This window comes from Coffea arabica, chromosome 1e, assembly GCF_036785885.1.
Source record: "Coffea arabica cultivar ET-39 chromosome 1e, Coffea Arabica ET-39 HiFi, whole genome shotgun sequence".
NCBI classification, from domain to species: Eukaryota; Viridiplantae; Streptophyta; class Magnoliopsida; order Gentianales; family Rubiaceae; genus Coffea; species Coffea arabica.
The window spans coordinates 46210448-46270051 of NC_092311.1; the positions used below are offsets into that span (position 1 = coordinate 46210448).

At 35.0% G+C, this 59604-nt stretch overlaps 3 protein-coding genes, 3 long non-coding RNA genes and 1 other non-coding gene across 12 annotated transcripts; 4 read left to right on the forward strand and 3 right to left on the reverse strand.

Moving 5' to 3' along the window:
- Window positions 1-1523: 1523 nt before the first annotated feature.
- Window positions 1524-6107, forward strand: LOC113707236 (probable CoA ligase CCL7). 3 transcript variants are annotated; one of them, XR_011818037.1, is made up of 7 exons: window positions 1526-2819; window positions 3858-4047; window positions 4610-4755; window positions 4913-4980; window positions 5086-5188; window positions 5559-5675; window positions 5869-6107. XR_011818037.1 is itself a non-coding variant. In XM_027229467.2 (6 exons), the coding sequence occupies exons 1-6, from the start codon at window positions 1794-1796 to the stop codon at window positions 5980-5982; spliced, it is 1647 nt and encodes a 548-aa protein (XP_027085268.1). In that variant the 5' UTR covers window positions 1526-1793; the 3' UTR covers window positions 5983-6107. The 3 variants fall into 3 exon arrangements, 1 of the variants encoding a protein (XP_027085268.1); XM_027229467.2 differs by lacking the exon at window positions 5559-5675; XR_011818039.1 differs by lacking the exons at window positions 5559-5675; window positions 5869-6107 and having other exon boundaries at window positions 1524-2819; window positions 4610-4831; window positions 5086-5161.
- A 1344-nt stretch (window positions 6108-7451) lies between these two features.
- On the reverse strand, window positions 7452-12753 carry LOC140010877 (uncharacterized). Its single transcript, XR_011818041.1, has 2 exons — window positions 9981-12753; window positions 7452-9101 (listed from the first exon to the last, which is right to left on the reverse strand). It is a non-coding gene; the product is annotated as an uncharacterized lncRNA (long non-coding RNA).
- Window positions 12754-17496: 4743 nt separating this feature from the next.
- LOC140010880 (uncharacterized) lies at window positions 17497-18264 on the forward strand. The gene is made up of 2 exons (XR_011818043.1): window positions 17497-17803; window positions 18035-18264. It is a non-coding gene; the product is annotated as an uncharacterized lncRNA (long non-coding RNA).
- A 9686-nt stretch (window positions 18265-27950) lies between these two features.
- Window positions 27951-30634, forward strand: LOC113707245 (heavy metal-associated isoprenylated plant protein 3). The gene is made up of 5 exons (XM_027229475.2): window positions 27951-28190; window positions 28372-28579; window positions 28919-29172; window positions 29731-29818; window positions 29914-30634. Exons 1-5 carry the CDS (start codon window positions 28182-28184, stop codon window positions 30303-30305), a joined length of 951 nt encoding a protein of 316 aa, XP_027085276.1. The 5' UTR covers window positions 27951-28181; the 3' UTR covers window positions 30306-30634.
- Window positions 30635-37006: 6372 nt separating this feature from the next.
- LOC113707252 (uncharacterized) lies at window positions 37007-41599 on the reverse strand. 4 transcript variants are annotated; one of them, XR_011818060.1, is made up of 8 exons: window positions 41306-41599; window positions 40017-40158; window positions 39854-39910; window positions 39758-39775; window positions 39410-39532; window positions 38413-38515; window positions 37700-37890; window positions 37007-37256 (listed from the first exon to the last, which is right to left on the reverse strand). It is a non-coding gene; the product is annotated as an uncharacterized lncRNA (long non-coding RNA). The 4 variants fall into 4 exon arrangements; XR_011818059.1 differs by lacking the exons at window positions 37007-37256; window positions 37700-37890 and adding an exon at window positions 37969-38294 and having other exon boundaries at window positions 38362-38515; XR_003452186.2 differs by lacking the exons at window positions 37007-37256; window positions 37700-37890 and adding an exon at window positions 37969-38294 and having other exon boundaries at window positions 38362-38515; window positions 41272-41411.
- A 5147-nt stretch (window positions 41600-46746) lies between these two features.
- Window positions 46747-50287, reverse strand: LOC113707266 (uncharacterized). The gene is made up of 3 exons (XR_011818065.1): window positions 50148-50287; window positions 49930-50014; window positions 46747-47316 (listed from the first exon to the last, which is right to left on the reverse strand). It is a non-coding gene; the product is annotated as an uncharacterized protein (transcript).
- A 2704-nt stretch (window positions 50288-52991) lies between these two features.
- LOC113707272 (ABC transporter F family member 1-like) lies at window positions 52992-57584 on the forward strand. Its single transcript, XM_027229518.2, has 5 exons — window positions 52992-53150; window positions 53258-53506; window positions 55239-55312; window positions 55389-55834; window positions 56277-57584. The coding sequence occupies exons 2-5, from the start codon at window positions 53258-53260 to the stop codon at window positions 57332-57334; spliced, it is 1827 nt and encodes a 608-aa protein (XP_027085319.2). The 5' UTR covers window positions 52992-53150; the 3' UTR covers window positions 57335-57584.
- Window positions 57585-59604: the final 2020 nt, after the last annotated feature.

A 59604-nucleotide genomic window follows, 5' to 3' on the forward strand; every position in this document is an offset into this window, starting at 1 on the left:
CGAACTTGGTGTTGCAACTGTTGGGACACTATTGCCAAGAATAGTAGGTGGATTGACAAGAATAATTGAGTCATTCCCTGTTGACAAAGCAATTCCTAGCAAAGAAAAAGTTGGATGAAAACTAAGATGTGGTCAGATGAACTCAGATTGATAATTAGATGAAATCGTCATCGAACTCCAAAATTAGTTAATGGTTATAAATTTTGAGTACAATGCATTTATTTATTTTTCTCAATTTGCCTAATACTAGCTGTCAAATGCAAATGCTTTCTGTTTTTCCTTAGTTTGGCAATTTAAATTTTAATAAACCAATAAAAAAAAGATGAAACATCAATTGTTTATATCTAATGTATTGTCTATATCAATTGTGAGGTGCCAAACCTCACGTTTGAGACACCAATTTTCTTTTTTTTTTTTTGGGATTTTGTGGGTTGAAAATTTAAAGTGATTTCGCATTTAATCTACCACCTCACCAAAGAGCACTCCTTTTCATCCAAGATAAGTGTTGCCTCCATTAAATGGTGAAAGAATTAGCAGTGAGGAGAGCTAAATGGTTATCTGTAGCCAGGAAGGGTCCTCTTAGTCAAGCATACCATCTTTTGTGTTGAAGGATTAATATTCTCATGCAGCTTATTTCTAACGATAGTCATCAAATTTGCAAAACATTTTGTACTTTAAATTATTACAATCTTTAATATAATATATGTGTTTACATACTCTATTTTCCACTTCCAATAATTAAACTAATTAAACTTGTAATTCGACTTTCTTTTACATTCAATTGGACATGCTAAACACCATTACCAGCGCGCGTCGCGCTATTTATACCTCCTAGTTTTAAAACAAGAATTGATCACTATAGGACTGACTCAGTCTGGTAGAGGACAAGATTTATAAAAAAACATATGTTGTCAAGTTCTTTTTTTTTTTTGCAGCATCTAACTTTACAAATATGTATATATATATTTCTCCCTACTCTACTGAGTCAACACGACAGTATAGTTTTATGAAACCTCTTGTTAGACTAACAATTGGTCGACTTTTTTTTTCATTGATAATCTAAGAAATTAGCCACTTTGAAGAGTGTGGGATTCTTCATTGAGAAAAGAAAGGGAAGATTCGATTGAAAAAGCCACTAAAATTGATTCAAATTACAAGATAACCAGTCCACAACAAACCAATCAGGAAACGTACAACGGATCGCAAATGGTAAGCGGTTTGATTCCACTTAAACAGGTCTCGGGTTCGAAACCTGACGTACACAGTTATCCTTGTTGGGAGACTCACCCAGCACAATCAGGTGTGCGATCCGAATCGACCAACGGATTAATCAGGGCAAAACTCTGAATACCGTGGCAGGTAAAAAAAAAAAAAAAAAAACAAGGGGTCGCAAATTTCAAGATGACCAGTCCACAACAAACCAATCACGAAACGTACAACTGTACAAGGGGTCGCAATCTATTGATTGGATTACTAATTGGAAACTCCCTCTTTTGGCTTAGAAGATTAAGATTAAGATTAGGATTATCTCTTTTTTTTTTTGATAAAATTTAGCAAAGGCTTTCATGTTCATAGACTTGCCAACTGCCAACTTGCCTTTGTCATCCAAGGTCCAAAATGTAAGATAAGCAGTTGGACCAATTCTGAGATTGCATGGTTTAATAGCGTCTCCCTTCTGAATTCCCTTGCTGAATATTCTCTCAATAGCACTCCGCTACCATTTATCCTTCAGCTCTTCAGTGTTCAGACTTAAAAGCAAAAGAAAAGAGGAAAAAGCTTCCAGCTTGAAGAAAATGGAGAAGTCTGGCTATGGCAGAGATGGGATATTCAGATCTCTGAGGCCACCTTTCGTCCTTCCCAAACCCTTGGACAACAATCTTTCCATGGTCTCATTTTTGTTCAGGAACATCTCATCGTATCCAGATAAACCAGCCCTTATAGACTTCCATACTGGCCAAACCTTAACTTTCATTCAATTCAAATCAATCGTTTCCAAAGTCTCTTATGGCCTATTTCACCATCTGGGCATCAACAAAAACGATGTTGTTTTGATCTTTGCTCCCAATTCAATCCAGTTCCCCATTTGTTTCTTTGGGATAATCGCTATAGGTGCCATAGCCACCACCGTTAATCCCATTTACACAGTTTCTGAGCTTTCCAAACAAGTCAAAGACTGCTCCCCTAAGCTTATCATCACTGTCCCTGAATTGATTTCCAAAGTTTCTGGTTTTAATTTGCCGATTTTGCTCCTGGGGTCAGATAAAAATCAAGACTTTGGCAGTAAATTATCCGGGAAAGTCCTGTTTTTTGCTGACTTGATCAGGATAGTTGGGCCAATGAACTGGGATATCTCTAGTACTGTTATTAAGCAATCGGACACTGCTGCATTGTTGTACTCTTCTGGGACAACTGGTATAAGCAAAGGTGTAGTCTTGACGCATGGGAATTTTATTGCTTCCTCATTGATGGTGACTGCTGATCAAGAACTTGCAGGGGAATTGCATAATGTGTATTTGTGTGTTCTGCCTATGTTTCATGTTTTTGGGCTTGCTGTTATCATGTATGCACAGCTGCAGAGGGGTAATGCTGTTGTTTCAATGGGAAAGTTTGATCTGGAAATGGTTTTGAAAGCTGTTGAAAAGCACAGGATCACTCATATGTGGGTTGTGCCACCAATCATATTAGCTTTGGCTAAGAATAGTGTGGTTAAGAAGTATGATTTGTCATCCTTGAAGCAGATTGGATCAGGGGCTGCACCACTGGGGAGGGAATTGATGCAAGAATGTGCTAAAAATTTCCCTCATGCTCTGGTTTTTCAGGTAGAAGGTTTTGCTCAAATTTTGGTTCCTTAGTCTATGTTTTTTCGGCTGAGAATGTTAAGATGCTGTTATCGGTGAATCATGAAATTTGTCTGATAACATGCTTGATGTACTAGTAGTTAGTCAATGATTAAGTATCTTAGCAAAGGAACAAGTTTAGAAAAGACATCAGACTTAGTAAATAAACCTTTAGTGCTTGGATATAATAAAGAAAATGAATGAAGGAATATTTGGACCTAACAAACACAAGAAGTCGAGAGATATTTAGATATACCAACACAAGAAGTATTTGGATGTACTGAGTACAAGAAGTCAAGAAATACTTTTACTTTGTACTATGGTGTATACCTAATAGGACATATATCTTTCTGCTTGTTGATACTTACGAAAGCATGTAGCATGATGAGCTTGTGAGAATTTTTTTTTTTTTTATCAGAAAGAGAAGATTAGATCCTTCATTAAGCTTTTGCATAGTTTACATATCTTTGTTGATTGATGATCAAAGTTCTAGTCCACCTGATCCTGAGATTAAAAGATATGGATGTGAACTGTGTGAAATTGATAGTTAAGTCATCTACAAAATTGTCAAAATCGTCGAAACCTTTAAATATTGTACTATTGAATCAGTGGTCATAGTTTGAGTTTATAATTCTTGCATTTTGAGGACAATTCATTCTAATTAACTTACTGGCTGAAAATGAATTGAAGTCAATACAACTGGATACATTAAATTGGTCTTGAGGTGGATAATTATTTCAGAGATCTTCAGATTGAATAACTTCATGCTCTACAGTTTCAAGTTTAGTTTTTTTTCTCAGAAATAGATAGATATAGAAGTTGAAGTCTGCCTTTGCTCATAGCTGCATCTCAAGTTCATCTATAAAGACATTCTAGTCGTGAGAGAATTTGGATAGCTAACAAATATTCATTTCCTCCAAAAGATGGTGTATCAAGCCTTTTTTTGCATTTGTTTTGCATTGAATGAGTTTTTTGGATTGGGTAAGTGTGTTATAGTACAAGAGTCTTCTCTCATTTCAGGGCTATGGTATGACAGAGACTAGTGGGATCGTCTCAGTGGAGAATTCAAATTTAGGCGCTAGACACTCTGGCTCAGCAGGAATGCTTGTTCCAGGAGTTGAAGCTCAAATAGTTAGTGTGGAGAAATCGAAGCCTCTTCCTCCAGGCAAGTTAGGTGAAATCTGGGTTCGGGGACCAAACATGATGCAAGGTAAAACTGTGTTTTTACATCTAATATTTAACTTAAATTAGTTGTTCTTAGGATGAAGATAGGCAAAAGCTCCAATTTCTAGTGATACCTAATCTTTGTAAATGAAACTAATGTTGGAGCTATAAATGATTATAATCTTTAAAGATCCTGAGTTTCAAATTAGCATTTTTGGTAATAAGCTATACTGGAGCAAAGTGGACTACCATCTTTTACATTTAATGATACAAGAATAGAGGTTTCAATTTACAAAGTGTATTCTTTCCTTTTCCTTAGTTTGTCTCGGTATGTGTTCTGTAGAATTTTAGTAACTGGTTCTGAAGTGGTGTCCTAGAGGTTTGGCTTGTGTGTTTGAGGTGCACGGATTGCTTCATACATCTATAGTAAATTTGAGGGACTAGTGGCCACTTGTTTTACAAATTAAGTGCCAATGGTATTTCAGCACACTTGTTAGCATTCAAACTGTGCATGTGTGCTACTTTACTATTGTATATAACATTATTCATGTCAGTGCTATTTTCATATCATCGCTCATCTGTGTTAATTGTCTATTTTATATTTTCAGGTTATTTCAACAACCCACAAGCCACAAAGCTCACCATCGATAAACTGGGATGGGTGCATACTGGTGATCTTGGATATTTTGACGAGGAAGGACAGCTATATGTAGTTGATCGTATTAAAGAACTCATCAAGTACAAAGGTTTTCAGGTAAGTAATTGCAGGAAGAATCCATTGAGCAGGAACAAAAGACAGATACAGTGGATATATTAACTTTGAAATTCAGGTCACAGATCATTAAAAAATCAATAGCACTGGATTGTTAATGCATTTTTTGTCTCAATAATTGTTTGTCCATTTTTCCCAGGTTGCACCTGCAGAGCTTGAGGGGCTGCTAGTTTCTCACCCTGGAATATTAGATGCTGTTGTCATCCCGTAAGTAGTTGTGAACAGAACTTTTTGTGCAAGAGTTTTTTTTGTAGAAGTATTACATAATATTTGGGTTATACAAATTCACCAAAAATTGATTCAAATGTATAGATTTCCTGATGCTGAAGCTGGTGAAGTCCCAGTTGCTTATGTTGTCCGCTCTCCCAATAGCTCACTGACTGAAGAAGATATTAAAAAGTGCATTGCAGATCAGGTATCATTAGTTAAAAAAGGCTTTTAGTTGCATATTATCTGCAAGTAAACTCATAATGTTGTTTAAAAAATTTGAGGAAAAGAAAATGTGCTCAAGAGCCAGTAAAGATTCTCGAGGACCTAGCAACAAATGCCTCGGACTGTTCTGGCTCTATAGACACTCTTGGTTATCAAATTGGGAACTTAGATCTGCGGGATGGGTTAGGAGCAGTTTCTGGTGGGATTATCTGCAGTGTTGGTGTCTGTGCACAGGAATGAGTGCTTGATTGTCACCAACGAAGCTCCCTGGTTGACTTGCCTTTTTTCAATATCAGCAAGCGGGATCTTGGATCATTTTGATTAATCTTTTAAAATAACTTTCACCACTTCAGTTTCGACTTGGCCAGGACAAACAGTGGAGAGAAACCACTTTGTCATTTTGAAGATGATGAATTGCATATTGAGACAGAGAGAGAGATCTTTAATTCATGAGATTTAAGGGGCAATATGTAGGTTCTTACTTGTTCGGTTCTTTCGCATGCTTGACTTTCCATTTGCTTACACTACTACTATAACTGTTTATCGATGCTCGAAATGTTGGAATTTTTTAGATATGGTCTCTGGGGGAAATAGTCTGCATTTTTGTTTTACAGGGAGCACCTGCTATAACCTTCTTTCTTTTTATCTCTCCAAATTTTTTAGGTTGCGCCTTTCAAAAGACTGCGAAGGGTGACATTCATTAACAGCGTCCCAAAGTCAGCTTCAGGCAAGATTCTTAGAAGAGAACTTATTGAAAAAGTGAGATCAAAGATTTAGGATTCTGTTGCATGTTTATTGCATGGTCCGTGTTAAACAGAAGAATGGCACTATTCTATGAGTGCTAATGTTGTAATAAAACAGAACAATTCAGTAGAATCTTGATGACTAATGTCTTCTCTTCATTCTTTTAGGCCCTCTCTCTTTTTTTCTGCCAACCAGGTCAACTATGTATTATCTTAGGTGATTGTTGAGCAATTCTCGTTAAAGCATATATTCTGGTGAGAAAATTGTTTAAAAATTTTGAAATTCGGATGTTCAAAAGTGACATTAATCTGTTACTGTGTTATTCAATTTCATCATTTCAATTACCAAATTTGGCTAACACATTTTCACCTCTTCTTTTGGCTACCACTAATTTCCAACGTCCAATTTACTATCAGTATGAACATGGCACAAACTTTGTTTAAGACCTTTAAACCATAGATGTGCTCCTATTTAGTCTTTAAACTTCAATTTTAGATACTTTATTTTTTAATTTAGAATAGTAAGTAAGTGATGCTCAAAGTGAGACAGAACATTTCGTTAGTTTTGATGATTCTGTCAGTGATTTTACTAAAGTGGAATTGATTTGATACCGTAGGGGATGAAGCATCCAAAATTAAAGATTAAGCACCAACTTATGAGTGCATCTATAATTTAAGGGTTTAAAGTGAATTTTACCCTTGAATATAGGCAGATTTTGCTTCCCTTTAATTTAAATACTTTTCCAATTCAATATTACTTTTACCCCAAAAAAATGACTCATGAGAGTTTGTCTAATGTATGCACCAGGTGCTTGTTAAGATATAATTCATGAGCTAAATTTTTTTTTTTTTAAAAAAATAAAGTTATTTAAGGAAAGGATATAAACACAAGAGAAGGTAATAATTACTAATGCGCGCATTCACATGGTAGGTTGGATATGTCGGGCATTCAATAAAAAAAAAAATCTAAAATATAAACTAAGAAAGTTTTCCAATTGTAATTAATAGACTAAAAGAAGAATCTTTGAAGCAATAGATGCAGGGCTGCAAAAATGTCAGCATAATCTAAAGCTTGACTGCATTAAACTTTGTTCAAGTGTGGGTCTAGTTACAGCTAATTACATGAATAAACTAATCGCGCGAGCTTGTCTAATTTGGTAATCGAATTTTGCACTACTAATGTGCACCAAAAAAGAAAAAAAAAAACTATTGAGGTAGATGTTTAATTTATTGCAGTTTTAGTATCTAAAGAATTAAATGCACCAAATTAATACCCAAATATTCATATAATTATTGCATTTTACGTTCATAGTGAGAGGGCAAAGCATCTTTTGCACAAGTACTAATGAATTAATTGTCAAACGCTATTTCTTTTTCTTGATACACATTCAAATTTCAATTTTAATTATTATACCTGCCATAATTAAGGGGTTCCTTCCTTCCTTTTTGATAATATCTAAAAGAATTTAATGTACCAATCCAGGATGGATGCATTTTAACATATGATATACAACAAGCAGACATTTATTACTTGCTCTATAAATACATCACTCCAAATACTGGATTTCCTTTCCAATTGCATAAAAGGGAACAAATCTTTGTGTCAGCACGTACGTTATTAATTTATAATAAAAAAAAAGAAAATATGAATATGAATTGATATCATATTGCATTACAAATTCAACCTCATTGTACTTGTATAAATATAACTACTTCTCCAGCCAATAACGATTCAGAAAATGGTCTCTTCAAACACCCCATCAAATGTGCCAAAGCCCTCAAATAGTTCCAAATTTGTAGGTCCGAGAATGAACAATTTTTGCAAAAAGGCTTCTTCTGATCGACATCCGAACGTGCGTGGCAAAGATAGAAGAATTGTTTTGCCAATAGGATGTGCTGATCGTGTGTTTGAGCTCAGAAAAAGGCTTGGTCATCGTACTGCCGGCCAAACTGTGGAGTGGCTTTTGATCCAAGCCAAAGCCTCTGTTGATGCTGTTCTTAACACAAATCCATCAGCCCCCCAAAATCAAAATGGTCCTAAAGTCATACTATATCCTTATCTGTCTCGTCCGACTTTTATTGCACCTGCAGCCATCATCTATCCACCTCGTACTAATCAAATTTCAATCCCTTCCAAATTTTTGCAGGAGACGAAATGTCTGGTTCAATTTCAATGTCCAAACCTATTTTAACTTCTGCGAGCGATGTGGAAATTTCTGCTGATGAAGTTGCGAGGTTCTTATTTGGAGATCATGGTGGATATGCCTTGGAGGAGGATCAACAAAAGGAGAGAGAATGAGCAACCAAAAAATACCAAGGAAAAAAAAAAATAAAAGAACTGCTGTATGTTACAAAAGAATGCTAGTACCTATGTTGCGAAAAATAAATGTTGTTATCATTCTCTTCTTGTAAAATATCAGGATAATTACTAGCTGTTTATCTCATGATCCTCCAATTGTTTCAAAAGATTCATACAATCCTGGTGTGGTTTATATAAAGTGAAAAATGAACAAAAAGTACCTCCGTTATGGTGATTGACCAAACTATAGGGGCTGGGGGTTCATATTAATTTATACAGTACTTCTTAACATCCTGAAAAAAAAATCTGGCATTTAAAGAGTGACTAACCAATTAGTTTGGTAACAACGATAAATAAATCTACATTTTCAACCGATATCTGAAAAAACAAATCCCAACTTAATTCAGATTTTATATGATTATATTGATATATATTATTTCATCAAAAACTTTCAGGAGGCATGAACTCGTGAAGGATCACATCATAGAGCACCTAAATCAATTGCTTATGCAGTCTATATTTGTTTTTTTTTTTTTAACTAATTCTAGTTTTCCAATTTCCACATTCAGCAGAATTATTACATTGAAAATTTGTTGATGTACAGTTAATCAATTTCAATTAAAAGTAAGATTCTCATTGTAGCCCTACAATCTCTTACAGTTTTAGATGAGTTGCTTAATGATGTGTTTTGCATAATACGGTGAGTATAGGAAGAGTCAACTCCAGAAGGTTATGCTGTTGAGCGTGGCCTATGAGATAGTAGATAATCAAGATTAGCCTACTTAGAAGGATGCTAGAATTGTCATAAACATTACCTTTATATCTGGACTATGAGTAACACCAAAACCATCAAGCTGAAAGAAATGCAAATCAAATAGTTCAATTTGTTGATCTTGATGGATTTATGTGTTTGTAAGACGGGTGAAAAACTCGTTCAACCTCTGATCTCTTTTGCTCCATTTTTCAAAGGGGTCAAAGTTAAACATAATTGATGTTTGACATATTAATAGGATTTGAAAGAAAAAGATTAAATGAAAATGAGAGGAAAAGTAATAAATTATCCTTAAAATCAAGAGTTAATCTTATATATAGTGACAATATATATATATATATATATACAATGGCGGAGCCAGAAAAATTTTCAGTGGGGGCAAAAGCAACACTAAAATTTTTTTCCTACTCTTTTGTTAGTTTTTTAAGTGAAAAAATATTCATCAATAAGTTAAAATGAAAAAAAAATTTGAACTTATTTCAAATAGAATTTTGTGACCCACATATCCTTTTAAAATATTAGTTCATGAACCAATTTAAAAAATCACGTAATTCTTTCACTTATTTCATAAAAAAACTTTGGAGGCACACTTAGAATAATATCAAAATTTTATACATATCGTAGGAATTTAAGGGGGAGCAGTGGGGGGCCCGTGCCCCCAGTGCCCCACCTTAAATCCGCAGTGTGTGTGTGTATATATATATATATATATATATATATATATATATATATATACTACCATAATTGAATGCATGACAAAATATATAAATTTAGATTTTAAATTCAAAATCAGATTAATTTTCATGTGTTCAACAATACTGATAATGTATATAATAGTGTGTTAGTTGTTGAATAGACAATAAATCTAATTCCTTGAGCGCTCCTTTGGTAAGATGTGTCAAGATCGATCATCATCGTTTATCAGAATATCGACTATTTGTTGATGAAACGTAAAGGTTACCAATTAATTGGATTCACCGAGGCAGAAAGCAGGCATCTTTATTCATATGCGATGTCGCAAGAGAGGCCGCTACTGGTCCGGCAGCTGCAAATACATGTTTTTAGATCCATCTTGCAGAAATGCAAAACCACAAGATAAAAGGTATTTTCTTACTCCGAGAAATGCCTGAAGCAAAGCTGTAACTTCCTATACGTTAGTGATTAATCATTCACGTCAAAATGAAGAAAGAATCAGACAACAATGCATAGTCTTGTGAACCATTAGTAATCGGACCGAAAGTTTGTTTATAATGAAACCATAGGTTCAACATTCGAGCATGTCTGACAGGATTCAAAGATCAGCTGGACTTGCAATATTGCAGAATAAGATTCATTCATAACTTAGGTCAGATTTTGAACTATTGCTCCAAAAGATCACGATTTCTTATCATGCAACCATCATCAAACACTTAACACCACAATGGTCATTTTAGTTTTCTTTCATCACCACCATATGACTCATTACAAGCATCGATCCTTTTTTAGGTTTTCTTGGAGAAGCATATGCTTCTCATTTCGTTTCTTCTTTAGGCTAGCTTCTACTACAAACTGATCTCTTGTGATTGTCAATGTGGTAATTGAGTTTTTATATATCAACACAAACAATTATGTCATTGGATTCATACACATCTTTATCGAGGGTCAAATATTGCAAAGTGCGTATATAAGCCTGATCTCCGAGGAATGGCCTATTGAGTTTCAGACTGGAAAGTCGACATTCTCACTAGTCCAAGAACTTGACATAACAAAACTTTCACTTACTTAATGTTTCAAATTAAACTAACATTTATGCTCAACAGACATTCGTATGTCTGCGTATTACATGACCACAGACTATAAAAAGTGTAATGGATTGTAGACTTTCAAAGACATTGGACTATGTCAAACACTACACATGTTAAAACTTCCACACGACTGGCTAACATATCACTAAGCATATAGTCCGAAATGCATATTTTCTAATTTGTTAAGTATTAGACTGACATTCAAATGTTAATCATTTGTTTATCCAGGATAAAGATCAAACCTGTTGTCCAGCTTATAATTGAACTGCATCTTGCTTTGTAACGCTAACCATGTGTTTACTTCGAACAATTGCTCGGATGAACTTGTGAATCATCACTAATGTCGGGGAAACATGACAAACTGTGAAGTATTACAGCTGCCATTTAATTGATTTTAATTACAAATTGTTAACTGGAGAGACGTCCGAACATTAGCAATTATGTGTTTATTCGTGTGTGAGAACAATTAATACAAAAGTGTCATCCGCCCTATACCTAATGTTACGAGAGTTATATGGAAAATTAGCCTGTCTTAGAATCACGAAATGTTGAAATCAAAAAAATTTCTCCAAACAATTGACTTCAAGTTCGTAAGAACACGAAGGAACTAGATAATGATAATTTAAACCATGCATATATATATATATATATATATATATATATCAGATTTCTATCAACAGAAAGACGCATGATCCATTTCGAGGATTATAAAATAGGCTTAAGAGTGTCCTAGACGAGCATAATTTTGCTAGTAATGACAGAAATCCAAGTGTACTTCATAAGTAACAAACGCCGGGTGATGTTCCACTGAAATTTCTTCTGTTTCAAGACCCAAAGAATAGTCATTAATTATGAGGATTTCTACCCACATTGAAAAGTAAGTCACATTTAGGCCCATTACAGCTTTTTGGTATTACCATACAGTTGACAAGGTTACTGAAAAAGGACTATCCTGATAAGCTTGTTCATTAGATGGAAAGCAACATTTCACAAGTACTCCTATATGATGGGGGTTCACCATGTGATGACTGCAGGTTGATCAAATGATGTGCCCATGATATGTTAGCCTCCTAGTATACATTAGCGGCTTTTTAACTCAAACTGCAGATCTTTTCACTTCTTAAAGAAAACACATATCGGAGAAAAAAAAGATGTCACATATCATAAAAATATGATTTTGAGTTCTACTGTACTGTATTAGACTTTTCATCACTTCTCAGACAAGGTGTAACATATTAGAGGAACCAATGTAGCATTAACAAACAAATCGATACGAAATACACATACACAGACAAATACGTAGGGAAAAAAGTCTTCTGTAGTAAATTCATGTACGGAAAAAGCTTATGCACAATACTAGGGCTTACAGATGTTTAAATGCATGTCCGCCAAAGACTTTCTCAAAAGCTCATTAGTCTTTGAAGCTCATAGATCCACATACCTTGGAGGCTAAGGAAGCTGCATATGTCGTAGTACATTTGGCTTGTTCCAAAACAAAATACATACACAGAAATCTAGACCAAGATGGCGTTCACCTGCATCTGCACCCGCACCTCTTCTTTCTCTTCTTTGTCGTCCATTTAATATATATGATAATTTTCGAGTGGGGAAAGAGAGGGGGGAGGGGGGGTTCATGGTAGAGGATTTGTTGCTGGATTAGTGAACTAGTAGTAGCCCTTTATGCTGGCTGCGTCCAGAGTTCACTTTCATGAAATGAAAAGGAAAACAAGGGAGAAAAAAGTAAATTAATGAAGCATTATTGAAGGGAAACAAAAAGATGGATAAAATATATATAATTGAGACAAAGAAGTAAATGAAAGAAGTGGAGGTGCAGGTGCAAATGCAGCCGAAAGCAGCATCTTGGATTGGCTGCTTATCTTCAACTTATGACCAGCCGGATCCATTAGGAAATGGGAGAAAGAGACTAGTAGAAACCTGGATTCAGGCTGTTTTCTCTACTCTATTAATTCTCCACTAGCTGCTATGCTGCTGAAAACCCTTGTTTATGCATGTTTATATAAAGGCCGATCCGGGCTGCTTTTGGTCTACGTGTACGAATATATGCCTTTCCATTATACTAAAGAAAATACTACAACTATTCACTAGTATTAGTATAAGTTTTATACCAACCCGGCCCTGATTGTACTATGGTGCGGGTGGATTCACTAACAGTTTGTTTGGGCTTGGGAGTTGCAAATCGGAAAGATATGAGAAGATATGAAATAGACAGTATGAAGTTTTTTCGTCACTAGGAGTCATGTGAGGATAAAAAGAATAGAAAAGGGAGGATTCGGGATGATGCTATATATTGTTAAGGAAGTTTCTTCCCAATTTGATATTGCTAGGTAAATTTTTGAAGTTTGATGGAAGAATAAACCATTCTTAATTAAGGGTAAGTATATGAAGTTGACTGTAACCAAATCATTAGTCATTTTCTCATCATATATAATCAAGTCCCTTTTCTATGAACAAGATGAACGAAGAGAGAATTTTGGCCACAAAGCATTGGCATGGTAATTTTGTGGAAAGATGCTTCAAAAGTTCACATAATTAATTATCAGAACGATTTGGGATTTCGTCTAAATAACTAACTAGTAATGATTTTTTTAGCTTTTAATGTACATAATCCCCAACCAAAGAAATGTTCTGGCTAAAACAAATGAATATCTGGATATGATGTCCGGCGAAAGTAGAGCAGCATCTATACTTGTGTGTGCGTTTCATATCCAAAATTCTTTAGGGTAGAAAGTAGGATTGCATCAAAACTTTATAGGACTCACGTGATCACTTGCGTGCTCCATAATGGCGACTCTTAATAACCTTCATACTTATGATAATGACCCTTAATCATTCTGCTTCGGGACGGATTTGACAACTTTGCCATAAAAAATGTTGCTAGCAGAGTAAATGCAACTTTCTTTCACCGTCTCGAGAAACCTCAAGAGAAACGTTTAACAAACCTTAACCTCAAGAGTAAATGCAACTTGAAGATCCAAATTTACATTGTGTGTGTCGCTTGAGCATACAGAAATTAAAGATAAACCCTACCTGGTGAAATTGACAAATGAACCTATCATAAGTGATTGTAGTTAACCTCATTATCTGCCTTTTTCCTACATTTTATCTTGAACTACAGTTGTTGACATCCACGAAAATGACAATAGCTACAACTTGATATCACAAAATATCTTAAACTTTTCTTTCTTGAAACGATTGATGATGGTGATAATAGTGAATTCAGGTAACATAATATCTATAACTTGTAGTTGTTCGACATTGCTCATGACAATGAGAGCAGCAACTGTTTGAGGTCACATTACAGCTTTCAATTATTATTATTATTATTATTGTAGAAACATTCATGACATTGACATTGATTCATTGCCAACAATTTGACACCATACATATATATTCCATTTGCACAAGAAAGTTATTAGCTCTAGCCTATTCATATTTAATCTTTATTATGGGAAAAATCTTTAAGTGATTAATTAGGATATTGTTATGAGTGAGACCCCAGACGTTTAGTTGGACAAAGGAAGAACCTATCAATGTAGCACCAAATGGCCTAAATTTCGATTTTCTACTCTATGTGTTATGATTGAGTTTTTTTTTTTTTCCAAGTAAATGGAAGATTTTGAATTTAAGATTTCTTACTTGCAGCTCCTTTCACGTTACCACTCAACTGAATCCTCCCCTCCCCCGTGTTATGATTTTGTTGAATGTTAGAAGATTTTTTTCTTAATCATGGCACAAAGTTAACATGTTCTTCTGACTTGTGAATCATAATTCCCACTCTTCTTCGTATGAGAATTTTGACTATGAGTAACTTGGTACTATGCTTAGTAACACTTTGTCAAATCTAATATGCAAACTAGAAACATATGCAAGCTAAATAGCACCTGGTTATCTTGTATGTTAACAACTAAACATGGGATGGTTTGACTATTAAGGCGTAAGATTGAAAAATAATATTGAGAGAAGTGAAAAATATGGAGAGAAAGTTAAAGACACTAAGCAATCTATGTAATTAGTGAAACTTCTAATAAATATGGTAAAGGTAATAATCCATCGCTCACTTCGTTTCCCTTTGAATGCATAAAAACTACATACATATTTTACAACAAAATAGGGAAAAAAAAAAAAGAACAAATGAAGAAGTAATTGTATGAAATAATAAATTTTCTTAAATTCATTCTTCTTCTACTAAAACTTTTTTTTTTTTTTAAAAAAAAAGGAGTTATTCTACGAATAGATGAGCGACAATGGCATGATGTGACTAATAGATCAACATTTGGGGCATTACTTTTTGTGTTGGGCCAGCTAAAATGGTCCACACCAATTAGGCCACGTGACTGATAAGTTCCTAATCACGTGAACTTTGATGCATCCACCAGTTGAAAGCTGCCAAATGTAACACTGCATCTGAAACTCTACTATCGAGGGCTCAGACCCTCGTGGGCTTTGATATGTTTAGGCTTGGTGGGGGCCCAATATATTCACAGGAGCTTTGGACTTTAATGGAGCCAATTCGATAATGAGTGGCAGGAACCCCTTAACATAAGCCTCACATTTATTCCTCATAAGACTTTTATGATGGGCCAGAATCCAGCTATGCAGCCACAGACAAGAGGGAGAAAAAGTAAAAACTAAAGATTGGATAGATTTGGTATTTGTCCCCAGTCTCCACTCTCCACTGGCCTCGCCTGCAGCTATAGGGCGATTGTTGTTTTTGATTCGGCTCTTAAATCTTTCCTCTTTCTTGCAACTTTTGGTTGCTCTTCCGAATCAGAATGAAATCAGGGCAATCATTCGCGGGTCACTGAAAATATTTGCAAGCCTTTCTTTTTTCTCGGATGGCTTGGAGTCTCTTTCTTTTTGACAATTAGCAGTGAGAAATCTGATTTGACACAGGGTGTGTTTCCTGATCACCTTTCCGTTTGGAGTGCTAATTTGTGGAGTTTTTTGTCGAAGAATATGTACATTTGATATATGCAAGATATGAATGTATACGAATTGATACTTGAACTCGACTCAAACAGTGCTGGCACACTACTCGACTCGAACTCGAACTTGATCGAGTTAGGAAATGGAGGATCGAAAAAAAAAAGAAAAAAAACTCGAACTTGACTCGATGTGGCTCTAACAATTATGTTATTACTTTTTTGCCATTAAAAAATTTAATTAAGCATGCAAACCAGCTTGTAAATTAACTGAAACATAAATGCTTAATGATAATTTCATAATTAAAAATATATATTATTTATATTAAAAAATACTCGAGTACCATATAGTCGAACTTGAAATTCGACTTGCATCCCCACTCGAGCTACTCGAACTCGGGCTCAAGTCAAGTGGTTAACTGAACTGCTCGCGAGTTATAGCCAGTAGCTAGACTCGCAATCAACCTTAATGTAAGATATAAAAATAATTGAAAAAAATGTTTAAAAAAAATTAAAAAAATTTTTGAGAAAAAATAGAGATCCAAACAAGGTTAGTTATTCAGGGTGCGTTTCCATTCAAGCTGTGCACGTGGCTGATGAGAAACTAAAGGGAAGCCAATTCCAGAATCAAGAAAATTCCGGCTTCGGACGTATGTAACTGGTTAGAATTACAATCCACTGATCTGTTTTTTCAATTTTTTTGAGATGGGGACATTGTGCAACCAGCATAGCTAACTCTACATGGACAAGGTTTCGACTATTTATATACATAAAACTTACTTGATTTTGAAAGATGAACCCGAAATATAGTTATGTCAAAGTGTAATAGAACTAAAATCCTCCCAGCAACGGCATCTGAAATATGTTACTACTACCATAATAAACGAGTACAGAGACGAAAAGAGAGTATTCTATTGCATGAAAACTGAGAACTCAAGACCTCAACTTTACCAGAAGTTTAGTAGGTTGTTAAGTTCATAAAATTTTGTGGGTTTTTTGAACTGAAAATTTGAAAATAATTTGTGCTTAATGTATAAAAGTATGGAGAATTTGTGCTGATCTACCGAGTGCTACTGATGTCTACCAAATATGTGTTGCCTGGACAGGACGGTTACCGGCACCTCTGGGTGTCATTGGCCGTCCTACTCCAAAAGTTAGTTAGTACAACAAGAGGTTTGAAGCTTCTCTTCACACTTTGACCAAACAATTGCCATGGGATAAACCCAATAATCTCCCTCCTCGCACATCAGGTAGGTATTAAGTCGAGATAGCATGAATTTTTCGTCAACTCTCAACAATCTTCTCCCCTCACGCATTACACATCAAGCACTAGATTGAGACTAGGGTTGTTGGTGAGCCGAGCTACTCGCGAGTAGCTCGCGAGTAGCTCGGTCAACAACTCGACTCGAACTCGGGTTGACCGAGTTCGAGTCGAGTATCGAGTAACTCGACACCAAAGCGAGTCGAGTTTCGAGCCCTATTTTCCGAGCTCGTGGCTCGTCGAGTAGCTCGACGAGCCAGAGTTAATTAAATAAAATATTTTTAATTTAAATAATATATATTTATTATAATTATAAAATGACTATTATGGGTATAAATTATATGAAATTTACAATATTACCTTCTTTATAATAAAATTCTATAATGGCAAAAAAGTAATAACATAATTGTAAAAAACACTAAAAAGAAAAATGTCTAAAAATTCAATATTACCTTCTTTTCTTCCTTCTCTGTGCCGAGGGCCGATTGTGCGACTTACTTAGCAAAAAAATTCACTTTACCAATCTACACCCTCACTCCGTTCGTCGCCGACGCCGTTGCTCGCCGCATCTGTGAGACTCCATCGCCATCGCCATCGCCTTAACAAGTCCCAAGTCCCAAGTCCCAAATCGAAGCTGCTCTCTGCCTCTCCGGCCTCCGCCAGTCCGCCGCGCTGTACGTCTCCTGTCGGCTGTGTCCTGCCGTGCTGGTTCATCGCTGCCGAGTGTCGAAGACGAAGCACCAAGATCTCACTAGTTCATCGCTGGTTCATCACTGCTCATCTCTGGCTCACTTAGGTAAGTGCTCCTCTGTTTTTGGCTCTGTGTCTCTGGCATTAAAATGGGCCAAGATCGACTAGGAAACTTGGCCGTGGCTGCCATTTTAGATCAGTCTTGGCTGGCTTTCTGATGGCTGGCTTTCTGGATGCAGTCTTGCACATTTTAGGTGCTATGTGAGTCGAGTAAGCACTCAAATTCCCATTTGTGAAGAATCATCTGATTCAATGTTTTTTTCATTACGTTTTCCAGGTGCTAAGTGTGGCCCAGACAACTGATTATCTTTGAATTTGGTATATTCGTCTCCGGCACTTCAAACGCACTTGGAAACTAGAAGTTTATTATAGATCTAGCTTAGTATATCAAGTTAATTTAGTTAACAATTGTTGTAGTGGGTAGTGCCTTGAAAATCTTGTCCAAAATGACTCATCCTTAGTGGATCATAGACCACTCTTTATATCTTAGCTGCTACCTTTATTCAACAGATTTGTGGTGGATTCAGTAACATGCTCTAGGTCTCAAATCTTTGCTAGCAGTATATGAATTATGATTCAATGCATATGCATCACAGACACCTAAATCAGTTTTGTCCTATTGTTGATCACCTTCTGGGCATATGTAAATGGCATCTTGTTCTGATATTGTACTTTTGGGGAACGTCTCTGTAAAAGAGATAATTGTTCTCCCCTCTAGATTGTGCCTCATTGTTGAGCCTTACTTGGTAATTAACTGGATGTGAGTAGATTGACTAATTATGCAGTTGTACTGCATGATGGCTTGAAATAAGATGCTAGTCTCAAGCAAGTGCTTCTTATCCTGTAGCAGATTTATGTGAATCTCTGTCAATTTTTTTTTGAGGTTTTTAATAGATAATTTTGTGAAGGCTTATAGCAGTTACATGTCTCAAGCATCCTTAGTTCTCAGAGATCCATATTAAATGTTGTGAAACTCAGCTCTGCCATTCAATATTTGGTTGGTTGATATGTCAAGTCAGTAAAAAAAAAAACCTTCCAGATGATTAACTATATTCTTATATGAGCTAGTTTTGAGTGCAGTTACCTTACTTGTTTTGTTGGCGTGCTGATATTAACTTGCTGTACAGTTGAGAACTGAAATGGTCTTAGGATAATCAATCATCTTTTTTCTCCCTAACCAGGCACGCCATTTATGTAAATAATTTTGTAGACTTCAGATATGAGCAGTGTACACATTTTGAAATCTTGTTAAAAGGCAACTCCTCCGGAAATTGCAGGACTCCTGTACTTGGGAGATTGAAAGTCTTACTGTCCTTTTCTGAACCAGGAACATATTTTTCTGACATGTTCTTGTTTAAAGCAGCTTTCTTTAGTTAGTAATTAGTGATATTTGTGGGGAAAAGGAATTTCTGGATAGATCTTGGCATTGGTTTCTGAATTGAGCTTGTGGTAGTTGGGATATTGTGGCTGTTTGAGATAATTGTTTGTCTCTCAATTTGGTGGCTCAGCTCATGTTTTGCTGAGTTTTGAAATTTTGTGGGGAATTTTGGTTAGTTTGGGTACTTTTGCAGCACACTTAGGAACTATGATCCGAGGAATTAGAATCATCCATATTTTCTGCTCTTGTGGGCACCTACCGTTGGTGGGTAATTGCTGAATTTGAAAGTTTCATGTCAAGCAATCCAGCAAGTGGGAATTTCCCTTTTTTCTTCTCTATTCTTCTTTGTGGTGAATCTGATTTTTAGGGGTGTTAAAGATGCTAACTGTGGGAGGTAGAATGCGGATACTTTTAGTTGTATTTGTATTGATGAATCATGGATTTTATGCCTCATTTACTCCAGCTGATAGCTACTTGCTTGCCTTTGAATCTTCCCAAAACATCACCTTTGATCTGTTTTTTTCGTCAAATCGAGTCAAAAAGCTTGATAAGACTCGACTTGATAAGGCTCGATGAAAGATCGAGCCTTATCGAGTCGAGTCTCGAGCCTGAGGAAATTCTTCGAGTCGATCTTCGAGTATCGATTTTCTTGGCTCGATCGAGCTCGAGTCGAGCTCGAGCCTCTGTGTGTATGAGTCGAGTCGAGCTCGAGTATAGTGATACTCGAGCTCGACTCGGCTCGATTACATCCCTAATTGAGACGGTATCAACATTTTATCACTCAACAATTCCCCCCGCACACATCTATCACTAGGTCGGAACAGTATCGACCTTTTATCTGAAAGTGTATATTGGACCTTAGGTTGGATCAAATCATCAATAATCTTTCGTTCGAATCTTTATTAGGAGAAGAGGCCGTAACCAAGCGCTCTACTTCTTTTTTTTTCGCAATCGACGTAGGATAAATCTAATAGCACCAAATTAAAAGTATTTTATCGGCAACTACGAGGATATTTGCGATAATGACTATAAACGGTGGATGGTTGCAACGTTTCGAGTTTGCTAGTCAAAGTACCTTTCAAATGAACGAGTTAGAGAACTTGGCATATCTTCCTCTGAATCTGACTTGGCATATCTTTAAAGCCATGGAAACGAGTTAACTCGTACATATGACTATAATACCTAAACAGTACCTAGGCTTGTAATTTAGCTCATGGAATCTGACCCACTTCTGAATTCGGTGCCCAAGTGGGCTGGACAGGGAGGGGACCGAGAGTACTTGAAAGCAGCCACACCTAGCCTCCAGGAGTGGGAGAAAAGTGGAGGAATACGAAAATAATTTTCTGCAGAAAAAATATCGAACTAGGAAGGGTTATTACTATTACTTTATTCCCTAACATTTAGTGATACAATCAGCTTCCCCTATCGTTAAGTTTTAGGCTTTTTACCTACAAAAAAACTAGCAGTCCAAAGTCCAAACGTAAGAGTTTAGTAAAATTAGTTCAAGACATGCTTTAACTCTTAGATTTGTTATCACCTTAAAAGTACTCCTATAGAGTACCATTTACGTTATCTTTTAAGCACTCTATCAAAACGTTTAACCAACTCAGTACATAGAAAGGTTTTGGAGGACACTACCTTCCTCTATTATATAATAATAATAAATAATTTGTAATGGTACTTCGCCATTTTTTTCATTCTTTTTAACCAAGAAAAAAAATCAACAAGGTTCTTCTCTCTTTTTTTTAAAAAATTTTATTGCACTCTTATTATCACCAAGAAAAAACAAAAAGAGGGGAAAGAGATAAAGAATTTTGGAAAGAAGGAAAATTAAAAGGCTTACAGTTCTTTTGTTACTTTAACATCACTCCTCACTCTCACTAAAAATGAGAAGAACCATTGCAACTTTGTGATTTATGTTAAATTATATGAAAAAAGGGTATTTTCATCCAAAAATTTTCAATATAAGAAAAATTATTAGTTTGCTTAATGGTGGGGAGAAAGTGCCTAAAAAATAACGTTAAAAGTAAATTGAAAGTAATACTACAGTTCGAGAGGATAAAGTAATGATAACCCAACTAGGAAAAAGGAATGACCGATTTATGAAATGGTCCCTTTCTTACATTAACAACATAAGGTCTAAACGCATGGAGTTGCCCTTTAATTATGAGTTTACTTGACTATCCCTCATACTTGTAATTTAGTCTTTATACATAGATAAATTTAAGGGAATACCTAAGATGGTGTTCAGTGTTAACGACCAAGTTGATTGGGTTACTTCAAACCAATGCTTTTGGCACATCCCAAGGTGTGTCTGCTTATTTAAAAAAATGTGTGATTATAGTTTTTCACATTATTAAATTACTACGTACCGTGGTGAAGTTGTATGTGTTTATTTTAAAAAAGCTGTAATCATTACATCTGTTAGGAAAAGTTATTGTATTTAAAATTATGATGGAGAATAAGAAAGAAGGTGAATAATTTGAAAACTAATTTTAAAGGGTGTTTTTGATATAATATTAAGTGACACAAAATGTTCACACCAATCCCTTCTCTCCCTTTATATATATAGTATAGAAACACATATAGATGTTAGAAAATACATGAGATTGGCTAAAAAAAATGCTTGAGATTAGCTTTAGAACTTACTAGTAGAAATAAGAGGTTGGGAGGGGGAGTGTAAGTGAGAGGTTCTGAATTCAAACCCTTCCACTTACGTTATACACACACATACAAAGAGAGAGAGAAAGAGAGAGAGATCATTTTTATCACTGGCAATGGTAAAGATCTCATCTATGGTCCCTGTTGGAAATATATAGAGACAATGGGTATGTTTAGATGGTAGATTATTTAAGATAATTTTTTTAAAAAAATATTGTAGCCTTTTTTTAACGTGGTGTATGTAAGATAAAACGGTATTGAAAAATGTATTAATCACGTAAGCAAATAGAAAAGGGGCAAATGCCAACTTCAAATACCAATTTGTTACTGTTCAATGGTAAAGGCCTATCTATTGTACCTGTTCACCACATTACACGAATTGCCTTCAACCTAAATGTCTGAGATGTGGAGACTTAACGTTAGCTCCTAATTATTTGATAAAAATACATGGGCTTGTATCATTTTGTCATTATGATAGCAAGAAGATTTGAGTTTTTTTTTTTTTTGGTTTTGAAGGAAGAAGATTTGAGTTCAAATGCAGGGACATTGCAATCTTGATTTCTATAGAGCCTCTTTCTACCTTGAGATAAAATTCTCTCATTAGAAATTTCATTGTCGGTGTTGTGTGCTCACACTCCTAAAATTCGTCTCCCAAAACTACTTGAAAAATTAAAACTTGATCGAAAATGAGGAGCACTAGTTAACTTCCACCATTTGTGAAAATGTACGACCAAAATATGTGAAATTTACACGAGTTTGTGCTACGTTAGCCTGTGGCCTGGAAATCGACTTGTAGCCCAGCACTACTTGGACTTTTCGGAACAAAAATTACTGTCTTAAGGCCCAAAATTCAATGTGACCATTTCATGTCATTTTACCATGGTCCGAAGGTGGGTGGATCCCCAGAGCAATAAGGGCTGGTTCATGACATAAGATTGGGTTATTAATCCTGTCCTGTGAGATCTCATATTTAGTTACTTTTTTTTTTTGCATCGATAATAAATTTCACCTAATCGAATTAATACTTCATATGGGGATAAAATAATTCAATGTGAGGAGATAGGATTAGTTATTCTGAGATAAGTAGGAGGTGAGGTGAGATAACAATTTAGACCTCTATACCCTACTAATGGAATGTGCTATAGTCTAACAACTATATACCCTACACTATCGCTATCATATAATTCAAGTTTTGGGCATAATTGTTTCTATTAATAACATAATAAATTTTTGGATCAATTTGCCTCTGTTAATAACAAAATTTAAATTTAAATTAATTTGCCCATATTAATAACAAAACTAATATTTGGACTAATTTGCCCCTACTACTAACAAAACTAAATTTTGCACTAATTGGCCCCTAGTGTTTAATTATGTAATCATGTTTTCTTGACCAATTTTGGTTGTAAAAAGATTAAACATGTCAATTGAGACTTATAAATCGAGGATTTGATCAGCTCAAACTTGGCCCAAAATAGAAAAGTTATCCATAGGCTCAAGCCCAGAATGCACAAAGCTAACATCTGCGAGGTTGATTTTAGTCTACGTTTAGGGTCGAGCTTTATATGTTATTAAGCTAGGAGAAACTTGAATGAGACCCAATTTAATTGTGAGCTTGAGCTTTGTTTGACTCAACCCCACTAAAACTTGGCTCGAAAAAGTCTTTATATAAAGGTGCATATTATATGGAACAAATAGCTTAATTACTATATATTATAACAATTTAAAATTTATATTTAATTATTTGATAAATATAATAATTAAACACATAATTAAATATTAATTGCAAGTTCGGGCCAAGGTTCGAAACCCTAATATATTTTGTGAGGCTAGCATAGATCTTATAATATTAGCCCGAATTGCAAACTGCAAAGCTCAACTTCTTGTGACTTGAATTTGTGTTTTGTCAAAGCCCTATGGATACCCCTAATTCTAGGTTTGATAAAAGAGATAATTTTAGTCTATAAATTGATGATCGCACCTCGTTCTATTTCTAACCAAATACAGCGTGAGATGATTTCCTAAAATATTCTATTTAATCTAAAACTAACCAGACATTGAATAACATGATTACTTATCCGAGAATGACTCGATTTAAGATGTGCAATCTTGTCTTATTCTATCCGTAAACCAAACAGACCTTGAAAAGTGCAAGCTTAGGCACTTTTCGAATAGAAGGAAATAACTTAATTTAGGTCATTGAATCAAACACGGACTACTGAATTGATGAATAGGTGGTTAGAGAAGGAATCGATAAAGTGCTAGTAAACTATGTGACATGCCACATGATTCACTGATGCCCAAAAATTCATCACTAAGAACTATTGAAATGGTAGAGAGTAATATGATCTATCATAATACTACTAATTTACAAAAGTCATCGTTTTCTTATATCCGTGGGGTAATCAAGAGACGAGAGCATGCGTGCTCAGGAACTTTACGAGTCCAAGGTTTACCTGACCACAATTCTCCACACCAACTGCCTTCATGAGGGCTGAGACGCGGAGACTTTACCTTCGGCTAGCAATTGGAAAAATACACGGGCTCATATTGACATTTTGTAATGTGACAGCAAGAAAAGAAGACTTGCGTAGTGTCCAGCACATTTTGGGTTAGGTCCATAAGATCTTGATTTCATATACCGTCTTGCTAGTTCATCCCAAAGGGCATCCAACTCCAGAAAACCTTCTCTTGATCCTTGTATTTTGCTGATCGGAAAGCAAATCGTGCAATGATGGAAAGCTTTGACCGTCGTTAAATAAATCAATTCTTATTTGACTTCTATTTTGTTGCGGCGTGACCTTAAAATCCCAGTGGAGTGTTTACAAAGCATTTGCAGGCTGCTTCACAACGCTTCAATAACATCGCTCTAAGTGTCAAATTCAACCAAAATTTGACTGTCTATAATCATCAACCTGTTCGATTATCTCCTCGACAAAGTATCTAAACCACCCGGCCAGTTGTCAGCCCAATAGACCCTAAAAATCCTTACACACGGCAGCCCTTTGCCATCATGGATCAGCACTCCAGCATTTTCTTTTCTTTTTTTTTTATTTTTTTTTTTGGTCCAAAGCACTCCACCATTCACTCACGCATTTTTCTACTTCATAATAGTTGTGGTTTGACGAAAATTCTGCCTTAAATAATTTGGAAAATCATCAAGTTTGACAAACACCTCACTATAAAAAGGCCATTCTAATCTTGAAACGAAAAAGGTGGGAGAGGAAGCCAAGTCTGACTAGAAGATGAGAGAATTGAAAATATCCTGTCCGGACCCTGCATCTTCCTGCTAAAGCGAAGCCCACATGGGAGAAGGACCTAGATCCGACTCTAAACCGCGTACCTGCGTGAACGGCTAAACCAGCGTCCAAGGACATGGAAATTTCGCGGCAGGCCACCCAGTCACCAAACTCAAACCGACACTTGCTACATGTGCATATATATATAAATATATATACATACATATCTCTTTACCTCATTTTACTAAAAAACGACAAAAAAAAAAAATGGATATCTTGCTGAGGAGACTAATTAAACAAATGAAAGAAAGTGGTTGGTTTATTCTTACTTTCCCTCACGTTTTTAGTTTTGAAATTAACAGCTGAGTCTCCAAATCAAGTAGTACTATAATATATGCTGCTACTATCGTCTTCTTACTTAAATCTTCCTTTTCTTGGCTTGAATTGTGCGTAGGATTTTAGACTCCTACATTTCTTTGGTCTAAGAATGTCATGGTGGATTTAGATTATTATATGCCTACGAGATAGAAGTTTGTTTTTCAAGAAGGCCGGTGATAAATGTCAGGGGAAATGCTAATCGCACTCCATTTTTTGTTAATTATATCCTCACAAATTTGTTTTATCATATAATCTAATAAAATGAAAACCATATGATAAAAATAATGATAGTAACGGTGCGATTAACGAGAAAAAAATAAATATGTTTGGATAGCGTATTATTTGAAATAATTACTGTAGTATTTTTTGTTATGTGCTGTATGTGAGATAAAACGATGATTAATAATATAAAAAAGGAAGTTGAAAAATGTATTTATGATAAAAGTAAAATATTATTTAAAATAATGAGATATCCAAACACTATAGTTGGATTGTCAATTATTTCACTTTATTTACACTCACTGATTTCTTGCATCATCAACACATTTTCCAATCACCTTTTTATTTCACACACATCATATCAAAAAAGTGCTACAGTGCTTTTTTCACAAAATTATCTCAAATATTTTAGAATCCAAACAACATTTCCTTTCGAAAGATGAATGGACTTCATAGTAGCATGCACTGAGTAAATACACCTCCTCTTCATCAACCGTGAATCCAGTCAATACAAACTTTATTCCCCATTTGTTTGGCTAATTGATCCGAATATTGGTGTAAAAAAAATCAGTCAGACACTTGTGGGTCTGACAGGTTCTAGGTATAAATCCAGCCCGGCACCTGACACCAAAAAATTTTTTTTTTTTTTTTAGTTGACACACCAAAAAATTTTTTTAGTTGACAAAAACTGCAAAAGCTGGCTGCCGGGCACTCTCTGCCCCGCAGCCAGTCAAATTGTTTAAAAGTGAACTTTCCACCGTAGAAATGTAACCAATGTTTAATTCTTATATTTACTTAATTCCGTCGATGGAAGAATATTGTCAGAAATGCATTCTTCTGTGGCTAATTGATTAGAATATAGGTGTAAAAAAAAAAAAATCAGACAGGTTTAAAAACAACAGATATGTTCCTTTTTTTAAAAAAAGATATCAGCCTGGCACTTGACAGATTCCCTATTTTTAAAAAAGATATCAGGTGCCTTTTTAAAAAAAAAAAAAGATGTCAGGTGCCGGACTGGGTCAGCCCCGCACCTTAATTAAATACATTTAATCAAATCTCTTTAAATTAATTAATTCAATTAATTAAACTAATTAATCCACTAAAATAATTAAAATAATTGTATACTAAAAAACGTAAACTAATTATCAACTATCTTAACAAATAAAGTGAATCGCATTAAACTAATATCACTAGTTTCAAAATTAAGCTATGCGAATTACATTAATTTTATGTATTTATTTTATTAGCATGGATATTATTTCAAATACTTAAATTGCCCCGACTAAATGGCTATCTTAATCAAAACTCAATTGCACAAATTCGTTCAATTAATCCATTCAATTAATTAACCTCGCCAAATACATCTAAATTCATTTAATCAGACCTCTTAAAATTAATTCATTCAATTAATTAAACTAATTAATCCACTAAACTAATTAAAATAATTGTATACTACATAACGTAAACTAATTATCAACTATCTTAACAAAAAATGAATTGCATTAAACTAATTCACTAGTTTCGAAATTAAGCTATGCTAATTACATTAATTTTATATATTTATTTTATTAGCATAGGTATTATTTCAAATATTTAAATTACCCGGACTAAATGGCTAACAGTTATCGTACGTAAATTTTTTTTTGGTTCAGCTTTTTTGCTTCACAGGAGCTGCCTTCTTTTCACTTAAACTTAACAAATTGCTGACATTCTTTTCACTTAACACTTAACACGAGCTTTCTTTCCTCCGCAATTCTTTTTTTTTTCTAAACAATTTCACTGGCAGCCAGCTTTTTTTTTCAGCCTGCCGAATTTTTTTTTAAAACAATTTGACTGGCTGACACAGCCCAGCTTTTGCAGTTTTTATACCTAGAACCTGTCAGACCCACAAGTGTCTGACTTATTTTTTTTACACCAATATTCGGATCAATTAGCCCATTTGTTTGAGCCTATTCTCCATTTATTTGCAATAACAAGTTATATAAACGAGATTTAAGAAATAAAACTCAAGTCAAATTTTATTTTATTTTATATACAAATTTTTCTATAATGGGTGGTCAAAAACATAAAATAAAACATGAAAACAAGGGTAAAAAGTGCAAAATTTTTTTAAAAATATGTTTCCTAGATTATTATGTATCCTTTTCCATAAAAAAAGGTAATTGTTTTATTAGAACTATATTGCAAAATCCCATTTTATCTTGTGTCAAAAGGCAAAAAGTGAAAAAAGGAAAAAAAAAAACTTTTCAAAATTAACTACACACATATCAAACCATGATAATAATCCATGGTTGAGCATAGATGATACCCACAAGCACATATGACACCTGTATTAGACACCATCGCCACATATGAGCGAATTGACAACTCAGCCCTCCATCACCCCCGCCCTCATTTCCACTCTTATTCCCCTCACACCCTCACTCGAATAAATACACCTTCGCTCTCTTTTCTCTCTACCTTCAGAAATATTTCTTACTCGTTCGAGAAAGGCCAGATAGAAACGCCCCGGAAAAAATATATATATATTTTTTAAAAGCAGAAAAAAAATGAGCAAAGTAACCGCCTCTTCCTATCTATCTAAATCTTTCTTATTAGCCTTCTCTTTATGTGTGTATATTCGAAAAATCCGTTATTTCTTTTCTGAAATATGAATGTGATCTGTGGTTTCTGAATTTTCGTAGAAAAGTTTTCGCAATGGGAAATTTTAAAGTGTTTTGTGGCTGTGATTGTCTGCAGAAGAAGAACAAGAAGGTTAGCGATGAGGGCCAGAAGAAGAAGGAGGACGACATAGAAGAAAACCAGCAACAAAAAGGTGGAGAAGATGGAGGAGCCGCCAAGAAGGACAACAACACCGGTAATGGCGGAAACGCTGTCGTTCTCAAGATCGATTTGCATTGCGACGGCTGCGTCACCAAAATCGTCAAGTGTATCCGAGGTTTCGAAGGTATTTTGCATTTATTTATGAAATAAATTATCATCCGTAACTGCACATATTTTCGTATATTCTCTACTGAGATTCTGGTCTGCCTTTTTTCACTTTTATATTTTATTTTTGCCGCTATTTTTTGGAGAATTTTGCAGTTTTAATTTTTTATGTTTTCATGTTAGTCTGTTTCTAAAACTGCTCTTGTTCTTCAGGATAAAGTTTCCAAGAAAATTATCCTTGAGGTTTCCTAAATCCTATGCTGCTCTGTTCACTGCTGTTTTTCATCTGAATATTACTCGTTTGAAGAAATTCCCAAATTTGTCATTTTAAGTAATTTTTGCTTCCGGTTTTGACTAGGTGTGGAGGCTGTGAAAGTCGACAGCGGCTCAGGCAAGATAACGGTGACCGGAAAAGTTGATCCTTTGAAGCTTCGAGAGAAGTTAGAGGAGAAAACGCACAAAAAGGTCGAACTACTCTCGCCGGTGCCGAAAAAGGACAAAGCCAAAAACGACGACGCTGGGGACGGAAAAGAGGAAAAGAAGAAAGACTCCAAGGAGAAAAAGCCCAAGGATAATAGCAAAAACAAAAAAGACGAGAAAAACTCCAAAGAGGTACGCTGCTATGTAATGCTGTGCACATATTTTCGTCCTTTTTTTCTTACTTTCTTTTTCTGCTACAAATTCTGAGTTCTTTGTCGTCGTCGTTTGCACATACTGCGCATGTTAGCATCTTTACTTTACCTTTTTTTTTTTTTGGGTTACCCCCAGATGAAAAAGAATACTATAATTTTCTAATTACTCTCTTTTTTAACGTACTTGGTCAAAATTTACATTCTACTGTTAAACTTCGGTGAATTTACCTTTTTCCGAGATCAGCGGTGGAAGCATGTGCTGGCAACACGTTACCAGCACTTTAGCAGTTGCTCATGAGCAACCGCATTTGTTGCAGTTGGCTCCGATATTTCACATCACTTCTTCAGTTTGAAAATTTTTTTCATGTTTCAGTACCCAGTGTTAGCTGATTACTGTAATCATTCATTTTCGTGCCTACCACGTTTATTGTGGCCACGTGTCGTCGAATTTGTTGAATTTCTTTTGTTAACACAGCTATTTGTTGTTTATTGGGAAAAACCCATTGATTAATTTTATAATGTATGACTGTTTTTGCAGCTTCCGGTGACAACAGCTGTGCTGAAGGTGCCACTGCACTGTCAAGGATGCATCGAGAGAATTCACAAAATTGTCAGCAAAACCAAAGGTGAAATGCTGTTTTAATGTTAGGTTTGACTGCTAATTTTTCTGTAGTATCTTGTGTGTAATGACTAATGGATGGGTGAATGACAATGATTACAGGTTATCAGGAGATGAAAGTGGATAAGCAGAAGGATTTGGTGACTGTCAAGGGTGCAATGGACATGAAGGACGTGGTGGAAAACTTGAAGAAGCATCTGAAAAGGGATGTGGAGATTGTTCCTGCTAAGAAGGAAGACAAGAAAGAGAAAGGCGGCGGCGGCGGCGGTGAAGGTAAACCTGCTGGTGGGGAAGGTGGTGGTGGTGAACAAATGGAAGGGAGTAAAAAGCAGCAGCAGCAGCAGATACCAAATGGTCCATTGGGGTATGATTATCCAAGTTCTAGCCCTTTTGTATACGGGGGGCCTGCCTATATGGGCGATCCTTATCAATTTCAGTATCATGCCCCTCAGCTGTTTAGTGATGAGAATCCAAATGCTTGTAGTGTTATGTGACTTTGTGTCTAATTAAAGGAAGGATGGATCACACGGATATTTTGGGCATTTAGGGGAAGGCATTAAATGTAAATAACATAGAGGGAAGAAATCTATTATGATGGGGTTTTGAATGGATGTAAGATTGTGGCGAATTAGAATATATATATATATGATGATTGGAGGAGAATGGTAGGTTGGGACTTGAGCCAGGTGCTCCATTAGATTACTTTGGTTAAGAATGAGGTTTAGGGTGGTTTGTTTTTGTTAATCATGATTATGACTGTAATCTACTACAGTCTATTGTATGATGCAAGTTAATGCTACAGTACTATTCTTTTTTTTTTGCAGAGTAGCTGGATCTACTAACCTTTTGTTCTTATTTGCTTAGGCTTCCAAAGAAAAGTTTTAGACCAGTCATCCTTTTTCTTTTTCTGTCACGGCCATTATTATTAAGCTTGTTGGTTCCTCCAGTTTTGGCAAAAGGCAGTTGTCAGATTGGAGTGGTTTGTTGAGCTATGAAGGGGTATTTGTGCGGGTGGAGACTAAATCTTTAGTGCCTCCACTGAGCAAAACCCGAATGATTTGCAGACGAAAAGGAAAGTAGTGTTGTGTACAACAATGCGGAACTCAAATGAAAATCTTGGCGAATAACTTTTTTATTTCTTTGTACGTGAAAAGGCATCCCTTTTGGCCTTTTTACTGGGGCAATGGAGGCCTTCAGTTCATCGGGTACCGGTAGACCGTTCAGGTTTCCTCCCTAAAACGCGCACCTATAGTTTGGGGAAATAACGGCCTTAGCAATAAACGCACGTCATTTGCATGATGTGGTGTTAAAAGACGGAAAAATGGATGGGGGGTATCTGGCGCAAGAATTAACGGTTGGTTGTGGATTGCTATTTACTAGTGAAAATTTGTCTGCGCATGATGATGCATTGCGTTCTATTTGCCTCGGATCCTTCTGTGTCATTTCCCAGTCAACAATACCCCATCATCAAATCAAATTGGCCTTGTTTGGACAGTCTTTTTTTGTCGAAAAATTGTGTCATTTTTTTTTATCATATTTCTCTATTATATTTTTTTCTCACATATATCAAATCGTTATAATAATTTTTTTATAAAAAATTCAAGAGAATGCAATCCAAACAAGGCCAAAGATATAAGAAATTGGAAATTTGAGGACTATGGTTGATGTTACTAGATTTACACGCGTAACCATTCTTTCACATATTATTGTCACAAAGTCATATTCTGGAAAGTGCTTTTGCGTAAACGATTTCCTTCGAGCCGCGCGTTGCTTTCTTTTGTCAAACATCAATGATTCAGACTTGACGGTTAGAAAATATGCACAAATTTATTAAACAAGTACATTATTTGCAAATTTGGATACTTTAGTATTATTTAAAATAATTATTATAATATTTTTTGTAATGTAAAATAAAAAAGGTAAGTTAAAAAATATATTAATGATGCAAATGAAATATTATTTGAAAAAATTTACTATTTAAAATTCATTCATCCGAATGAAAAATACATTGAAGTTTAATTTTATTTGTATTAATTTTTTTAGATACATATTATTCATTGATTTTAAATCTGTATATAGTTGTGTCATGTTTGATTTGATGTATTTCTATCATTAATATAAATTTGTTGAATGAAATCATCTTTTTTATTAAAAAATATACTGCTTCAATTCCATCTCCAAGTTTCATTTCTAGAGATTGAAAGTGCGTTTGATAGGACATTTTTTTTAAAACCTGTATCGTGACTTTTGGTTCATTCGGAGCCAAAAGCAAAAAGGGTCCATCGAATAAAAATTTGATATGATCGACAATACCTGAGAATTGTACACCGTAGTCCATATACACGCTCGAAATTGATCATTCAGGGCAGGAAAATTTGTTTTGGCTTTGCGTGGAAACAAAATATGTAAAGCTAAGCGTAAGCTATTAGTAGTATTATCACTTTCACTCGGGAGGCAGTGGTGGCTCTGTTTGTCATAAGGGTGGCAATTCCTGATACGATCTGAAAACACGAATCTAACACGAAATTAATGAGTTTGGGTTGAGGTTTCGGAGATTCGGGTCAGAATCGGGTCGAATCTGATGAATCCGAAAAGAAAACAGGTCGATTTCGGGTCAACCCGTGGTGACCCGATATGACCCGTTTACAAATTAAAAATAATTTAATAAACATAAAAATTATTTTATCTAACTAAACTAAATCATTCTTTTTTTTCAAAGGTATTAATTACTTAATCCTAAATGAATTTATTTAACTTGTGTGAAGTTGGAATTATTATATTTGGACAAATAATATATTATATTATTTTTTACCTTTATGCTGTTTTAATATATTTTATATTTGGTTTGAGATAAAACACTTTTACGGTGTTTAATTTATTTTAGATTTGGTTTGAAATTATTTATTTAAATTTTTATTACTTGATGATGTAATTAATTTTGTGAGAAATTGATGTTATTAGAAATTACAGTGATAAATTAATAAATTAAAATTAAGTTTCGTGTCATTTCGGGTGGACCCGCCAACCCGAAATTTTCGGGTTCGCGTCAAGTATCCTGACCCGTTTCGAGTTGACGGGTCAGGTTCGGGTCAGCGAATTTTTTGTTATACTTGAACTTCAACCCGACCCGCCAACCCGAATTCGACCCGATTGCCACCCTTAGTTTGGCAGCGTCCACCCACGTTTCGCGGGAGCCGGTATCGGTCGGATTGCAGGAGTTCACTTATTGTTCTTATGAATATCATATTATAATAAACAAGAAATGATTTTGTAATTAATTTTCAATCCAAGCTGGCTTTGTGACCTTTTTTTTTTTTTTTTTGCATAATCTCTCCCCGTAATATTTTCCCTATTCTATGGGTTAACACATGGAGGCTTGCTGATTATTTCATAGGTGCTAGAGTTAAAATCAACTTGTTTTGATAGAGCATTATTTGCAAAACAAAAAAACAAATTATGGTTATATCATAATCACGTTTCTCAATTATTTTTTAATTTATATACACCACCTTACAAAAGATGTTATAGTATTATTATAAAAAAAAAAAGTCTTTCAGATAGTCTTTTATCTAGGCACATTCATTAATGTTTTTGGTGCCGATTGGTTAATATTTGCTTACATGGTGGGTTCATGGTGATGTCTACATTAATTCTAAGGGTGTAACTTATAACCTAACCCAATATTTTGGATGGATGACGATGATGCCGTTAGAGCAAAAGAATAGGATTTTCAGCAAATTTACACGTCATAAGACAACTTTGCCCTTCCTTACATTAATAATCATTACTTCAACTAAATCTCCTAGACCCCTTGACAAACCTTTTTTTGCCTTTTCCTGTTCCCAACAAAAAATTTTTGGTTCTTGATTATCATCATGATCGCCGCAACAATAAAACCGCCATCTATCACTGCCATAACCATTAACCTCCGACCCAACTTTATTTCAAAAATTCAACAAAAGCTTAGATTCTTTTTTCCCTAATAATATACAAATTCCCTAATTGAATTGAAATTGACAAATTACCCCTTTTAACTCTTATTTTCCAACCAAATCATATACAAAGTTCAACAAATAAAAGGGTGATCATTAAATACATGGGAAAAAAAAACAAAGTCTTATGGAATCCACTTGTTTGTTCTTTCTTCACGATCATTGATTTCAATTCCAGAAAATGAGAAAAGAAAAAGAAGTGATATGCATAATTGGAAGATATTGCTAGTCGCCAATAGGCGTGAGAAGAAGAAACAATTCACGAGATTCTTCTGGGTTTTGATTTGGTGCTTGAGTTACTATTTGGGGTGTTAATGATTTAATTGTTTGGGAGCAAGAAGAAGAAAGATGATAAGCATTGTGGGGTAGAGAATAGATAAGGTATGATTAATTGATTGATAGAAAATAGACAAGGGATGATTAATTGATTGCCCTCCAGTGATAGCTCAGCTGGTTCGAGTTTTTACAACCAGGTCTTAGGTTCGACACTTATTTACTATCGTTGTTTGGCATCTTTAGGGCGAGCTCTATCCAGTCCGAGGGATTAGTCTGAATGATTCCGGATACTCTTTTGGACTGTAAAAAAAAATGATTAATTGATTGGTGGAACCATGAGGAACAATTAAAATTTGGGAGAGTTTCATTTGAAACCTCAAATTTTGAAATTTAATTGCAAAACCTAAGTAAGAACAAAGGTGCCTCGTGAACAGAAATTTGCTCTAAATCCTATTTTTTGCTCTGACAATATCCTGCTGGCCATTTTGGATTCCTGTTTCCTACATCTTGAAATGAACAGAACTGGGCTACTATGTCGTCCGAAGTTCACAGAATCTCTATGTTACAGGTATGTTAACAAAGTGGAAATGAGTAATCTAATTGTTGACTTCCAAAAATGATTAGGATTTGGTTCAACTTCACCAAAAGGGGGAATGAATCCGGCACTTGAACGTGGAACGGAATCAAGTCCGGAGTTGATACGAGGCGACGGAGACAATTTCTGAGGAGACGGCAAATTGGAAAGTGGCGGAGGAAACAGGCATGGGTCCCACCTATTCATGGTGACACTTATGTGATGACGACGTTGACCCTGGCCCCCTTTAACAAATACGTACTACTACTATTATTCAAACTAGGAGGTATAAAACGCGCGATGCGCGTAGGTAATTAAAGACAATATGCCCTGCCAAATATGCTAAATATGCGTGGGTAATAGTGCTTTGTGTTCCCAATCGAATTTTTAAAAAATGTTGAAATTATAAGTTTGATTACACTAATCGTTAGAAGATGAACATGGAGTGTGCAAAGCATACATTATTTAAGAGACTGGAATAATCTGTCAAATATGTAGATTAAGGGAGCAATTAAATTTCGGTGCATTGTTCTTTTATCCAGCATGGTATGCAAATTTTTTTTTTTTTGTATCTAAATTTAGAGTTAAAAGAGAAAATCAATTTACTTGATATTCAAATTGAGAACGGTTGAATAAGAGTTCATTTAAGAGGATCACTAACTAATGAAACCGAAAGGAATAACATTTTGAGTGTGTAAATTTTTAAGTTCAACCCAATCTTATGCTAATTTCAGATTTGCGTAAAAAATGTCAAGCTACTTAAGTTTGAATTAATAAAATTATATTTGAGTTTGATTCAATAATGAATAAGCTTAATTTTAAAAGCTTTAGCAAATTGAATTATTCCTCAAATAATGACGTTGGTAAGATAAGAAACTCCTTAGACTGGATTCAAATGGATTAGATCCAAGAGTTTATAGTGCAATATGTTCAAAATTGAAATTTAAGATGGAAAATTAGAATCGAGTATACGTTATTAGGCGAATGCACAACGGAATTAGTCCTTTAAATTTGAATCAATACTCAAAGTCTTAAGGGTTTGTATAACATTTATTGGCAAGATTTGAAATGAATGTGCTTAGATTTTTTACCCTTGTCAAAAACAAAAATCATAGAGGGATAACAAAGTCAAAGTTGGACCTTGTTAAAGTTTTTTGGCTTGAATTCTATAACTAATCCAAGCTTGAAGATAAGCTCACTTACTGATTCAATATCAGTTAATAAGGTTTAAAAATACTTTTTTTTTGTTTATAATTCTTTGGGAACAAAGTACTTCAGTATTTCTAATTATTGCTTTAGCTGTAAAATTTGGAAAAGAACACTGATTTTTTGGTGCGGATAATCAAAAAAATTACTGTTTCCAAAGTGCTATAAACTTCAAGGTAATGCAAAGACTTCAAATCCATTACGTTACATGAACAGGGCAACGATTCTGATAATGTAACTGGCTAGTGAACTGGATACGAAAAGCAAAAACTATAAACAGAAACTTAGTAGCTTGCAGGCTGAAGCTTTATAAGCTGATGCTATACCTTTTTGGATTCATAACCTCTGCCTTCTGATGAACTTGCAAAAAGTAAATGAAAGCAATTAAAATTAATCCATTGCCGCAGAAATAGTTGTAGCAAAGATAGATACATTTTTTGAAGAAGATACTACTGGGGAAAATAGAGCATAATCTTACATTGCATATGAACAGAAGCATTAAAACATCGAAAAGTACTGATATATTAAATTGCCAGATCATTGATACATTACAGAAATGCGTGTGATTAATTATGGCCTAATTGAGCTGAAGCTGAAAGTTAAAATGCCATGGATACATTTTTTCGATGCCTTTTCGATTGAATACAACAACAACAAAGGATGGTCAGCCCAAAGATTGGCAAATGCTCTTAGAATGCATTAACTTGAGTAGATATCACAATGTAAAATATTCATGCGATTACAATCTTCCATTCATTAATTCGACCAAAAAAGGAAGAAAAAGAAAAGGACCTAACAGTCCTGTTCATAAAAGAATTGGAACTTAAAAGTAAATGATATACGACAAAATATCCTACTACAGAAAATTTTGACCAAAAGAGAGAACACTCAGATAATTTTTCATCAGAGATACTGCAGTAGTTTACAACAACAAAGACAGACATGGATCTAGATAGCCTAGCATCCCAGCCCATCAGCAACTCAAAACAATATCAAATTGTAACTAAAAATGGCAAATCTCATGTAACTGAACTGGGGTAACAAGCAACTGCTAGTATGATTAAACAAAAGAATTAGTTGCAAAATTGAATTTCTGGCTACAGTGTACAATTTACTGTTTAAGTTTAGCGTACACTATATAGAAAAATGATAAAAGCTTCCTGAAATGTGACATAAGAGAAAGCATCACTTAGAAACAATATTTGGCAGTAGTTCTGCAATTTTACCATGATCAATACAAAAGTATGGAGAAACAAACCTAAGAGACTTATTTAAATATGTAAGAATAACAAAAGACAAATCCTGAAACAGCTACAGCTGATGGGTTTACACGCTTTTTGTGAATGCAAAGGGCATAACATTCTATCTGGAGGCAGTGGAATTCCCTCCTTTGCAACCTGTTTCAAAATGAAGCAATAATCTGTGTGTGAATATCAAATGGCTATAGAAACACAAAGTTCATAAAGTCCTTTATATTTTTTCATCCCTATCATTTTCTTTCATTTTTTTTCAATTTGTGTAAGAAACCTTACCATTATACCATTTCTGCACCTATAATTGTTATTTTTTTTCCATTTATTACCATCAATGGTGCTCCCATGCAAAAAATTTCCAAGACTTGGCAATGAGTGAGCCATATGTGTCAGATAGGAATAACTAAAATATGGAAACTATTCATATGAAACATAACAATTACCATGACTTTCTCACAAGTCACAAAAGAATATCCTACATGCTAGAAAATATACAAAAGAATATCCCACATGCAAGAAAATATAGTCTTAACAAGCCCACCAACCATTCGTGGAACTTCCTACACATTAAAAGAAAATAACCTCACCTTTACCACTATTCCATCATCTGACATTCACATCAATAATGAAAGTCATGAATTTTATTCGTTATTATTATCATGACATGGGCACATGATAGCCAAGGCCTTGGTACTTGATAGCCAAGGCACATGATAGCCCTGGCACAAGTCAGTTAGAAGGCAGTACTCATTCTTGGCATGGTATGTAGCCATCAAGCCTGCATGTTTATGAAAAGAGCAAAATCCATTAATCCATCTGTTTTGGTGTAGCCAAAATTGACAGCAGCATATATATCTTTTGCATCAGAATGGGTATAGAAGACGTCAACCAGGTTAGGTGTTAGCCATATAGAAGAAATAATTATCAAGAAGACAGAATCTTAACATGCTTTCATTGAGTTCCTTCTAAGATAAGAAGAATGGTATAACTGGCAAGTAACATGCTCAAGAAAGGATTCAAGCAACCAAGCTCTGGGAAAAATCCTAATGCAGACCAAAACATCTTTTTCACAAAATACTATCAGAAGCATACAGCTATAAGCTTATATTATTTAAATAAAAAAGTGGTAGGATATGGAAGAATCTTAGCATAGCCTGCAGTTTGGACATCAAAGCCCTCATCCTGCCAAATAACAAAGTTAGAAGGATGCCAAAAGATTTGAGTCTTATGACAAGCAAATTCATTGTACCTGCAATTCTCTAATAAGTGGCAAACTACCAGTAATAGAATAGGGCTTTACATGCACCACTGCCTCTTCAGTCGCTTTACATAGGACATGGAAACCAGGGGATTGAAGGTTGCAAGCAACTCCAGAATTTGCCTCGTTGTAACTTAGTGTGATTCTGAGGGTAAATAAATTGTAAAACTGAATATTACACAATGAGTACCGTACTGATATGCAAAGAAAACTGATTCCATAGGACCATCACCCTACTTCCATGCTTGAAATTATAATCTCAGGGTGCAATGCAATTCACAACATAAATACTTGATCAAGGAATGTCTTTATTAGTGGAAGGCTGTTCCATCCCCTATGTGGAAACAGAAGTTCTCATGACATCGGCATTTTTTTCCCTTATGTTGTTTGCCATCAGTGCTGCCCATTCCAACTCCCAAGAAAAAAGATAAAAGAGAACCCCAACGTGATGAAGCATGTCTATGACAGGAAGCCCAAACCTAAATATCCTTCGATGAAATGCTTTCCAGTTTGCAAGAAAGATGTGGGACTTTCTTTTCTGTTTATTTGAACTTTGAAAGAGCATACTTAATTAAACTTCTGGAAAGTGGAAAGATAAGAAGTAGAAACTGTAGAAAACAAGGGAGCTTTGGTTCTGTGATCCCTCCTAGTCCCAGATGAAGCATGTGGCTTTGAGTATAATGAAAGACCATTTACAACAGAGAAGTCTTAGTTCAAGATCTAAAATGTAGAATTTATCCCATATTCATAGATTGTATCCAGGGACAGTTTTAACTTTTCTGTCAATTTACAAAAAACTTTTGCATTACATTGTTGACTGTTGGGCCTAATATGGTTTCTTGCAGTGTTTATAATCTTAGGATGTGTAATTACCTTATGCATACTTCTTCTCTGTATATCAAAATTTTCTTGAATTAGTGGATAAATGATTTTCAATTTGACAAACTACAATCCCCTTTTTCATTCCTACCAAATTTAAAGTGAAAGCAACAACCACTCAGCATGCTTCTACTAAACAAAGCAGTCGACAAAGGCATACCTTCCCCTTAGGTTTTCATCTGGTAGCACATATTTTGAAACAGGGTCCCTAGTATCAAGCTTCTCAATGTTTTCATTTATGTCTTCTACATACTCCTGTAACTTCTTCAGCACATCTGATACACTGTTGAGGAGTGAATAATATATACTGTCAAACTTTTGAATTGTTACCTGAATATCCTTCTAAACTCAACTGGTAAAGCTACAACAGACTAAGTATAGGAAGATAATTAGTTTAAGGCTAAAACATAAAAATGAAGAAGGCAAAGGAATTAATTGTGAAATATCATAATCTGATAAATTAAATCATCCACAATTTAGTAAGGAGAAAAAAGGAAAAAATTTCCACCTGTAAAATGGAGTCAACCTGCAAAAGTAAAGAGGCATTGTTAGAAGGGTTTAGAAGTTCAAGATCCTAAACAAGAATATATAAAGAAATATGTACCTAACATCCCTTGAAACTGTACATTCAGCTGGATTTGGTTAATTCCACCACCTGGATCTGTAATATAAAATGCTTATTCAGAAAAATGGAATTGGATTGGCTGCTTATGACAAGTCAAATATCACACTTGTCCGAGTTCTTCCACAATGTGATCAAGACTTACAAGACCATTGAGTTGGTTTCATTGTTGATGGTGTTGCAAATCCATAAACTTGTTCCTTAGGATGAGGAGGGAAATCTTTATAGAACCATAATTGGATCTCTTTGAGTGCTTCCATTGCTAGCTCCAAGGGATTAATAATAGCCTACAGAAAAAGAAAACTACTAAATGGAACACATTCACAGGTTCTTCCCAGTAATGGAGCATTCTTAATGTGTATGAACTTGCAGCAGTATTCCTCTTCAATCCCTCCAAGTTATTGTCCAGCTAAATTATCATAACATTAATTCATCTACAACCAAGCCTATCCTATTTATTTTTGGTGCACTGTGATCACTTATAAAAGGTCTTTTATTCAAGGATTAAGTTATTGGATCAACAAAGACAAAATTTTTTATATTATATAATTAAAAGATAAGATGAATTCAGAAGCACTTTTTGATTTTAAATATAAAATATAGCAAACAGAATTCCATCGATCTAATTCACGAACTTATAAGATAACTATCTTACAAAATATCAAGATAAATAATAAAATACAAAGCAGAAACCTGGAAAAAAGAAAAACAGAAAGCTACAAAAAACAGAGAATAAAAAATAAATTCAAAGAAAATATACATTGACAAAAAAATAAGAAAACAAACAGATACAAAAAACAAAGACCACTTTCGAAGGAAGAAAAATCTTATAAAAGGAAACATCCAACTACAAAAAAAAAAAGCACCACGGACACCAACAAAACATATAGTTGGCCTTAAAAATCCACATAAGCAAAAAAAAGGTAAAAAATACATTTTCAAAAAAAATATACAAAGAAATAAGACAACAAACAGATACAAAAAACAAAGACTACTTTCGAAGGAAAAAAAATCTCATAAAAGGCAACATCGAACTACCAAAAAAAAAAAGGACCACGAACACCAACAAAACATATAGTTGGCCTTAAAAATCCACATAAGCAAGAAAAAGGTAAAAAATACATTTTCAGAAAAACCATCGAACAAGAAAGACAAAATCTGTACAAAAACTCATTCGATAAACCATATACAAGAAGTTCCAACAAAAAGGGGAAAAAAGCCGAAGGAAAATCAAACCAGCAATAAATTCTAACAAGGAGTCATTATTTACTTGTTACAACAAGAAGCAAAAAAAACAGTAAGAAACGCCCCCTTTTCTTTCCACCAGAAGCTAAAAAATAGCTGGGAAAATAGCACAAAAAAAAAACAAAAAGCATGAAACAGAACAATGGAGGCAATACCTTAAAAAAGCAGAACAAAATCAGAAATGCTTACATCATGGCCATGGATATCTGATTGAAATCATGTTTTTTTTTTGTGGGAAATGGAGAAGAATTGCCCAAAAATTTTCTAAAATTTAAGCGAGAATCCAGGAAACTTTAGCTTTGCAGTTGATCGGAGAAGGAGAGAGAGATGATTGACAACTTCTTTGTAGAGGAGAGGGTATAAGTGGGCTGGAGTTGCGGCCTGGAGGGATATGAGAGAATTTTTTGTTGGAATTCTGCCTAGCTGGAGCTGCGGTTTAGGGTTGAAAGGAAACAAAGGAAAAAGGAGGAAGAAATGGAGAGTAGGGAGAAGAAAGAAAGCGGCTGAGGTTTAGGGTTGAAAAAAGAAGACAATGGAAAAAGGAGGAGAGAGAAGGAATGGAGAGTGGCGTGAGTAGCACGAGGGCCGACGAAAAAAAGACTGGCACGCGAGGAGCACGAGGGCCGACGAAAAAAAATGAGCCTCAGGCCGACGAAAAGAGCCTTAGACCAAAACCCCCCACTCGCTCTTATTCTATATATGTTGATAATCATTCATTCATCAGCCAGGACTGGACTCTGGACTGGAGATCTAACTAAAGCAGTTGCACATTGCACATGTCATAGGTTGTAGGCCAATGCCACACAAGTAGTGTGTCTGAGTCTTCGTTCGAGAATTATGTTGGTGGATAATCTGTAAAGATTTTATATTAATGGTTAATTTGTAAGAATTTATTTAAATAATTTATAATTTTGAAAGTTTGCTCAAATTTGAGAACACGGTCAAACTCTTGACAGTAATCTGAGTTGAACTTAACCAAATTGTTTCCTTATATATAAGAGTGAGTTTGATCAAAGGAAGGTTTGAATTTCAATTGCATGGATAAAAGTTTTTTGAAAATATAAAATAATTGTATAACTTTTTAAAAACTTTTGATACAACTAAAGACAACATGTGTTTGAATATGTTTATCGAAATGCCCTCATTTTGATACATTTAAAGTTTTGATTTATGAAGACATTTGAGTATTTTTGGAATATGGAATTATTTTACAATAATTTTTGTATCGAATACAATTTATATAAGTTTATGTATTGGTGTAATTACTGAAATAGTGTCATAAACACATTTAATTGAAGTGTGGCTTTTGTTGTGCAATTACACGTTGCTATAACTAACAGTTGAAGGATGTTCCTTTGTTTGAAACAACTTATGTCTGCTCTTGGGCGATTTTTAACTAACATCTATAAGGAACTTTTGGAAATGATAAAATTATAAAAGTATTGATAAAGTAAGGTGTACAAATATATGCTGCAATTAAAATGTATTATTATTAATTTTATCATATTTAATGACTATTTTTTTTAAAATATACTATTATTTGTCAAATAAAAAATTCTCTTTAATTACACGCACAGAACACCCGCGCGATGCGTGGACACTTTTTCGTTAATATTAAAATAAGAAAAAGAAAAAGAAAAAGAAGCCGTAGGCCAATGCCATCATGGGCATTATATGTACGTGTATGTCATGTACAGGACATGTAGCCATTTGTTTCTGCTGACATGAACTCCTTAGCATGCATTTATTTTCTCAATGATTTAGAGATAAAAGGAAGCTTCCGGAAAGAGGGGTAAAAGTAAATTTAGTGGAAAGTAGTTGTCTTCTTGTTTGGACAGATGCGTTATACAAACAGTTGGATGCTTGGGTTCATCTGTTCATCAAGCTTAATACTAGTTTGTGTATTTCATAAACCTAACCAATTTGTGTATATTTTTACAGGTTCATTTTATAAATAAAAGCGATAAAAATATCAAAATTCAAATTAGCTTTCTGATACATTTTGCAACTCTAACCAAATTTTAATTGTAGGAGAGAATCAAACAACGGTTCTTCAGTGATCGATCAAACAATAAAATTTTGTTAGGAGTTGTTTTTTTTCTTTCTTTTTGGTTTAAAAAAAAGCTCAAACCCTTACAAAAGGACAGAAAAATTCAAATTAGAGATCTCAGGATCGCTATGACAATAATACTTGTAATAGTCTTCAATTCTAATCACAAATTTTGAAGAAAACGAGGCAAGACTCTTGAGGTTCAGAGTTGGAAATTTCGAGATACAAAACATTTTAAAGCAAATCAGTGGCTCTGGGGGAGCAAATTGAGCATTACTTGAGATTAAAAATGGCAAGGAAAATGGTAAATGAAGCTTAAAATCTCCGGAAAATGTTTGGCTTCATTAGTGTGTGTGAATATTTTTTGGCTTAATCAGTGCAAGTGTCAGTGGGACAAAGCCAACAATATTCTACCTACTCAATACTCATATATATAGTTTAAGTCATAAACCTCAGTCGGATGGTAACACAACTTTTTTTAACAGAAAGTCTCAAGACCATGCAATGCTCATAATACGCACACAACTTGCTGCTCCAAAGAGAAAAGGCAATTAAATTTGATGGAACTTTTGTTAATCGATAAGAAACAAAAGAGAGTTATGTTGATTAGATTCCAAATCCATGTGATTGTGGGGCTTTCCTCATTTACTGTGATGATTACCACTGAGCTCGATCCCATGTGGGGTTATGAAGTTATGGAAAGAGCTTGATAACCAAAGAACCAACATCACAGTAAAAGCTTAATTAAAGACTTTGAAAGTCCACCCATTCCTTTTCTTTCCACAAAGCTGATTTCATTTTCTTTTCACTCTAAAGACGCTTTTTTGGCTATCAAGAAAAATATGGTACTGTTTAACCTTCTTTACTCGTATGAGGTTCGACAGGGCGGAAAAAAGACATCCATCCATCCATCCATCCTAGCTTAATTTTACTGCTCTTATGGATTTGATATTATATGAAAATCGGATACAATTATTCATTTATTTTTTTAGTTTCTAAAATTGGACTTGGCCTCTACTCTCCAGCCACGACCTTCTAAAATAAAATGGAAAAGAAAAAGATAAAACTATAGGAATAAACTGTTGCCATCATGATCATGTTGTGTACTTGAATCTTCACACGAAGCCGTAAAATGGGAAAAGATAATAATGGTGGATAAGCTGAATATGCAGCTGTCCCTCCACTCATTCTCTGTTCTATTCAGTATTCACAGCGTAAAAGTCCTGGAATCAATTGGTACCACACCTGGCTTTTTCTCTTCCTCGTCCTTTCTTTTGTTCTTTTCCTATTTCGCTTTTGTGGTGTTTTAGTGGGCTTTTGTTAAACAACCTGATCCTGCATCAATTAGTCAAGAGTCAAGACTAGCGAAAGCTAATCAATAAGATCCCAGCTAAAGCCACTCACTCCAACTCTAATTGATTTTTTTTGAGATAAAAACCTGTTCTTTAATAGGTTTAAGGGAACTAAACTACCCTTTCATTTTTCTTGGTTTAAGGGAAATTTTAACGCGCTATTTTACTTGAACTAACTGAGGTCTTTAGTTATTGTGTCTGTATGAGGTTCCATGCTTCATTTGTTTCGTCTGTTTCTTCTCCCAAGAAACTTCAAGAACCGCATCTTTTATTACTGCTTGTCTTCTTCAGCTCCAGCATCTATCTTTTCTCGAGTAATTTGAATGCCAAACAATCTATAATTGTTTGGAAAGCTATTATTCTTCTTTGAAAAATTTTAATGTTTTTTATGATCATCTTTTTATCTTACGCACGTCAAATCAAATTATTATGACGTATATTTCTACCAAAAAAAAACACTCTAACAAAATAGCAATCCAAACTTTAACATGGCACAGCAATCCCATCTCATGTTTAGCAACTGTAATATGTTTCCACATTAATAGAATTTTCTTGACAAAATTGTGGTCAATTTTGAGCTATGAACTTGGCCGAAGGCATCATTGCTGACTGATCATAGAGCATCATGATTCTCACAAAACCTCAGCTTTACCCTGTAAAGGAGTTTCTACGTGAAATTTTCAGGAAAGGCATCATTGTACTTGATGGTTGGAGTTTCTACGTGAAATTTTCAGGAAAAGCATAACCAGTAAAAGGAGTCTTTGAGGCCATTTTTTTTCCAACCCCATGTTCCACCTTTCTTCTAGTTACATCACTAACCAAGAAGTAGAATGCCAAGAGAATCATCAAACTGGACTTTTGGTAAGATTTGGAATGAGTTTAAAGTGTGCCACTTTTCCTGACGTGGAAAAAAGCAAACAAATTATTAGGTTTGTGACGCTTGCACGGGCGGATAGCCTATCAAACTTAAATGTTTTCATCCTCAAATTTAATGATGATTAATTTGTTTTTTCTTCTTTTGGAAGGAAACAGTGGCAATAATGGTGGGGGAAGGTTGATGATTAGCTTTAATACTTTCTAGATTACCAGTAAACAACAATTAGGGAATGGTAGAATAATGCAGCGTGAGGGCTGTTTATGGACTCGATCGTCTTAGATTAGATGCATAGTTGAAATACACATCACACAGCCTGAAATGCACCTTTCTTGTCTTTCTTTAGTTGGATTCTTGTAGCTTCTTTGCTTGGTAGTTGGTTCTATGACTCACCTACCGTCTTAGATATTTGTTGGGCTTACTTAGCTCCTGCACCCCCGGAGGGGTTGGTTGGTACTTGGTTGGGGACTCACTGCAAACAAATATGTTTCGAAATTAAAAAATTAGCTCTTAAAAAGTTAACTAATGATCCATTAATTAATGATTGCTACAGATTAAGTAATCCATTAATTAATGATTAATTCCAGAGATTAGGATCTGCTCTTACGGAATTTCTAAACAATAGGAATCAAAGTCACTAGGTTTGTATAGAGTTCTGACTACAAAGACAAACGAAGTGTAATTTATTTGGTAAAATTTTTTACTTGTAATTGAGATACGGCGAGTTCAAGTAAGTAAAAAAAGATACGTGAAGAATCACTCTTGATTTTCTTTCTTTTTTTTAAAAAAGAAGAAGAAGAAAAAAATGTTCTAGTTACAAATAGTTTTGTGCGAGGACCACCCTTTTGTCTAGATTCATGTCTAGTTACAGTCATGTCATCCCAATCTTAGAAACGGGTTGCAAATAGCCCAGTAGGTTTCCATCTCTGTTTTATTTCCAACTCAAATATGGACTTAACCGGAGGACCACCTTTGTGGCAAAAGACGGCAAAGGTCATGTCTGTCATGCAGAATTTTGTGCCTCACATTGGCGGTCCATTATCAGCATCTTAATTGTCTTTGGGTATCCCAATTCTGTCGCCAGAGTTATTTCCTGCCAGGCACTCATAGACCATGGCCCTCGTTTCATTTATATCGAACCTGTTGCTGTTGCTGAGCGTTCATGATTACGATAGGCAATGCAATTTGGTTGAAGCTCTCAACTCACAGTTTGCTTCACCGTACCCATCCCCAAACCACCCTAGTGAAAAATGAAAAATGAAAAGACAATAAGATGCTAGCCTCCCGGTAAACTCTACAATCTGCCTGGACTAGATATTGAGGACAAAATCCACTATCAACGGATTCACATAGATGGCCAACAACTTCTTGATATTATAACAGATTTCGTTGAAAGTGCTTCCTCTCTCATTGTTAAGTTCAGAATTAAATTCAATTCTGATCTACAGATGTCACCAGTGACAATCACAAGTAAAGAGGACAATCTTCCTCTGTCATGTTACAAGTGCTTGAGCATGTATACAAACTAACTTGAACGAGAATTCTGATTGTCATCGTCGTCGAGAATAAGTTTGACTCCGTTGCTCTTGAGGGCATTTACAACAGACCAGACTTTCGTCCGATTCTTGAAACCTTTTTTCTCAATTTCCTTGTTCACATTGACATGGATTCCATTTCCCTGTCCTTGTTCAAGGCCTTCTACTCTAAGTCTCATTGCCAATACTTCTCCAACAGTTGATGCTGCCTTAGCATTGCAAGATCGACCGCATTCAAGCGTATTTTTGAGCGCATGTTCAACTGTTGATGCTGATGCGACTATGCGTCCACTGTTTCGGTCCACTACATTTGCAGTGACGTACTTCAGGGAAAAGAACAATCTTAAGACATACCTCTTCATAACAGTCATCACGTCGAGAAAAGCGACCTATTCAGAAGACGTTCATTAGACATTACATTATAGGCTTCTAGCAGAGCGGACAAGCAAGAAAAATAGCAAGGAAAAGATCCACTATCTTTATCTTTGATGTATGCAATTTTACAAAATGGCAAGCCCAGAAGCAGTCTATTGTGAAGCATCAGAGAAAAATGGAACACTTCTCAGGTGCTGTTTATTGAAATCTTTAGTTCTTAAAAACAAGAGTTATGGCGCTCATGTGAAAAGATAACTAACTGTAGTTGTTCAGAAATGAGCAACTGATTAAGTGCTCTTCAGTGCTTACAACAAACAAAGGATTTCTAACATTTACACTTACAAGATGTAATTACAACAAATATATTTGTTTCAAGAAAAATGTCATGAAGAGCGGGCCTAGAGAAATAAAGGTAGACATCACAGGTTCTGATAGCCAACTGCAAATCCAACAGAACTCTGCACTATTTAAGTACTTAAGGAGTCATTGTGGCATTTTACTCTAGCTTCTTTAGCTCCAATCTCTAATAAGGCCATGGTATAATGTGCTCTAACTTGGATGGAGGAGCTAAAAGCAAAAACTAATTCAGGACAAACTTTTAAAGAAAATGTTGAAATAAAAGATCAAATCTGGTACCATGTTTGAGAAGCAAAAGAAATTAACAGAGCCCTATAATCTTCACATGAATTTACAAACATCTTATTAAGTAGTAAGTAACCAAAATAAATTTGATGCACTTAAACAAGATCAAACATTAATGACTTCTCAAATATGGTATAATAATTATAATTATTAAGGCCAACATACAACGTGTTTAACTATAGTAGATTGACTTGATTACACAAGTTGATTCCTAATTTTTATCTCACACCACGAGATCCAATGATGACATGACTATGCAGTTACTATTGTATTGGCCCAAAGCCTTGCTAATTTTGATCTTTACGGTGCTACCTGTATCAATTAGATCCAGAGACATGCTATGTCAAGTTCAAAATACAATACTGCCTGTAAACAATCGCCCCAGCCATGCTTCTAAGGAAAGAACTAATATCTAAACAATGCAATTACTCAGTAACATTTGATCAAACATCTCAAGTGCACCACCTGTTTTGTGATCCTTGGACAAAACCATCACCTTCCCATAACTGAAATTTTGCATCTGCCAGAAACAGATCGAAAAGGAAGTACATCTTATATATGATTAAAGACCATCATCTATGTGCTATCATTTGAAAAGTAAAAGAGATGATATTCTTCTTGGTGCAAGTCATTCAGCAGAAATTAACGTAGCAGGTCAACTACTGGATAGAAAGTGATGGATCTTTAAAAGGAAAATGAAGAAAAAACTTAAGAAATTATATGGGAAAAGTAGTGCCCCAAAAATGGAAAGAAATGAACATCCTGCCTGTGTTTGAGAAACTTAAAAAACTAATAAGGACCTCCAAGGTTGACAAAAGGACAGATCTGTTTTGGCTGTGTACGTTTGGGGAATGTATTTGTGATTTTGTTGCCAGAGATCATGATGCATAAGAAAGATTAACATTGTAACTGAGACAGGTGAAGTATTCTTCTCTAAAATTCATATCCGTAGCTTAAGCACTTCTTTTCATAAACAAATTTAACAGAAGAATGAATCCAAAAATCAAGCTATCTTACGAGTTCAAATGTGAATTAACATCAGCAATTTCTTTAAATTAATGCAACAGCATTTCCAACAATGCTACCTTATGTTAAACTATCAATTTCCAAGTCCCATTCCCTGCACAAGAGAAGGTAGAGGGAGAGAGAGAGAGAGAGGAGTTTTTCTTTTTTTTGGGGGGAGGAAGGGGGGGAGGCTTTATGCTTTCAATAGCAAGACCCACCTATACAACATGTTTTGTTTTAATAAGAAGAATCTGCAACTTCCTGTAATTCTGGTAGAGAAGGATTATGCTTTTCGTGAAAATAATAGAGATATCAACAATTTTGACTTCATCAAACTACCTAAGCCAAGCTGTAAAAACGACATTCACCTCATGAAGAAACCTTTGAAGCATATAACCATGAAATAAGTTTGATCAACACACACACACACACACAAAAGCAAAGGGAAATAGCAGCAAAGGCTGAACTCATTTCTCAAAAGACTTGGGTCATGGCAGATACCACTAAAAAGAAACCATATACAGCTTCCGAGCAACCCTGTATATCCAAACTCGGCTTCTTTTAAACCAGAGCCATGTTGTACAGAAGTACGACACCACCATATCGATTCTTATGTTCAAGCACAAGCACTGCAGATTAACCATTAGTGCTGTCAAAGGTTACGCATTAGTCATCAACCCTCCACCTATCAAATCCTACAGTCCTTTGAGGTTGCTAATCCAGAACTATTGCGGGCTAACCATACAAGAAGGAAGAGAAATGAAATCAGACAAAATCCAATTAAATTTCTGACAGCACGAATTACTACAGCAACGAAACTAAATAGATTTAATCAGCTTCATGACACAATCAAAATCAACACTTGAACGCAATAAAATTAACAGTCACAGCAAATCAACAATAATAACAATAATCAATTATCAAGTAAGAGTCAGAGAAATTGAAACACTAAGAAATGCAATAATATGCTGTCCCCATACCTTAATTTATGCAATTATGGAGTCTCCTTATTTCCCATCAAACCATCCAAGAATCACCCTTAAGAGGAAACTTTAGATGGGTTCCCTGCAAATTTTGAGTGGAAAATTTTAATATATTAAATAATAGGGCAACTTGAATTTGGGATATCAGATAAGTGGGGCAAAGTTGAAAAACCACAATAATACTAATCAATAGCTAAATGAGCAGGGTCACTTACTGAAAGGTAGTCACCGCGGCTTCCTGACGTCTGCCGAAGGTTCAAGAAAAAAAGTATGATACGTGCTAAGAAGAGCACCGGAGTTCTGGTACGAGGATGGGATAGCTTTCAGGTATTTTCCTGTATTATGTGAAGTCGCGATTTTGAATTAAAAAAAAAAATAAACTGGGTCATTTTTGTCAGAAGAATATATGCAACCCGAATTTTTTTAAAATGACCTGGTTAATTTTCGCTACCCATTGGAACCGAATTTGCAACTTTGATCATGGTTTCATTGACAGTGAACTCGTTGTCTTTAGTATTACCTCTAATTTCTACGGTAACCAAATGTCGAATTAGTGATTTTTTTATTGAGTTAACATTTTTGTAGTCCAATGTTTTTGCTGATTTTTATTTTATATTTTTTAGTATTAAAATTAACAATAAATTAAAAAGAAATGGTCCAAAACCACTACTAAATTATGATAATTTCACTATTTAAAAAATTCATAAACTCTGAATGAATTATTTTGACATTTTCTTTTCTATGTGATAAATCTAAATCCAAAATAAAATACTATCAAAAGTATCTTATTATAGTGATAAAATTATTATTATATTTGTTTATCAAATAGTAGGTATAGACATGAAAAATTTGACACATTTTTCTTATAATTATACTAAATAATCTTATAATTGTATAGGAAAATAAATAAATTAGAACTCATTACATAAGGGCATTTTTTGGGTATTCATTTAAAAATTTGACCAAGCAATATTATTTTAAGATTTTATTACTAAAACTATCAAATCAAGAGAAGTAGCTATAATTTTTCAAATCTCAAGGGAGGTTTTTGAAATTATCCCCAAATGAAATGGGTATTCATTTGATCACTATGGATGTTGAATTTAAGATCAGATTTCTCTAGCTAGTATGCATTTGAAGTACCGGTTAATGCATCTAAAATTTATCTAATATATATACATACTAATAATTATTATTCCTCTACCTATTGTATTTGTATACTTTTCCTATTTAATATTACTTGTCATCCTTTATATTTATTTATTTTTTCTATTTAATTATATATTTTCAAAAATATGACACTTGAAATATATTTTAATGAGTTATGGATATCAATCAGACAGAACTAATATATAATTGTCGAAATAATGAAATTTGTTATATTCTCACATCTTAATTTATCACTTTTTTAAATTGCTCTAGTAAGAAATGGACAAAATCAGCACCATGTCAGTTTACTCTTGGAAAGCTTTTTTGACATGGGAATAGTTTTCATAATTCTAAAATTCAAAAAGGATTTCAAATTTTCAAAGGCTTTTTTGTCACTCTAATGGACAAAATCAGCACCATGTTAGTTTACTCTTGGAAAGCTTTTTTGACATGGGAATAGTTTTCATAATTCTAAAATTCAAAAAAAATTTCAAAATTTTGGATATCTATCGAGATTGCAAGTAAGTGAGAAATATATGATCACATATATCACCATCCGTTAAAATTCATCACTCAATCCAATTTTTTTTAATGCCTTTTGATTTGTCCACTTTCGTTCATTAGTTCACAAAGGCACGCACTGCGCCAAAAAATTCGACGTGCATTGAGAACAGGAAAACACCATTAAATTCTAAAAGAAGTCTCATAGTGTAAATAATTAAACCATTGAGCCAAAGTTGAGTCGCCACCAAAAAGAGATTAAATCTCTCTTTGAGCTGTAACTCGGGGGGTTCGAACTCCACTTGTATTGAAAAAAATTCAAAAAAGGTTCTAGAGTATTCATTTAGTCTAATCAGATCTGTATACCCCATTACAGAATCTCTTTAGATTTCCCCATATCCGCCCAAAATGAGAACGGGCTAGGGTTACGAACTCATAATCGGATGATCAAATCGATTCCATGATTATAAGTTCATTCCATACTGGATAGACCTAGGATAGAGGCAGGGCATTTCCCATTTTTGTAAGACCTTCTGTACTAGAAACAATAATGGTATCTCCAATTAGAACCGATCTAGGATGTAAAATAACACTATTAAAATAGAATAGATTTATTGTCTCTTTAGACTTCCATTTCCCTGTAAAATAGAATAGATTAAGTTATAGAAATGTTATCATTGAGTAAAAAAAAAAAGATTAAAATTTAAAATATTTTTTTATATTAAAAAATTCAAAAGACTTTTAAGCAACAATATTTCAAAGATGCAAAATGATACAACTTTAACTTGAGGAGTTCGGAGGGTGTAAATTAATCAAGCTACTCGGATTCGTGAATAGCTCGATCAAAGGATTGCTTTAAATTTATCATTGACCGAATTCGAATTAAGTTCGAATTACTTAATAAGGTTATAAAATAGTTCAAGTAAAAAAAATCAAAACTCAGAATACTCGTTGAGTCTTATCGAATAGTGTATTTATAGTATAATTTTTAAATATTTATTATAAAATTATGAAATTTATTAGAAAATCAAGATTGCAAAATTGATTGAATTTGATTTGGTCTCAAACTCGTGTTTAACTTTGAAAAATTCGACAATCCCAATCTCGAGCTTTAACATTTTTAACCGGCTTAGATAGCAGCCCCGCCATTAAACTTTTGTTTTGACAATTACTAGTAGACTAGAACCATGCTAACGATATATATTCATAAACAAAAACAATGGGAAAAGAAATATTATTGGATTCCAACTTGGATACGCAAACTCCTTAGTCCAAAGACTCCAAACACAAAGTCTCCAGTTATGTGGTGGCAAGAATCACCGTTAAATTTCCCTTGTACCCTCCATTCTCCGCCACGTGTCCCATTCGAAACCCGTATAAATATCCGCAGAATCCCCCCTCAAACCCTCATTCTCGACCGCATCGGAGCACGCCCCTCATCCTTTGTGTTCCGATTCAAGGAAATAATTACTCCTACCAAATTGAAAAGAGAAAAAGAAAAAGAAATACACACACACGCTGTTCCATTGCAAAAACGATACTTGAAACCCTAGATCTCAGCTCTCAAGGTACTTGTAATTTTTCGCAATTTATTGTGATTTTTAGTTTGTTTAATTTTTTTTGATAATAATTGTGATTTTCTCATTTTGTTATTATTTTCGTTGGATTATTCTAGATGGTTTCGGACGCGAGCAAGAAAAGAGACGCGCAGAAGAAGGCGGCGGCGGCAGCTAAGAGAGGAGGTAAGTCAGCTGCAGCATCGTCTAAAGCTGCCAAGGAAGTTGCCGCGGCGGCAGCGGCAGCCACCACAGCGGCGGAGAATGGAAGCGCTGATAGTTTGGCCAATGGAGTTGGGATGCTCCAGATATCGGATCGGACTTGTACCGGCGTGCTTTGTTCTCATCCGCTGTCCAGAGATATTCGGGTTAGTTCTTTTAAAGATCCATTTTTTAATCATGCCATTATATGTACCATTTCAGTTACAATAAATAGTATTTTACCTCTTGATTTTTCACTATATTTGTTACCTGTTGCAGTTACTAACATAATGCATAGAAAAGAATATTGTCTTTTTTTTCAAATTTTCTTTTGATTATGTTCTATCTATGGTTATAAAAAAGAAACGCTTTTTTTTTGGGGGATTATGTTGGTTAGAAAAAGGTAGTATCTTGTCTTTTAACGCAATTCCTAATGGGTTTATTTCTTGTTTGCTTTCTGCTTTTTACAATTTCTTTTGGACTGAAATTAGTTAGGAGACAACCCTTTTTCATGTTGTATGTGTATATTGGGCTGCGTTCTTAGTAGTAGTAAAACAAGATGCTGAGTAAGAAAATAAACTGCCCAAGAGTACGTTCTGATTAGACTTAGGAATGTATTGTTTCTATAAGCTAGATGTTTACACACACTGTACGTGATGAAGATTTGGAATGACTCGTGTTGATCATACCTTCTGAAATTATGTTGATCTTTTTTATTGTTAATCTTGTTTTATTGTTACTAAGAAACCATTGAAAGTGTAACTGGACCCTTGCTGATAAGTGACAATTTCATTTGCAATTTTGGTCTGTTTTGGTTGCAATGATATACAAAAAGTTTAGGGTTACTAACAAATATTAATCTTGTTTTATTGTTACTAAGAAATACCATTGAAAGTGTAACTGCACAAATGTTACTAAGAAACCGTTGCAATGTTATTGTTACTAACAAATATTAATCTTGTTTTATTGTTACTAAGAAACCATTGAAAGTGTAACTGGACCCTTGCTGACAAGTGACAATTTCATTTGCAATTTTGGTCTGTTTTGGTTGCAATGATATACAAAAAGTGTAGGGTTTTTTTTAAAGGTGTGTAAGATTATCTTCATTTTACTTGGCAAATACCATGTCATGTCGTGCATTGGCTGGTCTGTTTGTAATCTGAGTCAACATCTGCCTTGTGTAACTGTCTCCCACGTATTGTATGATGACAAGAAAAAAGAAGAGTTGATTACTTACTAACAGAGAACATTTATTAGAATTTTCTCATTTAAATTTTGTTCAAGATTCTGAATTTCACTTATCTAAATGTAGAAGTATGCAATTCTTGTGGTGTCATCTGAAAAGTTTGCTCAAAAGACATTGGTAGTAGAAATTTTCGTTGGTTTCTTATATTAGGGCTGTCATGATTAAACTTAAATTCTCCAATTTACCTGATTTCAAAAGGGCAACATCTGCTACGCATAATCGTGTAATTTAGCCTTTTAAAATTGCCAGGTTTGTGATCTGAATACCTTGACCAGAGTGTGGTGGTAATATTAGCACTTTCTGGAATCAGTTAAGTAGACAAAAACAGTGGAGATGAAAGATATGTATTTCATAAAATATACATATGTAACCTATCATTTGATGTATAATATGTCCAGTTTTAGTGTATTCTGTAATTTGTTATGTAATATGTCAGCATTATTGGGATAATCTGCTTCTAGTTTGTTTCCTTAATCATTTTTTTTCATCTGAGAAATATGTTGTCTGATTTATGACCCTTGGTGAACTGCATGTATCATGTTGATTGAGCAGTCAATCTTTCAAAGCTGTGTGTATGGCACGTGGATATTCTCCATTATAGTTATTAAGCTGCTGTAATGTTGACTAAGAACAGTTTTCCTTGGTTTTTGCAGATTGAATCCTTGTCACTTACATTCCATGGACATGACCTCATAGTTGACTCTGAACTGGAACTAAATTATGGCAGGTCTGTGGCTCTAGATTGATGCAAAATGTCGTTAACCACTATTTTAGTTCCCATTTCTAAAATCTTGTATTTTCAGACGTTATGGTTTGCTAGGATTGAATGGCTGTGGGAAATCTACTCTTCTTGCTGCGATAGGGTGTCGTGAACTGCCAATTCCAGATCATATGGATATTTACCACCTCACCAGAGAGATTGAAGCTTCAGACATATCTTCACTTGAGGCTGTCATAAACTGTGATGAGGAGAGATTGAAGTTGGAAAAAGAAGCTGAAGCCTTGGCTGGACAGGACGATGGTGGTGGTGAACAACTTGAGCGTGTTTATGAACGTTTGGAAGCCATGGATGCGGCTACTGCTGAAAAGCGAGCTGCTGAAATCTTGTTTGGACTTGGTTTCACCAAGAAGATGCAGGAAATGAAAACCCGAGACTTTTCTGGTGGCTGGAGAATGAGGATCGCTCTAGCAAGGGCTCTGTTCATGAATCCAACCATACTCTTGCTGGATGAACCCACAAATCATCTCGGTAGGTTCATTATCTGGTTATTGTAAAATAGTTGTTAATATAGCTTGCCATTGCTATCTACTGTCATGTATGTGGGAGTGGGATGTTTTATTTGAGGAAAAAGGGGGGCAATAATCTCCATATTAATTTATTGATGCTGAAACCATATTTGGTTTTGACTGCCTGTTGTTGGTCTTCTTGTTTTGGCTCATCTTTACATGAGTTTCAGGCATGGTATTTATTTTATCTTTGTAATCATTTCTATATGCAACAAGACTTTCCTTTTCATGAAGTTGAGCAGAAAAGCTGATAGAACAATGTTAAGAATGCATACTGGCACAAGAATGCAACCCTTGCTTACTGCGTTTCCACTGTCATCTGCTGCAAAGATAGCATAAATAACCCTGCAGGCTTTCTGTATTTCTAACGTTGTTTCTTTCATCTGTGAATATGGCAATTGCAGATTTAGAGGCTTGTGTTTGGTTAGAGGAAACTCTCAAGAAGTTTGACCGCATATTGGTTGTGGTCTCTCACTCCCAGGATTTTCTGAATGGTGTCTGCACCAACATCATCCATATGCAAGGTAAGAAGTTGAAGCCTTACACTGGTAATTATGATCAGTATGTCCAGACTCGATCCGAACTTGAGGAGAATCAGATGAAACAATATAAGTGGGAGCAGGAGCAGATAGCTTCAATGAAAGAGTACATAGCTCGCTTTGGACATGGGTCAGCCAAACTAGCTCGTCAGGCACAGAGTAAAGAGAAAACTCTGGCCAAGATGGAGCGAGGTGGCCTGACAGAGAAGGTGGCGAGGGACAAGGTTTTGGTTTTCCGCTTTACTGATGTTGGGAAGCTTCCACCTCCTGTCCTACAGTTTGTTGAAGTTTCTTTTGGCTATACACCTGATAACCTCATCTACAAGAATCTTGATTTTGGGGTTGACCTTGACTCAAGGGTTGCTCTGGTTGGACCCAATGGGGCTGGTAAAAGCACATTGCTTAAGCTGATGACAGGTGATTTGGTTCCCCTTGATGGCATGGTCCGCCGTCACAACCACTTGAGGATTGCACAATTCCACCAGCACTTGGCTGAGAAACTTGATCTGGAGATGCCAGCTCTTCAGTTTATGATAAAAGAGTACCCTGGCAACGAGGAAGAGAGGATGAGGGCAGCAATCGGCAAGTTTGGGCTTTCTGGTAAAGCTCAAGTTATGCCCATGAAGAATTTATCAGATGGCCAAAGGAGCAGGGTGATTTTTGCCTGGTTAGCTTGGAGGCAACCCCACATGCTGTTGTTGGATGAGCCCACTAACCATTTAGATATCGAGACAATTGACTCCTTGGCTGAGGCACTGAATGAGTGGGACGGTGGCCTTGTACTTGTTAGTCATGATTTTAGGCTTATAAATCAGGTTGCTCAGGAGATATGGGTGTGCGCAGATCAGACTGTGACTAGATGGCAGGATGACATTATGAGCTTCAAGGAGCACTTGAGGCAAAAGGCTGGTTTATCTGACTAAAACAGATCTTTAAGAGTTGATCGGTTCTGCATTCACAAAATCCTGCTGCTCAGATGTGAGTATGACGAAAGATGGTGGAAGAGCTTGATCGCTTTATGTTTTACCATTGAAGGACACTTGTAGTGATTGATGACTGGATGAGTCCATTAGTACTTAACACGATAGTATTATTTTTGAAGCATCATATGTATTGCTCTCTGTTGTACTTGGTCTATGGTTTGGAGAGGATGTAGCGTCGATTTTGGTTCCATATTTTGTTCTTTGGATTTGTAATTTTCACTTAAGCTAATGTTTAGAATACTAAGCAAAATAATATGTTTAGAATACTAAGCAAAATGGTGGTTTTTCTTTCGTACTGAAATTGTAAATCACCGATGCAGATGGAAGTTATAGATGAAGCCCCGTGCGAATTGTAATGGGTAAAAAATGACATCATCACAGCTCAAATTTTATGTCTATTGTAAACTTAATTAAAAGGACAAATCACCCTTTTCAAGCTTAGCTGGCATTCTGGCTTGAGAATGGTAAGTTCTGAGCATTCGATAAGAGTTGTGGAAATTTGGGCTCCCATTGGCAGCAGCCGATAGAATTTGGAGCACTGGAGCACTTATGTGGCCTACAAGAACGTACTTTCTCAACAAAAAAAAAAAAAAAAAAGACCTGCTTTAAGCGAACAGTCAACTTCTAAAGCAGCAGAGACGATAAATTTCTGTGAAGTCTTGTAAAATTGACGTACATGGTATTTGCAGTTCGAAATTCCATGTTGTTTGTAACACTTTGATAAGATTACCGAAAGTAGGCAAACAGGAACAATCTAAACAAACCCTTTCTGGGATTACATCTGTGGAATGAGAAACAAATTTTAACGAGGTTTTTTGGTTAAGATTTGATGTGTCTATTGCTTTCAGCCAACAGCCAAAATTTCTGAATTGTGCCATTTTCAGTTTTATACCGGAGAATTGTGAGAATTGATGAATGACTAATTAGATGCGATTTCTCCCGAGCATGATCTTTGTCATCCTCCTCTAATGGTTCGAATTTTCTCCTCTCCATTTTTGATCAGTTGCAACACATACATAAAACAAGAAAACGCAAACTATAACATTAACGATAAAAGAACCAAGAACTTGGCAAATTACAAATTCTGATCAAACTTCTTTCAAGCAAAAGATATTTTATTGTTTCTCCTAAACAAGATTTTTTCTTATGCAGTTGTCACGTCAATCTAGTAAAAGATATCTATTCCAGTTGACATTTCCACTTCTAAGGTATGGTCTAACTATGACCTTAATTTGATTCATGAGGTACACATATGACGTTACATTAAATAATTTCACAGTGCAAATTTCTCTTGTATAATGAATGATTGAGTAAACTTAATGACATGCACCACCTAACACAAATCGAACCTTCCTTGCTTCTCCAATTAAACTAACTGAGAGATTATTTGTCCTATACTGAATGATATGATGTTTTCTAGTACAGCATGGGTACACCCAACAGGGCCTTCTCACTCCAGGGATGGAAAGGACTATCTGTGCAGGTTCCTTCTGTTTCATATCTAGAAGGAAGGAAGACGCAGAAATCAGAAAGGGACCAATTGAAGTCTTGGGATGGAGAAGGGCAGTGAAGAGTCGATTCAGCACGAAAGCAAGAAGAAACTCCGGTCAGTTTTATCACTGATCCCTTTTTCTTGAAACATAAAAATATAAGCAAGTCAATTCAGTCGACAGTGGCTGATGAGCTGCCAATGTTGTGCCGGTGGAACCCTCGTTTCAGACCCTGCCCCTCCTCCCTGTCTCTAATCTACCTGACTGGACGCTCTGCGTCACATTGAATATGATGCATGTACAGTAATGCATTAATGCAAAATTTTTATATAATTGGAGTGTTAAGAATTACAGTTTGTAATACCTGATTATTGCGTTCAATTACCACTTGACTATGGAGTAATTTTTACTCAATTTAGACTTTTAGTTACCTGGGAACCTATCCTTAAAATGCTAATTACTATGTTTATTTAATTAACCTATCAGGTTTTTTTTTTTTAAATATAAACTGACAGAAATGGTTCAAAGTAAAATTGGTTTTAATTAGTTGCTTTTTACCCTTTAGTCAAGTTTTAAGTACCCTATTACAAATTATTGGGGTTGGTCCAATGGCCAGTGAATGATAGAGTTTTTAGTACCACTAGGTTCAGGATTCGTGGAGAAGTTTCAAACTTTTTGAGGATTGGTTGGGACTTACATATGAGTGTCAGTGTATTTTAA

Bases quoted from the DNA above. Each gene is read 5' to 3' on its own strand.
- LOC113707272 (XM_027229518.2), top strand. From the start codon at position 53,258: ATGGTTTCGGACGCGAGCAAGAAAAGAGACGCGCAGAAGAAGGCGGCG. The intron at 55,313-55,388 runs GTCTGTGGCTCT...TTGTATTTTCAG, and splicing joins CTGGAACTAAATTATGGCAG to ACGTTATGGTTTGCTAGGAT. The intron at 55,835-56,276 runs GTAGGTTCATTA...TGGCAATTGCAG, and splicing joins TGAACCCACAAATCATCTCG to ATTTAGAGGCTTGTGTTTGG.
- LOC113707236 (XM_027229467.2), top strand. From the start codon at position 1,794: ATGGAGAAGTCTGGCTATGGCAGAGATGGGATATTCAGATCTCTGAGG. The intron at 4,981-5,085 runs GTAAGTAGTTGT...TCAAATGTATAG, and splicing joins TTAGATGCTGTTGTCATCCC to ATTTCCTGATGCTGAAGCTG. The intron at 5,189-5,868 runs GTATCATTAGTT...CAAATTTTTTAG, and splicing joins AAAAGTGCATTGCAGATCAG to GTTGCGCCTTTCAAAAGACT.
- LOC113707245 (XM_027229475.2), top strand. The intron at 28,580-28,918 runs GTATTTTGCATT...GGTTTTGACTAG, and splicing joins GTGTATCCGAGGTTTCGAAG to GTGTGGAGGCTGTGAAAGTC. The intron at 29,819-29,913 runs GTGAAATGCTGT...CAATGATTACAG, and splicing joins AATTGTCAGCAAAACCAAAG to GTTATCAGGAGATGAAAGTG.